A 62,266-nucleotide genomic window follows, 5' to 3' on the forward strand; every position below is an offset into this window, starting at 1 on the left:
TAATAGCTGTCCTGTTTAGAACACCTTTTGTGTTGCAATACAGGTAACAGATCACCTCAATAGAAAGATTTTACATGGAGCTGCATGAAGGAAGAAATTAGCAATTTTGAACAATTTTACACAACAGATGAGTAACTTTTTTTTCCTTTTCTCCAAGACAGAAGTTGGCAAATCGGATAATATCCATACTGGGTTTAAAGCACTCAACTTTGAAATCAACCAAGCCACTAAAAATTACCTGCTTAAAAGTGTCAACCAGTTATACGGAGAAAAAACATTGCCTTTCAGTAAGGTTAGTAGGCCATTTATTCAGATTATGCAGTACCATTTAACCTTTATGATCTATCTATGACAACATATCATAAACTATATGCTTTTAAATATTTTCATTATATCTGCAAATCATGTTGTTATCCTTAACATAAATATTTTCTATGAGACTCATCCTGAGACTTTGGACACTGAAATTTTAGTTTTCTGTGATGTGTATCTAATTTCAGGGTGATGTGCAGATGTGGTTAGGTGCAAATATTTGAATTGAGTATTTCCACTAAAAAATACTTTGTTCCTTTGACAAAATGCTGTGCTTGTAGGCTATATAATTTTTATCATGTTTTCTCTCTATTTGGCTGTATTTATTTATTAGCATTGATATTGGCAGGCCACAAACATAAAACAGCTGTCTCTCTTGCACTGCAGGAATACTTAGAGTTAGCCAAGAAATACTATAATGCAGAGCCACAATCAGTTGACTTTGTGGGAGCAGCAGATGAAATCAGAAGAGAGATCAATTCCAGGGTCAAACATCAGACTGAAGGTAAGCTCCTGCCTCTCCTCTCCCAATTTAAAAAGAAGCCATTCTGGAAAAAGGAGCCCAAGGCAGGTAAACAATTCACCTCAGAAAGGTAAATCAATCAGTTTTCCTAAAGTAGTCATCCAGTGACAAGCCCTTACTAAAATTAGTGCCCTCCATCTGAACATGTGAGGAATGTGTCTTACTCTTTGTAAATGAAGGTTATCCCAGTAACCACATATTTGCTAATAATCTCAAGCTAGAAGCATGCTATATCAGCACCCTGGCTTATAACCGCAGAAATCATGACAACACTTACTCCGAAACAGTAAAACTGAACAAATGTGTAAATGTTCTTATGTTTTCTATAGGTAAAATCCAAAATCTGCTGCCTCCTGGATCCGTAGATTCGCTCACCAGACTAGTCCTGATAAATGCGCTCTACTTCAAAGGAAACTGGGCAACAAAGTTTGAAGCTGAAGCTACCAGGCAAAGGCCTTTCAGAATAAACACGGTATGGGAATACACTGCGCTATATCCTAGGAGTGAAAAAGACAGGGGAGAGAAATTCCTGTCAATCTTTAAATCCACACAGCATGAAAGTTATTCCACTTAAAGCACACAGTATATTTTCTTCACCACATCTTCAGCACAAAGACTGCATACACATACTAGCACCTGAGCCTACTGTCAGAAGCTGACTTGAAGCAAGCTTCCATTCTCTGAAGGCAGGGAAAACAAAGAGGTGAACAAAACTGTATGAGTTAGTTCTTTACATTTTCATTTTTAACCATATGACAAATCAGAGTGGAATACAGCTTCCTATAATAGGTGTCATCTGAGACAGCTTAGATAGCCTGCCTACCTTCTTAGTGCCCTTCCAAGAAGACCAGAGGTCCTCTGTAAATCCTGTGTCCTACCACTTAAAGCCATAAGAATGTCTCAGACACACTGGGCAGCTTGTACAGTAAATACAATAAACTTCCACTGTGCTATTTTACCGTTCAGTCAGAGTTCAAATGGCAAACCTCTAATTTGATTTGTTGCAGCATACAACTAAACCAGTGCCAATGATGTACCTGAGTGACAAATTTAACTGGACCTACATAGAATCAGTTCAGACTGACGTTCTTGAGCTTCCATATATCAATAATGACCTCAGCATGTTTATCCTCCTACCAAGTGACATCACCGGCCTACAAAAGGTAAAGCAACTGAGAACATAAATCATGTGAAAAAACAAGACTGTAAATATTTACTTACTTTGTGCATGTGTGAGGTAAAAGGCCAGGTTGCAGTCATGTTTCTAGGAAGGAGGGTGCTGATCAGGCTCAAGGAAAAGCAAACCCCAAACTTGGTCTAGCACTGTGAACTTGAATCTCCTGGAGCTCAGACTAGATTTCTTACTCTTGGCAGCTGGCACTTGTGTGGTTCCTAATGTTGATCAATCCTGGAAATAGGTAACGCAACCCCCACAAGACAGGCTCTTCCACCTGAACAAAAATGAGGACAGAAAGCCAGCCCTGCTGAGATTCACTGTCTGTACCAATTCGGACAGACATGATTTCATTCCAAAAAAAACCCTCCACAAATTGAGCAACCTCCATTGCTTTCCAGGATGTCCAGAGATAGTACATATGGACACTGTCACCTTCTGTAAAGAGACCAATCCTGCCTTTGGATAAGAAACTCCTACTAAATTCTTATTTACTTTAGTGGGTGTTCTGTAGAAAAAAAGTTCTTTTCAGTAAATTCTAAAATGTAGGGAAGACAGAAATGTGAACAGCAAATCAACCAGACTACTGTTACTTGACACTGATGTTTCTGTTCTACAGCTATTTAACCCTGCTGTATTCCTTGACAATTACTGAGAATTGTTCAAATACTTCATTGACCTACTGCAGAGAAACATACTCCTTTAGTCAAAAAAAGCTCCAAATTGGTCTTTCACTACTGGTGTTTTGTTCTGTTTTGTTTTTCTCTTACAACAGCTTGAAAAGTTCTCCATTTAAGGAAAGAGAAGAAATATCCCTTAGGGCACAGATTTTTGAACAGTCTGTAATTTTCTGATTCTGTTTTTACTAACTGCAGCTAGAAAGAGAATTGACTTCTGAAAACTTGTCTGCATGGACCAGCCCAGAACTAATGGAGAAAATGAAAATGGAGGTTTATCTGCCCAGGTTCACATTAGAAGATAAATATGACCTCAAATCTACTTTGAGCAGGATGGGGATACAAGATGCCTTCACTGAAGGTCAAGCTGATTTCACAGGAATGTCAGAGAACGGTGATCTGTTTTTGTCACAAGTTTTTCATAAGTGTTATCTGGAAGTCAATGAAGAAGGCACAGAGGCAGCAGCTGCCAGCTCAGCAGCACTGGCATCAAGAAGTCTTGGTGCTACTGTTATTTTTGTGGCAGATCACCCTTTCCTCTTCTTTATCAGGCACAACAAAACCAAGAGTATCCTCTTCTTGGGAAGGTTCTCTTCCCCTTAGAAACTTGACCATTACTGAACAGGCTCTTGCAACGATAATGAACAAAATACACACCACGAAGAGCATCTCAATAGTCTGTGCACTTTTAAATTTTCCTATATTGTTGACAAATCTCTCAATGTTAGAAAAGAGCACATATTAAAAATAACCTGGAATTCAAGCCTCTTGTGCATTTTCCTGGCCAAGGAACCTGAAAATAATAGCACTACACTATAAGTATCAAACTGTGCACGGAACAACATTGATGTGTCTTTTCAGTACTTTCTGAACCAGAACTGCAACAATGCAAAACAGACTAAGTTGATCTAAAACAGTAATTCCCAACACACTTGCTTTGGTATCTAAGAAAAAAAGAAAGAAGAAAAAACCCTTCTGGCAGAACGCTGCTGCATCTCCCTTGGTTTCAGCTCACTACGCTGGTCATCCCAAGAGGGCTTACCTCACCCGCATTCTTGTCAGTTTTATAACAACTTTGCAGCCTGACACAGCTGGCAATGAAATAAACCTGCAAAACCCTCTGTGTTCCTGATACTGGTGCTTCTTCCTTGCATGCAAAGGGGCTGACACATGTCCTTTCTAACTTCTGTCCCACAGCACTTGGAAAATATTGAACAACACTACAGAATTGGAAGAAATTAAAACACATTTGCCTTGAAATCTTCTCCTTTGTAACTTTTCTGTTAACCAGCCTTTGTAACCTTTCTATAACCAACACTGTTGCCAGCCCAGCACTGCACTGCATTACTCTCATTTTGCTTTGCCACTTATTTCACTGGTTTGAGGCAAGATCAAACTGGAGAATCAAGTCTGTAATAGTAACTCCCTAAATGCTTTCTGGAAGATTACATGCAAATCTCCCAGATATTTACTCCTGTCTTACGGGACTTGCACACATCAACAGCATCTTACTAGAAACACCTCTTCCTGGGATGGCAGGACTCCCTCTTCCTGACAGGGAAGGCTGTTACTGAGTCCTTTCTGTTTTCTTCCATGTGGCCAGCTGCTTCCAGGGTCTGGCTCTGCTTCCCAAATAGGAAGGAGAATAGGAAAATTGTTGTGAAGCAAGTGCTTTATTCTATCTATCCTACAACCTCAATAGCACTGCATTCTCTCTGTCTCAGCTGTGAAACATGACAGAGGATCCCTGTGCATTCAGGTGTAATTCTGCCATGCCCTGCTTCACCTAATGCAAGGGCTTCATGTGCCCATGGCCAAGCCTCAAGCACTTCCTAATATGCCTCAGGAATACAGGAAAGCCATGCCTGGGAGGCCAAGGAGGAACAAAACCATGACAACATGCACCCAAACTCACCCACAGGCCTTTACAATCAATGGAAATGTGAGTCACCTTTTATCTCTGCTTCAAATACTGTAAGCATGATTGCAAATATGACAGAGTTAATGTTCTCTTGGCAGTGCCAGATCATTACCAAGGGGCAACGGCCACAACACTTGAAGGGTGAGTTTTTCCCCAGGGTGAGCAGCACAGCATTGGTGAAGGTTGCCCATAAAATTTGGGGAATCTCCATCATCGCTCCGCTCCAAGCAGGAGGTTGACACCTGGATGTCCCTTTCAATTAACATGTGTGATTTTCTCTCTCTTGTGAAGAGCCATTCTGCCTTGCCACCTCCCTTTCTCATCCTGCCAGGCAACCTTGCGTCTTGACTAGCAAAGGGAGCTAGCTTGCTGAGCTAGCTTGCTCACTCTCAGCATACTTCTTTGGGACTTGGAGTCTCATGGCTTGGGCTTTCTTACCACCTAACCATTCAGCTGACCTTTCTCCTGATTTCTTGAGGACATACTCATTGTACTACAACCAATACTTGTTTAATTTCTGGCATTTCTTCATTGCCTTGCACAACATCGATTTCTGCCACTTTTTAGAAGACTTGACCCACTCTGTTCCTGTAATCAGGCTTGCAGTACAATGCTTAGCACACAGCACCATTTCCTTCCCTTCCTCCATTCCCTTTCCCCTGTCCCCCAGGGTCTTACAGTTGTTGACACCACCTTCTCCTTCTTCCACCACCCAACAGCAGCCCAGCTCTCTTCTGGGACTGCTGAGTGACAACTACTGTGCCATGTTTGCCCCGTTGTATTTTTTCACTCCATCCTTGCTCCAGCCCTCCCAGTAGAGTTGTTTCAGTCCTTGCCCTCCTTCACTACATGCAAGTACTGTGCACTAACTCAGTGTTTTGCAGAGTTTCTCTCAAGTGATTCCCAGCCATGGTTGCAACGAGATTTCTTCATCAACACAACCAGTAGGGTGTCTGTCCCTTACCCTGAATGGTCCTTCACGGCTTTGCACCTGTCTGTGCTCCTAATGATCTTCAATCTGAAGCTGGACTCCCAGTGTCTAATTCAATCACTAAGCTTGACACTTTATGCTGATGTACCACCTTTGAAACCCAGAAGTCACTGTTGCACAAAGCCAGAGAGGAGAATCAGGCCTACAGTATCTCCTTATATCCAGAAACCAAAAACAAGCATTCTAGTCATGTAACCTTTTTACTAGTCATTTATTTTAAACAACAGAGCAGTTGTCCCCACAACACCAGAAGACCATTGGAATGGGTGAACTGTTCTGCTATTCTGTCACTAGACTACTGTGGTGTAACAGTAGAGCTGAGATTTTAATTCCATTGTCCTTTTGAAATGTCTAAAAATGAAAAGTGACAAGGTCAACAAGGAGGACAAAATTACATAAGATCTTTCGGGGATTTGATAGAAAGGATCTTTGGGGAGGTGGAAACAACCTGGGCATAGGGGAGAAGGAAAGGGAGGTGCAAGCAGTACTATATTTCTAAATGTATTCATTGCTTAACACACAAACGCAGAACCTGACCAGGAACAAGACTTAAGTCTTCTCTCTCACGGGATCAGAGGTAAATATTTAAACCAATTTAACTAACTTTTCTGATGCTTTTAAAAAATGATCTGTGGCTTGCATGACTGTATAGGTAAATTATAATATACCAGTGTTATAGTGCATTATTCTTGCCTCATGTTTTTCTAGATGTCAGCCCTTAGAGAAAATAAATGTGTGAGGCTAAGGAAAACTGCTAATTCAGGGCAGAACCGATCACAAGCAGGAAAGTTTTCTTAGGGCAATAACTTTTTTAATTAAAATCTTCAGTTTGATAAAGGAGTCACATATTTCAGGTGAAGAAAAGGACATTTTCATTCTGCAAAGGCACAGCACTACACATTATCAGGCCAGAGACTCAGAAGAATATTCATTAGCAGAAAACAGAGAAATTTCCATCCTGATGCTCTCTTGGTTGTGTTCTCCAGGGAAAAAAATCACTCTGTGGTACAGGTTTGGTACTTACAGCACACTGACCGCCAGAACAACTGTAGTGGTTTGGCAACCAAACACTTTAAAAATACCTGTAGAGATTGACCCACAATTTTTGTAGCTCCATTCCATAGATATAAATCATCATCATCATCATCATCACAACAACAACAACAATATTATTTCTCAGTATCAGCTCTCAATTCTATATAGATCCAAAATGAAGTAGTAGGAAACTCAAGCATGCTGTGAACCTATGTACTAAAACTGCATTTAAATTCCCCTGGGAATAGTACTTTGATAAACCAGTAGTTAAGGATGAAAAGGAAAAAAAATAATGCAGCTTACAAATCTGCACATTTTTGAAAACCAAAGGCAAAACCAAAGAAACACAAGGAAAACAGCAGCTGTATAAAAGAGGACATATGTACAATTAAAGGAATATATTATCTGGATAACAAAAAACCTAAAAGAAATTGCTGTTCCTAACAGGTGGCATACAGTATCTGTGCAGAAGATAAAACATACAACTAGGCTATTAGTTTTAGTGGGTGCCAATGCATTGTGTTGCACATGTAACATTTCTCACTAATATGCACTGTGTACATAACTTTAAACGTTCAAATAATACAGTTCTGTCTGTTAGCTCTTTCCAGGTGGTAGCAATGGAACTGGTCTCAACATCAGTTGGCAAGTTTACAGTTGATCTTTTCAACAAGCTGAATGAGACCAACAAGGGCAAAAACATTTTCTTTTCCCCTTGGAGCATATCATCCGCACTGGCTCTGACATACCTGGGTGCAAAAGGCAATACAGCAACAGAGATGGCAGAGGTGGGTTGCTCTGTGAAGCATATACCCCATACAATACCCGGCTGCAAAATTTTGTGTTACATAGATAGAAAAACTCTCCACCACAATGACAAGGAACCAAGGCAGACCAGAGAATATAACAAGTGAATGATAAATTTTAGTCATTTCATAGCAGGTCCCCCACTTCTCCACTAAGAGAAAGTGTCCTGTGGGTATTACACACTGAGCACAGAGGTTCTCTGAACCTGACGACTTCTACATTATTCTACACCTTCTAATTTATCCTGTGGTTCTATGATTCTGTCACAGATGGGATATTCCCTTTGAGAAGCAAAGAGCTGATGCCAGTAGCTCCTAACTAATTGGCAGGAGGCTTGCAGATCCCAGCACTCTCCCTCTCTCCTCTGACCAGAATGCATCTTTCTATCTTGATTTGTGCTTTCCTAAACAACTGCCTGACAATCCAGCAGGGAAATAGGAAGGGCTTTGGTATCTCCACATCCTCTAATCCAATCCTTCCTAATGACACATGGGCTCACTGCTGGCTCAAAGGGAGCTGTGGTGCTCAGCACTGCCCAGCACTCTCCTCTGTGTCACTACACTCCTGTTCAGACGCCTTTGTACCATTATCGTGGGGAGAACCATTTGGGTTTGCACAAACACATTGCTATTGCTGAAAGCAACAGCTGTGGAAGGGAGTTCAGCCTTGCAGCGTGCAGACAGGAGCACTGTGTTAATGCTCTGGGAGGGGGGACAGTGCTACTCATTGTTACTCTATGGAATTTACATATACTAGACCTTCAGCACCCCTTTGATTAGTCACTTAAGCAGCAGATAGCACAGTGAGTTATGATAAGGAGCAAAACAAGACAACCCTTTGACCCCATTTGGCTTTAAGTCACTCCAGTTCCTTCATGCCTATTTCTTACCTTTGGAAACTCTGCTCGCAGGTTCTTCACTTCACTCAAGCAGCAGGAGCTGAAAGCTCTTCTTCTGTGGCCAGACCTTCTCGGGGGAGACCAAAGAGAAGAAAAATGGTATCTATTAGAACTGAAATCCCAAGATAAAGAATCTCCAGAATCAAAATGTCCAGATACAGCTTTAGGAGTCCACTATTTCTTGTCTGCCCACCTCTTTAAAGTTCAAACGCCAACATACTTCACAACAGGTTTAAGTTCAGTTCCTTTCACTCACTCAGACTCTGAGAAGCATGGAAGGACAAGTCACTGGGATAGTCTGGAAGGTTTGCTATATGACAAATCAGTTAATCCAGTCACAAACAGAGTGATGCAAATTGCAGTGATGGTAAACTTGGAAAAATAACAAGAGAGAGGAACCCAAATCCTTTTCCCACATACATCACTTAGCATGTTTTGAAAACTTCATGCAAAAATGCAATTGCTGAATGTATGGTTTCTCTTTCCAAGGATCCTGAGCACAAGCAAGCTGAAGATATCCATGCCGGCTTCAAAGAGCTCCTGACTGCCATCAACAAACCCAGAAGCACCTACTCACTGAGAGGTGCCAACCGCATTTACGTGGAAAAAACCTTCCCGTTATTGCCTGTAAGTTACATCTCATACAGGAGTAAGAAAAGGTGCAAAAAAATATTTCTCATTTTAATTACTTGCCATTAATAGAACAAGTTTGAAGCTGACCCTGAATACTGCAGATGAAGAGCCCTGGATTCCAGTGATAATCTTAACTGGAAAATACCAGTTGGTCTGCTCACAGTATTTAAGGATGCATTCCCCTTTGACTGTAGTGTAGGGATTCCTTTTCATACAATATGGCTTTATTATTGGAAGCCCCAATATATACAATTGCAAATGAGACATTAAAATAAGCACATCCATGGGATGTGCACAGCGTTCCTTGCTTCTCCAAATAAAAGTGGGAACAAAAGAAGGGAATTTTCTGTCCTTTGGTTATTTCTCAACTTTTAACTCACAGTTGAACAGCAAGTAACAAGCATAATCCTGCAGTCCTCTAGGCCCAAGAAGCTATCAAGAACTCTAAGAGCTACCAGCTTCCCTTTGGGACTGAAAAATCCAGTATAGTCTAGAACTTGGTTTTTTTTGTTTTGGGGTTTTTTTAAATTTATTTTTCTTGGCTTTTTTCAGAGATACATACAGCTTAGTAAGAACTACTACAAAGCAGAACCACACAAGGTTAACTTCAAGACAGCACCGGAACAATCCAGAAAGGAAATCAACACTTGGGTTGAAAAACAAACTGAGGGTAAGCTCAGCTCAATCCCAACATCCTTCTTCTCTTATTAAGTCAGCCTGCCGTTTTCTTTGGGCAGGTGCCCTTGCTGCCCCACGTGCTACTGCGGCAGCCAGGTCATGCCTTCTGATGTGGACAGTAAGCAGAGATGCAGTGGGAGGACAGAGAAAGAACAGCACACTTAAGCAGCTTCAAATATCTGATCCAGACCTCAGTGAGCTCCTTGGGGAGACTCCCAGTGATTTCACTGGGCTCTGCATCAGCTGGTCCTCAAGCACAACTGCTGCCCTGGCTCTGCACCCATGCACTACAGGCAGAGCAGACAGAGGGGAGAAACACCTCTGCCTGCCAGTGTGCTCCAAGGTGGATGGGGATGCCTACCTAGCGGTGCCATCCTGCACTAGCCAGAGGTGCTGGCCTCCTTTTACCTGGCCTAACCAGCTGGCGAGGCAGTATATGGCTTTCTGCTTCTAGCTGCTTCCCATGAAGCTGTGACATTTTTGGGGAAGGAGTCAATCCCTGTCAGCTAGTCAGGAGAACTGGTCAGCAACCAGCTTTGGAAACTGCAAACAAACTAACTGATCTATGTCAAGGGAGTATTTTAGGGAGTAGGGCACTCAGGCACGGACTTTTTCACTAAGGAGTTGAACTAAGAAAAAACAATCAAAACATGTCCTCACTGTGCTACACTGGAATGAAACCTGGCTTTTCTGATTTCAAAAGGCAAAATCAAGAATTTGCTGAGTTCACGAGATGTGACAAACTCCACCATGCTGATTCTGGTAAATGCCATTTACTTCAAGGCAGAATGGGAAGTGAAATTTCAGGCAGCAGACACAGATCTGCAACCCTTCCGACTGAGCAAGGTAAGCTCCTCCAGTATCCTTCTTACCGTGAACAGCCTGGTGACAGCAGCTACTGCTGAAATCTTTCAATTTCGTAAGCCTTTTAGGTATGCCTGCAGTAACTAGACTCTCTGTGAAAAGCTGATTACAGCAAAATGTGTCAGTGCTCAGCTCACTGCAACATTAAGATGCTCCTCAGGTAAATGTTAATGAGCTCCAGATAACAGCTACCATTTCCAAAATCCCTAGAGTCACTTAAGACCTTTTTGTAAAACAGTGCTAAAAGGGCTAGACTGTAAAAACATGATTTTGAGAGTCCAAGCTTCATGGGCAGGAACTACATGCCATGTCATGTGTGCGCAGGGTACCCGGACCTCTGTGCTGTGCAGCCTAGCTAGGTGCAAACATACCCGCTCAAATATAGCTGCAATGGGGTACCCTGAATGGGTGCATTGTTGGGCGATATTGAAAGAAATGTTAATGGCATGTATCCAGAAAAGATGGCAATGAATCTACATCAAAATACAAGAGCTCTGTGAAATTTCCACCCATTACAGCTTCTGCCTTCTCATTAGCATGTATACTTCAGCTGCCTCCCTGAATGAAGGGATGTAGATGTTAAGAGAGGTCACATACTCCTGCAAAGGTGACCGCTTCCCAGGAACTCCCCTCATCATGAGCCCCCTTACTCAGACATTAGTGTTATCTTCTGTTAAGGGTTGTGACATAAAAAGCAAACAGCTACTCACTGTTTACTGCCAGAGAGAGGAGAACACAGGAAAACTGCACAACCCTCATGCTCTTAAACCATAGCTGGTTCTCTGCTGTGGTGTTGTAAGGTCATAACCCATACCTGCTCCATCGCCCTAATCCTTCCAGACAATTCTAACTCTCTTCCTCCTTTCTCTGTGGGCCACTGTGCATGTTTTGGGGAGAACAGAAAAATCAGTCAGTTCAGCCCCCAACAAAATGCTTTGGGACAAACACCAAGACAAGCAATATTGTCCAGTCAAGAAAAGCTTTGGAAAATGAATGACAAATCACTGTTATAAAAGCTGCCTACAAAAGTTTCCTCTCCCTCCACTGCACTGAATCATCATCATCCTTCCTTTCAAGGAATGATTTCTGACTTATAAATGAATACTTTACAGAACAAGACCAAGCCTGTGAAGATGATGTACATGAGACATACATTTCCAGTTCTCATAATGGAAACAATGAATTTCAAAATGATTGAGTTGCCATATGTGAAACAGGAACTCAGTATGTTCATCCTCCTTCCTGATGACATCAAAGACAGCAGTACGGGTCTTGAACAGGTAAAGAAGTATGCTACATCCATTTTGTATCACCACCCAGTCATTAAAAAAAAGATAGGCTGGTGATGCTATCTCCCCCTCTGAGGACATGTTGTCTGATCTCTTCCGCTAGCTGAATTAATTTCCTTTAATACCTACCTAATCTCAAGAAAGTTCCTCCACACTGAGTGCCCTTAGTTTGGTAAGAACTGAAGACAGTCAACACTGTGCATAATCAGATGCTTAGCTCTGCAACAGCCCCATGCCTGGTACCCAATCCTAGATGATCTGTAAGGGTTAAATCTCCCTTCACTGCACATTCAGGACAGACAGTACTGCACAAGTAGCCACAGCCTCCTCCAGACATAACAGACATTTCTTCTCCATGGCCTGCGACTTTATTCATCATCTTGTTCTCATTCTGTTTGCCCACACACAAACTTGTTTGCTATCTAAAAAACTAGGATTTTGGTGAGACTGCATTTGCTACAATAATGAGATCTGCCACTGTAGTTACTACAATTGCAAGGCTGTTAAATTCTTGGTGTCTATCATGTCAAGAATACCATTCATTGCTCTCCTCCATTTGATACGAGCTGAAACCTGGTGACATAGTATGCAGGACAGAGTGGCAGTGAAACATTTTGCTGGAAGCAGTTTGTTTTAAAATGGCCAAGGAAATACATGTAATATTAACACCTGTTTCTATGGAACTGGATCAAACCACATGCTGTACAGCTGGGAATCTCCCAGCAATTTCCTTCACATCAAGACTGAATTAAAAGAGAGGAAAGAACTATCTCAGGGGATGGCAGATGCAGGTGTTGAGTGCCTTGTCTTTTTTTTACAATGTATTTGGCATGGGTGGTGCTCAAAACCTTGCAGCATTAAGTCTCAAGTCTTTGTTGCACACCCTGCCTCTGATCATCAGTAAAACCAATTTATGTTTTATGCTTTTGGCTAAATGTTAAATTTGCCATCTATAAACTGTTTAATTCATTAAATTGACATAAAATGGATTAATTCATAGTTAATTAATTGTTTTTTCCCTTGCAATCATCAAATTCTTTCTCTTAAATGATAGCTGGAAAGAGAACTGATGTACGAGAAGCTGTCCGAATGGACTGATTCCAAGAAGATGACCAAAACACTTGTGGATCTGTACCTACCCAAGTTCACAATGGAGGAGAGATATGACCTCAGTGATAATCTGAAGAGCATGGGAATGCACAGTGCCTTCAGCAGCAATGCTGATTTCAGTGGAATGGCTGAGAACAATAATGTGCTGATCTCCAAAGTTTTTCACAAGTCTTTTGTTGCAGTTGATGAGAAAGGCACTGAGGCAGCTGCTGTTACTGCTGTAACTGTAGAACTAACAAGTGTAGCTGTTGGCCATGTTCTGAAATTTAAGGTTGACCACCCCTTCCACTTCTTCATCAGACACAACAAATCCAAGAGTATCCTCTTTTTTGGCAGATTCTGCTCTCCCCTAGAATGAATTATTACTTGCTCCCAGACAACACCCAAGGTTCAGTGTTGAAAGGAAAAATATGAACTGCAGTGCTAAAATCTTAACCTTAAGCCATGCAGGCATATGTCCTGAAAGTGTATTTCCTTTTTCTCTGCCCCCTCTCCACGTAAGGCAGCACCCAGAAACGACCTTGTGACTCAAAGATCACCCTTCTACTGCTCCTTTCCATTGTCCTAATGAGAGAGGCCTCCACAGAAAACAGAGTGCAGAATTTTGCTCCCTTGCATCAAACCTGCTCTTCTGGCTTTGTTGTTTGAGAGTGAGGTGGAGCCATACAAACTCTCTGCACAGAGACCATCATCTAGCCCTGTGCCAAACTCTGACTTGAAGGGAAATCCAGTTCATTTTCTTGAATCTCCCAGAGAGGAAAAAAACCCTGAAAGAAAAAAAAAAAAAAGAACTTGTAGAAATCTGTATGCTCTCTTTTCTTCACTGGGAAACCTGCATTTGCATTTATAATGCAGTATCCTTATGTTCATTTCAAATTTAAAGACTTTCGGAAATTAACAAAATTTAATTCAAACCTAGAATAATCTCAAAATACCCCTTACCTTTCCCTGTATCACCACATGTATATAGACATATTATGTTCCTTCTCTCTGCCCTTCCAGCTTCATGAAAAAATGAGGCACTGAGGGAAAATGGTCCAATCTTAACATTTAATCGCTGACTTCTAATCACCTTGCATTTTTCCCTCATTTTTATAAACTTCGTAGTTTAAGGTTGCTGAGATTTCCAATCAGCAAAAGTGCTAAGAAAACTACAACCAACATGCCTTCTTGCCACCTCTTATTGATATGCAATCTAAAACCTTCAGAATTCAAATCTGCTCCCTCTTTTTAATTTTACCTAATTATACCTGTTTCCTGGCTAATATCTGCACAGCTTCCTTGCTACCTGTATTATTGACCAATGTATCATTTGTAACTTAGGAGTACATCTCAGCAAACATAGTCATGGTATTGAGAGAACCACCAGTGAGATTTTCATTGATGCTTTACTTCATAATTTTACCATGACCTGCATTTAATACAATAAATTAACTTGGAGTTGTGTTTGTGTTATTCAAGACACTGAGTTACCTGGTTCTCTTAGAGCATCCTGTAAGGTGCATGGCTGGAACGTTTCCATTCTTGCCATTCCAAGTCAACCATCACATCATCCCAACTGACAAAGCTGAGACAGTTCTATACACTAGTGTCTTATTTCCACTAGGCTTCAAACAGCCCCAAAACCACTGCTATTCAGCATGTTATCCTAGGCATTTACTAAACATACCTGTCATACACTGGAACTAAAAAGTCTCACTAGAGCCCATAGCCCAGAAGAGCACCTTCCAAACATCCCTATTGCACATTACAATAGCGAACAAGCAATGCTGTACTGGCAACATCAGTTCCCTCCATTGGCTTGGGAGGGCAGCAGTTGTGCTTTCCTGTGGCCATAAGGAATAGCATAAAGTTTTGTAGCCATTGTGGCACTGTAACCACATCAGAGCACATTATCTAAGGCAACAAGATTTGAATGCAGGATGGAGGTACTGTAAAAACATTTACTCTCAGCAAAATTCCACCTACAGTTACAACTCACAAAAGGTACTCTGTTTGGAAATATATCTCCACCCAACAAAGTATACCTGCATCTTCTTCCCTGTACAAAGTGCTGCTTCTAAAATCAGTGCCCTCAGCTCAGGGTTCAGCTGTCTGTCATCCAGGACCTACCTTGGTGCAGCCCAGTTGCGTGCTATTGACTCAGCTTTAGTAAGAAGTTTGCTGTTTAGGTGTGGAAAAGCACACAAATGAAGGCCATGCAACACAATAAAAGTAAAAACACAGAGAAGTTATTTTCAGGATGGAATAGTCAGCATACCAAGGTTTCAAGAGGAGATATTTTATTTAAAATAAAAAACAAGAATTGGAAGGCAACAACTAGCAACATCAAGTCTGAGACTCTTCTAGGGAGCAACAAAGACCACTCTACTTGAGTGACACCTGGCCAGCAAACACTCATCAGCGTGGTAAGCATGTTAATTCTTAGCCTTGCAGCATGTTAATTCTTAGCCTTGCAGCATGTTAATCCAATCTCTCTGCTGTATGTATTCAACAATAAGTAATTACTGTGAACTCCTAAATTGTGTATATCCAATTTGAAGATTCATTGCTTCATGTAAGAGCAAAAGTTGCCCAAAGAGCTGGGAAGAGTCCCATGACATACCAAATGAAAGGTCTTCCCATGCTAATTTTTGTGCATCCACTGACTCATACCACACTGCAGGACTCTGCAAAGCAATACTTCTGAGGCTCTCTGAGGAACTACGGCATGGTGTCCACCAGCTAGTGAGAGATGTAAAGGGTCAAACTGCTTGGTACCAAGCTACTCCCAGTCTCAGCTTTGCTTGGGAGATGATGCCAAAGAGCACGTATAAGACGTACTTGGGATGCAGCAGCAAAGGGTGAAAGAGAAGGAAAGGAACTCATCCAGGGGGACACACTTTTTAGAGCTCACCTACTGCAAGCAATACTGGAAGCTGCTTCATTTGTGCCTCTCTGTACTGTTTTCATGATAACCAGTGTCTGGCTCTCAAGTCAAGCTAACCCTTACAGAATCACAGAATTGTTCAGGCTAGAAGTTACCACTTGAGATCATCTGGTCCAACCCCCTGTGCAAGCAGGGACAGCTAGTGCAGGTTGCACAGGACCGTGTCCAGTTGGGTTTTGAATATCTGTCTCCACCAATGGAGACTACACAACCTCTCCATGCAGCCTGCACCAGTGTTTGACCATCCTCACAATAAAAAAGTGTTTTCTTGTGTTCAGACTGAATTTCATGGTTTTAATCTATGCCCATTGCCTCTTGTCCTCTCACTGGGCACCACTGAGAAGAATCTAGTTCCTTCTTTGTGTCCCCTGGCCTTTCTTTTCTCCAGGCTATAAGTCTCAACTCTTTCAGCCTCTCACATGAAGGATGCTCCACTCCCTTAGTCATCTTTGTGGCCCTGTTCAGGGGGAAGATACAGAAAACAATATCTTCCTTATGCTGAGAAGCCCAGAAATGCACACAGCACTCCAGCCATGGTCTCATCAGGGCTAGGCAGAGAGGGACCTCCCTCAACCTGCTGGCAACACTCACTCTCATGCAGCCCACAATGATGTTGTTCTTCTTTGAGGGTGTGCTGTTGGCTCATGGTCAGCTTGTTGTCCACCAGGACCCCAAGGTCCATCTCTGCAGAGCTGCTTTGCAGCCTGTCAGTCCCCAGTGTGTACTGATGCCTAGGGTTATTCCTCACCAAATGCAGAACTTTGCATTTCCTCATGTTGAACTTTGTAAGATTCCTCCCAATTTTGCACTGTGTCCAGGTCCTTATGAATGGCAGCACAACCCTCTGGTGTATCAGCCACTCCTCCCAGTTTTCTATTGTCTGCAAACTTGCTGGCAGTGCACTCTGTCCCAGCATCCTGGTCATTAACAAAGATGTTAAACAGTACTGGTCCCAGTATCAACCCCTGGGGTATACCACCAGTGACTTGATTCCAGCTGGACTTTGTGCTCACTGATCACAACCCTCTGGGCCTGGCCAGGTTCACTTACCTAACTTATACTTTGTCAAGTTGTCCATGAGGGTGTTATAGGAGACAGTTTCAAAATCCGTACTAAAGTCAAGGTAAACAACATCCACTGTTCTCCCCTCATCCATCAAGCCAGTTAACTCATTACAGAAGGCTATCAGGTTAGTTAAGCATGATTTCCCCTTCATAAATATATGCTGACTACTCTTGATCAACTTCTCATCCTTCATGTGTTTGGAAATGGTTTCCATGAGGATTTTCTCTATCATCTTTCCAGCAACTGAAATGAGGCTAATGGGCCTGTAGTTCCCTGAATATTTTGAAGTCATTTGTGACATTTTCTCTCTTCCAGTCTTCAGGAACTTTTTTCCAGTCACCATGACCTTTCAAACATAATGAAAACATTGTGAGAAGCCTCACAATTATATCAGCCAGCTCCGTCAGCACTTGCAGGTAGAAGTCATCAGGACCCATGGACTTATGCATGTTTTATTTTTTAAATGTTCCTGAACCTGGTCTTCATCTGCCCAGAGAAGTCCTCCTCTTTCCAAACTTTTTGCACTGGTGTCAGGCATTCGTGATGGGTGGCCTTACCAGTAAAGACTGCGATACAGAAAGCACTGAGTACCTCAGTCTTTTCCGTGTTGTCCTCTGTCAGCATTTCCCCTGCACTATTCAGCAGTGGGCCCATGTTTTCCCTAGGCTGTTTGTCTTGTACTTGTAGACTCTTTTCCTGATGTTCTTCATATCCCTTGCGAGATTCAACACCAGGTTGACCCTGACTTTCCTAACCCTCTCTGCAAGATCAGATAGCAACTCTACACTCCTTTTGGGTCACCTCCTGTGCTTCCACATCTTATAGACTTCCTTTTTACGTCTGAGTTCAGTTAGGAACTCCTTGCTCATTCATGCAGGCCTCCTGCCACATTTGCTGGATTTCCTACTTGTCAGAATGGACCATTCTTGAGCTTGGAGGAAGTGATCCTTAAATATCAATCAGCTCTCCTGGACTCCTCTTCTCTCCAGGGCCATATCCCATGGGATTCTTCAAAGCAGATGTTTGAAGATCTCCTGAAATCCAGGGCTATAGTCCTGCTTTTTGCCCTGCTCCTTCATCTTAGGATCCCAAGCTTCATCATCTCGTAGTCACTGCAGCCAAGGCTGCTTCTGACTTTCACATGCATGACCAGTTCTTCCTTGTTTCTCAGTATCAGGTGATACATCATTGCTCATTGGCTCTTCAATCACTTGTGCCAGGAAGTTGTCATCAATATTCTCTAGAAATTTCCTATATTGCTTGAGCCCTAATGTATTGTTCTTCCAGCAGATATCAGGGTGGTCTCCCATAAGAACCACGATTCTTTCAGTTGTTTGAAGAAGGTCTCATCTACTTACTAATCAGGGTGTCTATAGCAGATACCCGCTACAACAGTGGCTGTGTTGGCCTGCCCACTAATCTTGACTCACAAGCTCTCGATTGGCTCCTGATCTGTGCCAAGACAGAGCCCTATGCATTCCAGCTGCTCTCTCACAAAAAGGGCAACTCCCTCTCCTTGCCTTGCCAGGCGGTTCTTCCTGAAAAGCCTGTAACACTCCACTGCAGCACTCCAGTTGTGTGACCTATCCCATCATATCTCCATGATCCCAATGATACAATAGCCCTGTAACTACACACAAACTTCTAACTGCTCCTCTTTTGTGACACATGCTGCCTGCATTAGTGTAGCGGCATTTCAGAGAAGCACCCAAGTGTGCTGATTCCCCAGGCTTGTGAGGTTTTCCCTTAAGGCTCTTCTGCAGGCACTTCATTCTTTACATGCCTATGCTTGAAATTATTCCACTGCGGCTGTTTTGTTGATTGCAATGTCCCTCCTGTTCCCATCACCGCAGGCCCCTGGCATGCCTACCACATTCATAACCTCCTATTTTGTTGAGAAATCACTCACACCGTGCCCCCCCCCCCCCATTTCTAGTTTAAAGGTCTGCTTAGCAGGTTGGCCCCCTGTTGACAAAGATACTCTTCCCTGTTCAGGCAGGTGGATCCCTTTTCTTCCAAGCAGCTGGTGACCCTCAGAAAGGTCCCATGGCCATAGAAACTGAATCCCTGCTGCTAACAGCAGTGCAATGAATTGTTAAACCACAGGATCTGTGAAGTCCTCCTCAGGCCCATCCACCTCACCAGCAGGATTGAGGAGAGCACCACCTGGGCTACCATGCCCTTGACCACTTCCCCCAGAGCCCTGTAGTCATGCTTTGTACTCTGTTGGTCACCCCTGGCAGTATCATTTGTGCCTACATGGAAGAGCAGCAGGGGGAGGGACAGATGAGCCTCAGTAGCCTCTCTACAACATCCCGAATGTACGTCCTTAGCAAACAGCAAATCTACCCATGACAAATCGGGTCAGCAGAGGTGGGCCCCATCCCCTGCAGTTACTTTCACTTTTCACACTTGTTAATGGCCTTTGAGATCTGGCAGGTGCATCTGACAGTGCTGGAAGTTAAAAAAAAATTGCAAGTCTTCTAGTTTTCATGGTTTCCGAATTGTTTCCCCCTGCTAGTTTGGGATGCTACACTTGGACATAGCAAAGGAGGGAGACCTGGGAATGTGAATTTCCAGTGCAATGTGTTAGCCATGCTTGCTGTTGTTGCTCCAGCAGGCATGGGGGCTCCTGGAGGTGACAGGCTGGCCGGAAACAGGCCTGGATGCAGGAAAGGAAGAGAAGACAGATCTGGGGCTGAGCAGCTCCTACACCATGAACACGTCATGGTGTTCCAACGATCCTCTCAGCAAGGGCTCTCCCAAGCACTGTCCTTTCTCTTCTGTCTGCCACAAAGGATGGCATTGTGGTTTAACCCCAGCCAGTAACTAAGCACCATGCAGCCGCTCGCTCACTCCCCCACAGTGGAACAGAGGAGAGACTTCGAAGAGTAAAAGTGAGAAAACTATGGTTTGAGATAAAGACAGTCTAATAGGTAAAGCAAAAGCCGTGTGCACAAGCAGAGCAAAGCAAGGAATTCATTCACTACTTTCCATCGGCAGGCAGGTGTTCAGCCATCTCCAGGGAAGCAGGGCTCCATCACGTGTAACCATTACTTGGGAAGACAGACGACATAACTCCGAACGTCCATCCACCCCTTCTTTCTTCTTCATTCTTGCTTTATATAGTGGGCATGACATCACATGGTATGGAATATCTCTTTGGCCAGCCTGGGTCAGCTGTCCTGGCTGTGTCCCATCCCAGCTTCCCGTGCACCCCCAGCCTTCTTGCTGGCAGGCCAGCACAAGAAGCTGGACTGTCCTTGACTTAGAACCAACTCAAAACATCAGCACGTTATCAACATTTTCTCATCCCAAATCCAAAACATAGCCTCACACTAGCTTCTGTGAAGAAAATTAACTCTATCCCAGCTGAAACCAAGGACAGATGGCTTGATGCTTTTGAAAGACAGTTCCATTTTATTCTTCCATACTGGAGAAAATGCTGTTCAATCACCTTTCTAATATAGTCCAAGGTAGCCAAGTAATAGGTGCTACGTGTCTGCATTTCCAAATAACTGCTTTCAAGAAACACTGTGTTTCTTCTGTATCATCAAAATGTCAGGTCCACAAACTCCTCCTTGAAAGGTCCCAGGACTTTGAAAACTAAAGAAAGAAGTATCTACAGAAAAGTGCTGAGATTAAGTCTCAATACAAACATGTTGTGAGCATGGACTGCTAGTCACTTAGTGATTCCGTGCCTGTCAAAACACAACAGATTAACATGCTTTCAGTTTATCCCACAATGAAAGATGGGACTTTTGTCTCCCAGTGCAAATCTGTGTCATAAAATAATCCCTGGCACCTCTGTGGTAGACTGACCTCATGAGAAGCAAAAATGGCAGACACAGCACACAATAATAAAAACTGGTGTCCTGGTTTATTGTTAGTATTCAAGACAAGGGCACAGAAAAAAACCCCTGCTTTAGAACTGAAATGCAAACACATCCATAGTTCTTAAGGTTTTATTCTGCCATCAGTAACAGGCACAATAAAATACCTTCTAAAATGTTATTTATAGTCATAGAATCATAGAATCACAAAATAGTTTGGGTTGGAAAGGATGTTTTAAAGGTCATCTAGTCCAAACCCCCTGCAGTGAGCAGGGACATCTTCAATTAGATCAGGTTGCTCAGAGCCCCGTCCAACCTGACCTGGAATGTTTGCAGGAATGGGCACCTACCACCTCTCTGGGCAATCTGTGCTGGTGTTTCATCACCCTCATTGTGAAAAGTTTCTTCCTTAGATCTAGTCTAAATCTACCCTCCTTTAGTTTAAAACCGTTATCCCTTGTCCTATCACAACAGGTCCTGCTAAAAAGTCTGTCCCCGTCTTTCTTACAGGCCCCCTTTAAGTACTGGAAGGCTGCAATTAGGTCTCCCTGGAGCCTTCTCTTTCTCCAGGCTGAACAACCCCAACTCACTCAGCCTGTCCTCAGAGGAGAGGTGCTCCATCCCTCTGATTATTTCTGTGGCCCTCCTTTGGACCCTCTCCAACAGGTCCATGTCTTCCCTGTGCTAAGGGCTCCAGAGCTGGATGCAGTACTCCAGGTGGGGTCTCATCAGAATGGTCCAATCCTTTAGTTCTATTGCAACAGATGTGATACTTGCTCTCATTTTCTTCCTGGGGACATAGCCAAATCGGATTTCCTGCAGACTGATTTTAAATTGTGCTGCTTTTTACTAGATGTAACTGAAAGAGAACTGATCTTCAAGAAATGTCCAAATGGTCCAGTCAGAGTGGACCACTTACAGAGTACAGGTATGCGGGAGTACAACAATCAAACAGGCAGAAAGATACAAGCTCATATCCATGCTGAACAAGATAGGGATGAAAGATGGTTTTAAAAAAAAGTCAAAATAACTTCATCAGTATGCCAGTGGAAAATGACTGGTTTTATCAAAAGACTTTTTATGGTCATTTGTCAGAAGTCAATCCACTTGAGGTCAACAGGTCAGGTGTTGTGATGGTGTGAAATCTACCATTCTGATTGCAGCAATTCACTATTTCCTCTCACTATTTCCATCTGGCACAGCAAAACGAAGAGTACCACTTCTTTGGCCAATTTGGTCCCCTTTGAAACTCCACTCTTTCTTACTAAACAGGATCTTGCAGCAGCTGGAATATACCACAAAGAGTGTCTACACAGTTTGGGTACCCTTTCTTAATTTTCCTGTATTTTTGGCCAATCTTTGTAGCTTGTAGTACTACTACCTGTTGTTGGGGTTTTTTTTCTTCTATTCATTTAGATAAAAAATAGACAACAGCAGTTTCAGATACATAGCCGAAATAAGTACATAACCAAACATAATAGTGCCTAATACATTACTGAAGCAAGAAAATAAGATGGATATTCCAGGCACAAAAAGTGCACACACTTAAAAACAAAATGTGTGGAAAAAAAAGGCACATATATCAGTCTTGAAACCTTGTATGGCATATGTACCAGTCAGAATCGAAGTGAATGTAAGCACAAAAATGTAATTCTAGTTCAAAATATGGACTTGTACACTTTATAATGATGCTTTTTCTGTATCGGTTGACTGCATGTTGGTAATTGGTTTACGCTGCATGTGTCAGACTAGTGGGCAAAGTCCATTCCTAACTAACCATAACTGTAGCAGAAAAGACGTATAATGATCACAAAGGAAATTTATCAATGCAGTTTAAGTCACACAAGTATTCAAATCCTTCCCCTCTCCCAAATTTAAATTCCCAAATTTAACCAGATAATGAATGAGACAGCCTATTTCAATATTCACTTTTAGCCATATATTTGAGATAAGTTTCTATTAATTTTGCCAGTTTGTAGATTAAAAAGAAAAGGAAGCTGCAAAATTACTTCAGCGTGTCCCTTGTCAACACATGGTGGCTGAATTCTTTTCTGCAATTCCTACACTTTTGCAGGCCAAATGCCAAAGTTCTCACCTGGGGGAGAAAGGCATACTGGCCCTCACGTTTCAGGACATACACCCACTAACAGTGGCCCTAAATTCAGGAGGTCTCTGTCTCTCTAAGTTCTGAAAGCCAGTGATAGAGGAGAAGTAGGGATAAATGAGGGAACGTGCACACTAATACAAGAAGAGGATGTAGAGAAGAAAAGGGAGGTGCAAACATTTCTACATTTCCATAAGTATTCATTGCCTCACAGACCGACACAGATCCTGACTGAAGACAGATCTTAACTCTTCTCTTACTCAGGACTTCAGGTAGTGTAAATATTCATATCAAAATAACTAGCTTTACTTTGCAAGTCTTAAAAATTCATATTAAATTCTCTGCAACTGAGCGGTTAAATGATGACATAAAAGTCACACAGGGGAAGGGAGTGCTCATTTTTTAGTACGAAGTGTAGCCCTTGGGAAAACCCTGTGCCAAGGCACAGTGGGCAGAATGCAAGCCCAGGTTGGGCAAAACCTATGCAGCCTAGGAGGGCAGAAAGTTTCCTCCTCTGTAGGAAGAGTGCCTTAATCACCAGGCTACCAGTCGATTTAGGACCAGAGGACTGAGAGGAGGCTACAGGAGAGAGTACCCTCCTACTGATCCTGGAATTGAACGCACAAGACAGCATGTGTCTGTAGCACAGTGTTTTGGATGCTCAGTGTAGGGCACATTGGTTCAAGCCTCTGCTTTACTAATATCAAATAACTACTGGATCAGGCATCCAGACTTCTCCTTTCCCAGATGGCCAAAGTGGCTAGAAGACCAGTGAACCTCACAGAAACACATGTGCTCTCTCTGAAGCCTGAGAAATGCTTGAGTGCTCCATGCAGATTCAGTTCAGGTACTCTCTGGGAACAGGAGATGGAGATGTCGGTTTTAAATTCTGCAGGCAAGAATGCTCAGCTCAGCTCTGTTCCCTAGATATGCTCTGGGAGTATCAGCATCTCCAGGCACAGCAGTAAGAGATACTTGATTTGAAGTTCCTAAAAATGCTTAGGTACGAGCTAGACTGCAGGGCACTCACCTCTGAAGCACTCATGGGAATGCTTCATAGCAGCTGTGGAGCCCTGGGAAGCTTTGAAATCAAAACTCAAGGATCCCAGAGGCTCCAGGCATCTCTAACATTGCGTGGCAGCTGGCTTTGAGGACAGCAGTTTTTCATTTAAGCATGTAAATTGGGGATGAAGATAGAGTTAAATGTCCAGTTGCTTTTGTTGATCTAATGCTTAACCTTTCATGCGATGCCGTCTTACACTGACTTTAGTACATGTTTTAGAAGTCCTTATACTGGTGAAGACAATGGAAATTTCTGAATTTATCCCAATATTTGTCAACAGTATTAGACTGTTCTAAAATATGCTAATAAGAAGCACAGGTTTGTTCTGGGTCCACATACAGAAAATCAGTTTGATCCTGGGTTGGGGTTTTTTGTTTGCTTTGGTTTTGTCCTGTAAAAACATACTTACAAAAAGAAGCAGAACAAGGACAGAAAATCTGCAGGTTCTGATAAGCCAGCAAAAAACCATGGAAAATTTATTGTTGTTTAATATTGTTGTATGTAAGATACAAGAGTTTACTTGAAAAACAGTGATTAACAAATCCAGCTACAGCTGCCAAATGTGGGTTTACCTACACCAAGAACATATAAAAATCTACAGATCTCTACTAGCCTTCAAGATATAGGTTGTGAATTGTACGGATTCACCAGGGTTTTTTCAGCAGAAAATAATAGCATAGGAAGTCTAAAGAAATAGAAGAATGCTCAAATCAGCACAGTGAGAAATGGTTCTGTTTCACTCCCTCAGAATAGAAGAATAATGCTATGAAGCTTAAGCAAATGTGTTTTTTAAACAAGTCTGGTCAGTGAAACCATTTCTAGACAAAATCTTGCTCATCTGATGAAGAATAATAAAAAAGCTGAGAACATTGAGGAGTGATGGGGAAGGGAGAAATAATGCAGGTCTTAAAAACAGACCTAATAGCTGACTGTGCTTGGTCTCTGTGCCGTATTTTACCCATTACAGGGACAACCCCACACTGCATTTGAGAGGCTGCAGGCAATCTCCCACTAGCAGCTTCATATTTTTTAAAAGAAGTGAAGAAGAAGTCATCACCTCTCTCTGACCCTCATTTGTCTCGGGCTGTACCAATGGAGTCTCTCTCAGTGTCAACCAACAGCTTTACTCTGGACCTTTACAAAAAGCTGAATGAAACTTCCAAAGGCCAAAACATTTTCTTTTCTCCTTGGAGTATTGCAACTGCTCTCGCCATGGTCTACCTAGGTGCAAAAGGTGACACTGCAACCCAGATGGCTGAGGTAAGCTCTGAAATTAGCAGTATATCACCTTAGAGGTGGTTCCTACATAAATTGCATTATTCTTCTGCCTATGGGGAACAGAAGGGAACAACGTGGGAGAACAGTGACCTACCATAATGGTAGGTACAGGAAATAGCCCAGCAGTCCTGCAGGTCACTGTTCTTCCACTTTATTTGCCAAGATCTCCCAGCTCTGTACTACCCCTGCCTCTAGCTTACACTTACAGTTCCCAGAGCACTGCGAGTTGTCTGCCAGAGGGAAGTTATTGACTTTAGAGACTACTGCTGGTCTTCCTCAGAACTCTACCTTCCATTTTAACTGCCTTTTGAACAGAATAATTCACCTGATATAGTGCTCAAATAGTAATAAAGAGACAGTTTTGTTAGCGAAAAAATGGAGCTAAGATAATGTACAAAAAGGAGTGCGCAGAGAGAAAATCACTGCTTCTAGACCCCAGCTGGTTCTGGAAGCAGTGTATCCGCTTTCTCATACTGCATACCAAAGTCAGTAAGCTCTCCTCAACTTGTGCTGGGCTGCACAGGAGCAGTACAAATACCTTTGCTTGTGACATAGTCCATAAATAAGGTAATCCTCCCAAGAATAATGGAGACATACTAGTACTGAAAATATGATTTCATGTATGCCAGCTTTAGCAAAACTTTTCAGTCTTGTACTCTTTTAGGCTATATGCATTTACGTAAACATGTTCAATGTAGAATTTTACATTTCTGTCTCAGTAGTAAGACTCTGAAGTGCACTATGCTCTTTGTTGTGCTTGGTCATGATCTGAAAATAAATTCCATGTAGCCAAGCATGAGCTGACCATTTATCTGAATAAATTCATATTTGAGCCACAATATTGAACTATTATTAAGCAGTAAAGGTGACTAAAATCTATATAATAATGATACTGTTATAAAGCCTAAATCAAGAGTAAGGTCTTGTCCTCAGTAACTTTTAGTAGACTAATTGTCATTGGGCATGACTGGTGAATTACCACAGAAAACGAAGATAATTACATAACCCTTGGGCACATTTATCTTCCAAAAACAAGCTGTCTTTATGAACATTTATTATCATCACAGGTTCTTCATTTTAACCAGACTGCAGGAAAAGAAGGCTCATCTGAGACAACAAGGCCTTCTCTGGGGAGACCAAAGAAAAGAAAGATGGTATTTATTACAACAAAAGACTCAGAGAAAAAAAATCTCTGAGAAAGGGATGGTTCACCACAACTACTGCTTTCACCTTCTAACATTTGCTTGTCTTCAGTCTCTGTCTACTCTCTCACTTCAGTAAGAACTATATATAGAAAAAGCGAACAAGCAGACAATGTTACCATAAAACTCATGAACTCAGGCCTTCAAAACCAGAACTGAGACACTAACTGCATTTTGATTGGCCCTAATACTGTGTTACTTGGTTTGAGCTGGTCTAAGGTAATATCAACAAATCTATTGCCCTAACATGCTTAGGACAGTTCTACTTCTTACAGCTTCAGTTTTGGGTTTTTTTCTGTAGTGAAAAACAACTACTGCATTCACACCTGACTCCAGCCCTACCCAATAAACTCCCTTCCACCTTTGTCATGCATGGACATATCAGGCAAACAAAATTCCCCTTTAAGCTAATGCATGCTGATTCACCCTTGTTCATCAGCTCCCCAGAGACCTGCCACCAGAAGTAACTGCCCAGATATTTTTCATCAAAGCATTAAGCACCAAAAGGCTTGTAAACTCAAACAAGCCATGTTTCTTTATCACGGAAACTAAAAGAAAGCTCAAAGAAACTAAATTAGATAAACTGGAAATAAAAGTGGAGAGGAAGTTATATCATTCTCTCCCTAGGTGGTGGGGGATGAATCTTCAAGATGAATCATTACATTCACATTCATTTTAGCAACTCACTGACTTTCTGAGTTGTAGCGAAGTCTGCCTAATGTGGTCCTTCAGGCATTTCCCTCCATTACCTCATCAGTCTGTTCCTGTCCCATTGCAAAACCCAGCCTCTCCTATCCTGTGTCCTATGGCTACCAATTCTTTCCCAGGTGTCTCAGCATGAGTGAGAAAAGACCAGAGCAAGGAATGCCACCTGACCAACCTTATGGCAAGCCACCATGAATCAGTGGCACAGACTCTCAGTGTCTCACATGCAGGGCATGGTATATGCCATGGAGGAGGAGACTGCACCCAAGCAGCTGGAGGGGAGCAGCTGACAGATCGCAGCTTACTCCTGTTATTAGTGAAGCAACAGCTGGCAAGCAAGCTCATGCTCCCTAAAACCATCAACAACTGACATCCAGGACAGGCTCCCTCCAAAATCCAAACAACAACAGCAAAATTCGTGTGAAACAAAGACAGTCTGAGTAGCTGGCAAATCCATGCCCTGACATTAGTGTCTGTCAGAGCATGTCCTCAAAAGCAGCAAGGCTGCCTTGTGACACTGAAAATTAGGCCTGACCATGACTGAAAAGAGGAGATTCAGCTGCCTCATGCACCATCAGCTGATGTCCTCAAAGGCCTACACAGCACTCTAGAAACAGATCATCACCCTACAGACAGAAAACAATTTGTCCCGTTATACATAGTGCTGCAAACATGCAACATACTCAAAAAAGAGCTCCATCCCCTGAAATTGCTTTTTAATTCAAACAACCTGGACATTTTAAATTACCACAGCAGGTGCAAGAGACAGAAAAAAATATTCCATATTCATTGGTGTCTCTTTCCAAGGATCCTGAGCACAAGCAAGCTGAAAACATCCACTCTGGCTTCAAAGACCTCCTGGCTGTCATAAACAAGCCCAGAAGCACCTACTTGCTGAAGAGTGCCAACCGACTATATGAGGAAAAGACTTATCCGTTACTGCCTGTGAGTTGAACATTTTAACTTAAGAATATTTTGACATTAAGAGGGGTTGTCAACAGAGATGATAAAAATTTTCCAAATGATAGTACTGTGGTTTCAGTGAGAACATAAGGACAGCCACATAGGGCTAGCCCTCCACAGACACGAGGCACAAGAGGAAATGTATGGGAACAAGACACGCTGTGTAGTGATGCTTCTCCAGAATCTGCTCTGGTCGCCAAGCTATCTGCAGCTCAGGAACTTCCTGAACCAGAGGACATGTCTACTTAATAGACCTTGATGAGCCATTTTTCATGAATTTGCAGACTTGCCCTTTGAATTTACCAAGCCTCAGGACCAGGAGTTCCACAACTGAACTACACTGTCGGAAGCGCCTGTGTTTTTTGAGCCTGCTACCTGTTGGCATCATTATTGGTTTGTTTTTTTCTCTAAAGGACACTTCTCCATATCTCTGGTCATCCTCGTCCCCTGTCTCTATCTTTTATACTCTAGCATTTCTGAGACTGGGGAGGCCAGAGCTGCATAGAACTCAAACAATGGGCACACCATAGCTTTACACAGTGGAATTCTAATATTCTTTCTCTTGTTCCCTACTCCTTTCCCGGTAACTCTTAAAATTGTGTTTGCCTCTTTGGCCACTAATGGGCAGACTTTTTTCATGCAGCTGTCCATTATAGCTTTAACATCTCATTCCTGAACAGTAATAATCACTTTCTGTAGTGTACCCTTCACTGGATCGTTTATAAATGTTTTCATATATGTATTTTAATGTAAATATTTAGACATGTATTTTATAGAATAAATATTTTAGCACAGATCCCAGCACATATCCCTGTGATAGTCCACGAGTAACAACCCTTCACTGCGAACACTATTTCCTCCTACTCTTGGTTTCCAGTTGTTTATACAAACAAGATGTACCCCTGTAGTCCCATGGATGCTCAGCCTTTGTTGAGAAGTCTTACGAAATGCCTGTCGGTAATCCAAATAGACTGTAATGGCTCAACCTTCTTACTCACACACTTCCTGACACCTTCAAAAAACTCCAACAGATTTGTGATTTAGGAATCCCTATTACAAAATGCTGTTGACGCTCCTCCAACATGTCATGTTTATCCACACGCCCACTAGACCTATTCTACTCATTTGCCCCGTACAGACTCATGAGTTTGTAATTACCTGTATCTTTGAAATCTTTTTAAAAACTGACGTTGTATTAATCATCTTACAGTTTCTTGGAAGGTGGTTTTAAATGAGATTACTGTTCTTTGATCTTGGAGTTTGTTTTGATCTCCTGAGTAATTAGTAATTTGTCCTTCTGAATGCTTATTGCTCATTTTCTCCATAATCTCTACCTATACTTTACAGAGAATCTAGAGAATTTCTACAAACTGTTTCACAGCAGACAGCAATGCAAATGTTAATTCTGCTTTTCTACATTACTTTATTCTACCCAAACATTCGTTTTATACATGATCCTCTATTGTCCTTACAAACTCTTGGCAGGTTCCTCGCCTGTGAAGCAAACTAAAAGCCTTGTTTCAACTTCATATGATACTATTCTTCCCTCTTGTACTGAAGTCTACATCATAAAGCAGGAAAAAAGTATTTAAAAGATATAAAATGTCATGTTGAGAAACTGAAAAGAATGTGAAGAATGTTTGTTTCATGGGATATTTCAAAATTACAAATTTGCAATTTGGATTTCAAACACAAAAATATGAAGTATCAGTTTCCTTGAGGCTGAAGTTTGATCTGTCCTTAATAGTTAGCACAGAATGTATCAGACCTTATTTTAAGGGTTATCCCATTTCAAACAAATTATATTTTCTTCAGTTATGTATTAGCAGATTGTATAATCTGCTGAAGTGATTATTTCTAACATTTTCATAACTTAAATTTAACTAAATAAGCATACATTTTACAATTCTATCTTTCAGAAATACTTACAGCTCATTACAAGCTATTACAATGCAAAGCCACAAGCTGTAGACTTTAAAACAGCTGCAGAACAAGCCAGAACACTGATCAATTCATGGGTTGAAAATGAAACTGAGAGTAAGTACCACTCTCATGGCTTTTTTCTTCTCTCACTTTCAAATCATTTGTATTTCCACATCCACATTTATTGCTCTTGCAGCCAAGGATCCACAAAAGACAGAAACTTAGGGGAGGTGATGAGAAAAATGCAGTTAAATGGCTTGAAGAATGCCCCTCTCCAAACCCAACTGCTGCTCCTTGCAAGGTCCTTCCCTTGATTCTTCAAGCTGTAGCCTGTTTTTAATTATTTCTGTTAAGAGGGAGGCACAGGTAGATACTGAGTGGCTCCATTCTTATTAGTGAGGGTTTTATTACCAAAATTGCAATAAATATATTAAAAAAAATAGAGCTAACTCAGAAGCCATTTTTACCATATATATCATGGTAAATCACCATTACCATATTTATCATATATATTTTACCATGAAAAATGTACAGTAAAAAAATATCCCAAATGCAAACATTTTTTCTAGATAGATAGGCACAAAGAAGGCACAATTAAAATTGGTGAGTTACACAGTCACGCTGGAATAACAGTCCTATTTGTCTGATTTTGAAGGGAAAATCCAGGATCTGCTGCCTGCAGGATCTCTCAATTCTCACACTGTATTGGTCTTAGTAAATGCCATTTATTTCAAAGGAAATTGGGATAAGAAATTTCTGGAGAAAAATACTTCTGAGATGCCTTTCAGAGTGAGCAAGGTAAATTCCCTGTCTGTATGCCTGTTATCACATGTCAATATGTCTATTACTGAAGAGCAAAAAACCTCTAAATATTTCACCTGCATTTTGTATGCCACTGCAACACTACTCATAGCTAGGCACATCGTATAAACTCACTGAGAACACCAATTGTGAAAATAAGTCAGCGTTACCTTACTTACACATATCCATGAGAATATGATTTTCACTTTAATTAATAGCTCTTAGTATCAAAACACTTGGGAACATCGTGGTTAAGTAGCTTAAGGACAAGAGGAAATTTCCGTAAGGACCAAAGTCCCATTTTCAAAAGGGACCGAGTTGCTTTCGAGAGCAATGCTTACACGCCTATGTCTCTCTTCTGCTTCTGAGACACAGTCTATACTCCGAGTTCAAGAAAACTGAACCAACTGTTCTTTCCTCACGCACCGTAAAACCTCAGAGGGAATTTTCATTTTCTCACTCCTCTCTCCCAGCTGCTGTTGTGCAGCAGTTTTTACCCTCTCTTAAATATGTTACCAGAGAGGTGCTACCAACATCACTGACTGGCTCAGCTTTCACCAGTGACAGGTTGATCTTGGAGCTGGCTGGAACTGGCTCTGCCTGACATGGGGGCAGCTTCTCCTCACAGAACTCATCCCTCTAGCCCTCCCGCTACCAAAACCTTGCCACATAAACCCAAAATACTGGTGCACAGAGAGGGTTTAATTTACAGGGTACCTGATATGAAGCCTACAAACATATAAACTCTTGCACTCAAATGTAACTCACATGTAAAGGATAGTGGACATATTAGTAAAAGCTCTGTGAACGTAATACAGCATAGGAGTTCAGAAGGCTGTTGGGTAATCCAATTTCATTTGGTAATCCAGTCCTCTATGGTTTGGGGAAGAGGAAAAGCCAGCACAGGTCACAGAAAATATGGTTCAGAGGCAAAGTGAAACAATCAGTATTGCCTGGAAGTATAAAACAGGCAAAAGGGTTTATGGCATCCTGGGGAAGAAAGCCAACTTTTTTCCCCCCAGTCAAGGTCCTCGCTCTAAAAATATTTGGGAGAAAACATGAAACAGTTGCAGTAGTTACTTGCTTATCAAAGCTAACTTCTTTGTTTTAAATTGAGAAATACACTACATGTGATTCAGGTAGCAGGTAGATACCGTATGTGTCTATGACGATTTTTTGTGAAGATCCCAATGACTTTGAAAAGTCATTCTTTCACCAAAAGCACTTTCACCAAGCACTGGAACAGGCTGCCCAGGGAAGTGGTTGAGTCACCATCCTTGGAGGTATTTAAAAGATGTATAGATGTGGCACTTAGGGACATGGTTTAGTGGTGGACTCGGTGATCTTAAAGGTAAGTTCCAACTTAAATGATTCTATGAAAATGGGGTGTATGTGATACTGTCCAAAGGAAAGGGTACTGAGTATGCAAATGCTGCTGAGTTTTGTACTTGTTTCCAAATTTTTGCTTTCAGTTCAATGAAGCAAGTAATCTTTATCATCCATTTTAAGGAATGAAGTAACATTATTTTTTATGTCTGATTTTTTTCACAGACCAAGACTAAACCAGTACAGATGATGTTTCTGAGAGATACATTTTTGATACTACATGAACCAACCATGAAATTCAAAATCATTGAGCTGCCATATGTGGAAAATGAACTCAGCATGTTCGTTCTCCTACCAGATGACATCAGTGATAACACTACTGGTCTGGAGCTGGTAAAACTGACCTACTGTTCCATGACATACGCTATGAGACAGTAACAGAAACAGATGAAAACAGTGAGGAAGAATGAGTTTCAAAATCACAGTAGAATAGGTTCTGATGTGTGTATACTTTGTTTCATGTTCTATAACACCATGATTTCTCAGCTTAGGATTCAGGGCATCCGACAACATTGCAAATGTATTATTTTACTTAGGGATATGCCTAAAAAGTATGTCCATGCAATTGTCTTAGCCAGTTTTGTGCCCCTTTTTCTATTGCTAGAATAGCACAAGAAAAGCAATGACCAAATCTGAATCACCATGCTCTAGAGTTATCTTCTTCTGAGGGCTGTATTAATTCATTTTTATGTGATTTGAAGTCTGGATGTGCACCTGATATTTTTGTGGTAAGGTTTTGTTGTGGTTTAGCCCCAGCCGGCAACTAAGCACCACACAGCCGCTCGCTCACTCACCCTTCCCCCAGTGGGACAGGGGAGAGAATTGGGAAAAAACTCATGAGTTGAGATAAAAACAGTTTAATAGGACAGCAAGAGAGAAGGAAACAACAATAATACTACCGACAAAAGAATGTACAAGAACAAGTGATGCCCAATACAGCAATTGCTCACCACCCAGTGATTGATAGCCCGTCCCTGAGCAGTGATTCCTGCCCCCTGGCTAACTCCAGTTTATGTACTGGGCATGATGTTGTATGGTAGGGAATATCTCTTTGGCCAGCCTGGGTCAGCTGTCCTGGCTGTGTCCCCTCCCAGCTTCCCGTGCACCCCCAGCTTTCTTGCTGGCAAGCCAGCACGAGAAGCTGGACTGTTCTTGACTGCTTAGCAACAGCTCAAAACATCAGCTCGTTATCAACATTTTCTCATCCCAAATCCAAAACACAGCCTCACACTAGCTTCTGTGAAGAAAACCAACTCTATCCTGGCTGAAAACAGGACAGGTTTCTCAAAGTAAGTGCTGACTACTCTGACCCAGAAAGTATCAACAGCCACTTATGACCATGCCAGGATCAGTTTCAGATTCTAAACAGATCAGGGCAAGCATTTTTTAATCTGTACCTGAGGTCTCATCCATTCCACTTATTTACCACTACTAAGAGAAAAGTCATCCGTATACACACACAGCAAGTGCCTATCAATATCATTCCGAGTCATACATTGCAAAAAAGCAATATTCTTCACACCAGAAAAAAAATCATTAACTAGTCTAACAGTGCAGGCCTATACCTCAGAACCTTTAAGGAAACAGAGTTTAAGTCACTGACAGTCTGATGTCACTCATTCCAGGTTGAAAGAGAGCTGACCTATGAGAAACTGGATGAATGGACCAAATCAGCCAGCATGATGAAAGCTGAAGTTGATCTGTACCTGCCCAAGTTGAAGCTGGAAGAGAATTATGACCTTAAATCCACTTTGACCAGCATGGGGATACAAAATGCTTTTGACCCTGTTCAGGCTGATTTCACAGGGATGTCAGCTAAGAAGGATCTTCTCATCTCAAAAATTATTCACAAAGCTTTTGTGGAAGTCAGCGAAGAAGGTACTGAGGCAGCAGCTGCCACAGGTGTCCTAGTACTGAGATCAAAAGCACCAACAATGACTTTTAAAGCTGACCACCCTTTCCTCTTCTTCATTAAACACAGCAAATCCCAAACCATCCTCTTCTTTGGCAGACTCTGCTCACCCTAGTCAGAGTTACTCCTTGCCCTGAAGAGCAGGAGACACTCACTTGCTAGCTCAGAGGCAAATACAGAAACCTGAAACTCCTGCTACAACTGGGGGGAGTAGGACCTGAACCCTTTCTCCATCAGACCACACAGCCCAGGGCCTGAGGACCAGCTCCCCCTGTGTTTGTCTCCTACCCCAAAGGACAACCATGGCAGTGGGGAGTCCACAATGGCTTGCAACCACAGAACAATCCTTGTTGCCATTCAGACCAGGCTATCAAGGGTAGCTCTGTCCCCTAACCACTATTAGCTATGGCATTTCTAGCACTGACTTTCACAGTGATGTGTACAAATATATACTAACAGAGGCCCTTTCTTCACCCTCATGACTAGGGCCCCTGATTCAGATGTGGTCTTAGCACTTGCTCCCACACCACAGCAGTTAGACCCTTCTCCTGTTTAGCCCTTGATTAGGTCCTTGCATTACAAATGGTGGCAAGCTCTCCCCACCCAAGGCCTGCGGCCATTCCCTTGGCTGCCTTCCACATCCCAGCTGTAAGGCTTCAATCAGCTCCCAATTTCACCTCAATTGGCTTCACATGTTACTCTAATAACTCCTTAAAAAAAATTTAAAAATAACGCCTCTGTGAAAGCTATTTTCTCACTCAGACCCGCGGGTATGTGAGAAGGGGCACGTATAGTCTCTGGCTATGGCAACACATCACTTTTGGTCTAAACGACCCCTGCTTCAAACATAAATAAGTAAATAAATAAATAAGTAGATTGTCATGGACTGGTGGTGTTTTCTGTCAGCTCTGCCACGAGAGGGAGGCAGAGGTGGACAATCGCCGGCTGTAGCAATGCGCGACACGCGGATATGTAAGAGAGGGAGTGAAGGGAACCGCTAGATACCTCCGCAGTGGTGGTAGGCGGCGGCCATTTTGTCCAGGGGGTGGGAGAGAGGCGGGCGGCGACGGCGCATCCCCGCCGTGACAGCCAAATGGCCGTTGGCTGCTGCGGAGGGGAAGCGCTGCAGCCGCTGGGTAAAGGCCGGGTCGCAGCTGGGGGGGAGCTGAGCCCCCGCCCTTTCCCCCAGCTCGGCAACCCTTCCGGGGAAAGGGAAGGGCCCAGGGAGGAGGGGAGCGCGGCGCCCCTGGGGTGAGTGCGGCGGCTCCGCTGGCCTGCAGATGTCGTTTCCTCCGGGAAGTTTGCGCTTGTATTGTGGTTTTGTTTTTTTTTTTTAAAGACACAGAGGCTGTATGGCGTTGCTTTTATTAACTCTTTCGTGACGTGGTTTCTGCTTCTTGTCTGCTGGCGTCGTAGCAGTATGTAGGGAATGCTTTTTATGTGTAGGAGTGATGGGGGTACCGCGGAAATGCTGAATTTTAATGTGTTTCATGGTGCCAAGGCCAGTGCGGCGGCAGAGGAGGGTCTTTTTGCCCCTTCCTATTCCCCAGCCCACGCCCTGGCGAGTGCCAAACCCCTGGCTTCTTGTGTGTGAGCGTACTGGGACAGCGTCAGATTTTTGGGGCTCTGTCATCCCCTGTGTCCTGCCACCTGCCCCTGGAGAGGTGCAAAGCTGGGAGCCGTTATCTGGAGCTGCCGGAGATCTTACACTACAAGCGTTTTAACATCATTTCCAACTCTCCAAAGCCTAAATCCTTTCCCTTAAGAAAGCATGTTTTGATTCAGGGGATGAGAAGAGGGACTTCTCTGCTGCAGATGCAGCTTCCTCTGTGGAGATGGACACTGCCTGATGCTCATCACCCTGAGTTCCCTCTCTGGCTGTGTTTGCCATAGTCAGTTTGTGACTCCTCTGAGGCAAGGTGAGGAGGCATCCACATATACCAGGCACTAATCCGTGTCCTAGTCTTGGTGGGATGTGTCTCTTGGGATGGAGGGCAGTTGTACTCTGCCAGGTTCCCCCATGGCAAAACTGGTAATTGGGAAAGATGCTGCAGTGTGTTGCTGCTGTTTATCTAGATACAGCCTTTGTGTCCATAAAGACTGTTCTAAAGCACAGGTGTCGACTGCTGAGAATATATGCTTTGGATTCATAGTGGTAGGAACACACAGCGTCAGGGCATCCAGAAAGCTCCGCATGAGTGCCTCGCCACTGACCTGCAGAGCCCATGGGGAGACCAGAGTGAGAATTGAGTTGCTGTAGGCAAACCCTCTGATCACTGAGGGTTTTGCAGCAAACAGTTTACAATCGACTGACAAATACATGCTTGTATCATATGTTTTTTGCTCCCTAAAATGCAGTAGTTCTGTGTAGTCTCCAAAACAACTCTGATGAGAAGGGTATCAGTAGTTACATTGCTATTCATGAGCTGCAGAGAAAGCATGGATAACTACAGAGATAAAACTCGTAGCCTTGTGTCCCAGTTGTTGAAATATTACAATTTAGTTAAATGCACTGATTTTCAGGTAGGCAAATAGTGTGAGCAGGGTCCTTTTGTCTGTAAATTGTTGTCTGTCATGGAAGCCCTACAGAAACTTTCTAGATAATACTCTTTGCTGCTGTCACTATTCCTGGGCATCTTCACCTCAAGGTCAAAAAAATCTTATTCCTAGCAATCTAATAGGTATCAGGATAGTAGGAAAATTCTGGTCTTCATTGTAGCCAACATGACCTGAAAATACTAAGTGCCTCATACTTAACACTATGAAGTACAGGAAATTAAGTTACTTGTTTCAGACAGAATTGGAGAACATCAAACACTGCAATAGGTTGCCAGGAGAGGTGGTAGATGCTCAGTCCCTGGAAACATTGAAGACCAGGTTGGACGGGACTCTGAGCAACCTGATCTAGTTGAAATGTCCCTGCTCAGTGCAGGGGGATTGGACTAGATGACCTTTAAAGGTCCATTTCAACCCAAACTATTCTATGATTCTAACTAGCCACACAGCTGGTATATGTACAGTATGACAAGGCATCAAGCTTCACATGTTGAAAGATGCATGTACCATAAAGTTATGTTTAAGAAGGTTTTTTTATTGTGTGTGTTTCCGTGTTGTAGGCAATAAAATGGAACTAAAATGGACTTTGGTTTTTTTTTGTACTACACCAGGAAATTAGTCAGCTGTCATGCTGACCAAATAACTTTTTTCTTTTTTAATCTCGTAGGACAAGTCATTCTGCTGACTTCTACCAGACTGACTGTTAGGCTTAAAACACAGCGTGTACACGTACAAGTAAGCTGAAGGTAATACTGAAGATATCTAGACTTGGAGAAGGTAAGAGTTTATAATTCTGCCATTCTGATGCCTAACTTTTTGTTCTGGTTTCGCTATAAAGGCAAATAATTGTCTTTGAAGTCAAAAGAGATTTCTTTTAATAAATCCTAAACAAAATACTGTTGTATAATCTCAAAAGGTGTAATATTATCCAGTGAAGAGTCTAATGACACCAGTGGGAATTGCTGTCTCTGTTACAGGTATGGGATTGAAATAGAAAAGCAAACAATAAATACGTAAAATAACTCAAGTGCCTAGTATGGGATGTAAGGTGCTTGTCCCACCAATTCAGTTTTTCAGAGAGTTGATAATTTTTCAGCCTTATTGTTGAATAGTTCATACTGGGAAATGTAAAAGAAATAACTTTGTATTCAAATAAATGTGAGCCGTTCTTGTTTTGTGTTTTATCTCCCAGCCTCTGAACCATGGATAGCCTCTGTGCAGCAAATACCACTTTTGCACTCGAACTCCTAAGAAAGCTGTGTGAGGACAAAAGCAGGCAGAATCTATTCTTTTCTCCTTTTAGTATTTCTTCTGCTTTGTCTATGATTTTGCTGGGTTCAAAAGGTAACACCGAAGCCCAAATAGCAAAGGTAAGTCTAAGTAAACTTAGTGTATTGAATTTGGGACCATATGAACAACAAATCTGTGTTAGGTCTGTGACCTGCACTTATGCTAAACTATTATTGTCATTCTGGTCTCAGAGAGCAGAGGTCTTCCTTTGGGATGTATGTAAACAATAGCTGTTTTTATAGGGGAGCTTCCTTCAGTATGAAATTGAGACTCCTGTTTTTTCTTGCGTGTGGGTTTTGTGTTTCTGTTTTTTTGAGACGGCGAGGTCTTCCTTCAACATGTCATTAAAAGGTACCTAGGATTTATTTTGTAGGTTTGACCATCTCGCTACATAAAATATTTTCTTCTATCTTCTCTAGGCTTAATATCAGACTATACATGTTTTGAAAATGTAGCCAGACACATTAAAAAAAAAAAAATTAAAAATCCACCCTGTATGCATAAGCCAAGCTGCACCATGGTTTAATTTTTTTTAAACTTGGTCAGGTGGCAAATACCACTTGGTATATTTTTTACATACGCAATTGACAGTATTAAATTCATAATCATAATCTTTGTTATTATGCTTGCCTCTCTCATGAAGTTGAAGAAGAGTATAAACACATATTTTGTTTTCTTTTAAATCTATACAAGTTTCTCCCAAATTATATTATCGCCATACTTTGAGATATTCAAAATCCATATTGTCATAGTCCCGCGCTACCAGCTGTAGGTAGCCCTGCTTGAGCAGGGGGATTGTACCAGATGACATCCAGAGGTCCCTTCAATGTCAACTATTCTGTTATTCTCTAATGCTTGGCTTGAGTGAAGGAAACTAAACTTCTGCACCCCAATTTATTACTTGTACAACATCTGGCTGGGTGCATCATATGTGACATGCATGATAAGCTCCAGATGGGAGGTGTGATGAAAAATGTTTTGGGTTTAAGAACTGTGACTTGAAACAAAAAGTCATTTTAAACAAAAAAAAATTGCAGTGAAGCAGTGTGTTCAGAGAAGGCATGGACTCTGCTGACGATGTCTGTCTCTACAGGTGCTTTCTCTGAACAAAGCCAAGGATGCTCATAATGGGTATCAATCACTTCTCTCTGAAATTAATGATCCAAATACCAAATACATACTGAGAACTGCTAACCGACTTTATGGAGAAAAGACATTTGAGTTTCTGTCGGTAAGTAACCATTAAATTTGTGGCATTTTTTAGCATAATGTACTTGCTACCTATTTCTTTTGGAGGCCAAAGGCAGGCTTTGGGTTTTACTTCACAGATTTTCTAGGCTGTGATATCATGTGATAGATTGTGCCAAAGCCTGGTAACTGAACTTGGTGGAGAAGCTCCTTTTAGATAGCCTGTGATCTGAATGCACAACTGGTGCAAAGCACTATAAAATTTATCAGAGACTAAATTTTCAGGATTCCATGATCCATTCATACTTTGGGCTGTAGCACAAATGGTGTATCTCTTTTCCCTTGACTGTGTGTAAATATGATAAGAATTGTTACTTCTCTTCAGCATGGGCAGTATTTTGTAGTGTTTCTGTTATGCAAGTCATTGAGAGAACATACTGAGAGGATTACGTTTGACTCCTTTAGATCTTCTGATAAGGAAAATCTTAATAAGAATAATAGTATTGTGTTATACATGTTCCTTTAGATGCTTCCCTATAAGCAAGAAGATGTAAGGCTTTTATTTTTTTCCCTGGGAGTGATTTACAGTGATTCTTTTTATGAAGAATGCTAGTGTTTCATTTGTCCAGTAGATAAAAATTACATGGATTGTACTGTAAAACTTTGCATCTGTGTAATACTTATATTAAAGCAGAGAGGTATGTTTTTAATCTCGAAGAAGAATGTTTCCCCTTTGAAGTAAAAATTTTCTATTAGTCTGGGAGGTTTAACAGGAGAATTTATGTATAGAGAAGCTTACAAAAATCGTAAGTTCTCTCACTGAAGAAAAAAACAACCCACAAACTAGCCATGTAATTTCTCAATTATGTAGAACTTTCTAGCATAGTAAACAAGCCATTTGACTTAGTAACATAGAGTGGACAAGTCCTAGTTCAAATAGGTGTCTAACACTTAATACTGTCAGACAAAACTTCAGTGGCTCTGTATGAAGCTGGGGGAGGTGAGCGGGCAGATTTTCTTGGTGTATTTAAGAATCATCTCTGGCTGAATGAGAGTAAAATATATTGCTGAAAAGCTGTTCTGAATGTCCATGTAGTCATTTATAGAGTCGAGTCAGAAATTGTACCATGCTGGACTAGAACAGACTGACTTCGTGCATGCTTGGGAGGATTCCAGAAAACAAATAAATGGCTGGGTAGAGGAAAGGACTGAAGGTGAGTGTTTTGCAGAATGTGCCACTGTATTTAATGGCAGCCAGGGCTTGGGTAAACAGCTATTTCAAGATACAATATTGTGAATTAAAAAAAAAACAACACTGAGCTCAAGCTCTGTTTGGTACATAATTCTCTGATCTATTGTGTATTAATTACAGAGTGGATACTGTATTAGATAATAACTAGATACATGCCAAACTGTTTAAAAATTGTGTGTGTTTTCCTGTGTACCATAAAGGTAAAATTCAGAACCTATTGTCGGAGGGGATTCTTGATTCACTGACCAGACTTGTCTTGGTGAATGCCATCTATTTCAAAGGCAACTGGGAAAAGCAGTTTAACAAAGAGAGAACGGAAGAAAGGCCATTTCAAATCAACAAGGTATGATGTGCTAAAATGCTGATAATATATTATTACTCTGAAGTATCCTAAATAAATACATTTAACTCTGAAGGAAGAAAAAAAAAATAAAACCATTCAATCAGGGTTACCTAGGGTAGGCGTATGAAATTCTTTATACCCCTCCTTTTAATACAAACACTTTTTGTTTAGTTTCTGTTAAGTTTCACATAATTACTAGAAACTTTAATATAACAATTAAGTATTTCTTTCATTCTGTCTCTTCTCTTTTCCTTTAACCTTGTTTGTTTGAGAGAGTTAGCCCTCTACGTAGAGAACTGAGGAGAAGAAAACAGTTGAGTGAAGCTGTCAGTCTATTTGAGAATTGTGAACAATTTCACAGAAGTCAGTGAACTTGATTATTTTAGGATAAAACTGGTGTGGTTAAGAAAAGGAATGTTCCTATAGGTTCTAGGCAGAAAAGAGCATTTCTACATTTGCAGAAACTTCTGAATGTAGGTATTCTTCAGTCAATTATTATTTTAATATCAGAGTCTTTGGGATACAGGTAACTATTGAAGAAAGTTTTAAGGTGTAAGATTGAGGAATGCTGCCATGGCTTACCCAAGGAGATCACTTTTAGATAAGCAAACAACTGCATGACTCTTGTAAAACTAAATGGCTTAAGTTTGCATTTTCATTCTACTAATGACTAGGTACCAATAAGCTGCAGAAGTCTGTGAGTAGGCTCAAATGAACAATTGAAAATCCCAGGTGTAACCTGAAGTTTTAAGCTAGTTATTTTACAAGCTGTCCAGTAGCAAAGATTTACTTTAACATCCAAGGAGCCTTTCCAGGATCCTGTGACATTCTTTCTGTGACTCTTGCACTTCTCATGAATTACTGGATGATTTTCACATGCTGTGTGGCCTTTTCTTTGCTTGTCCTTCCTTTTCATGTGTCATTGCTGCTGCAAAATAATTTCTGCCTTATTCTCTGTGGGCATTGTTTCAATGGGCTTCATTTTAAACCCCAAAAACTATGTACTTTGTATGGTTATCTCATGAAGTAAGGGAAAAAGCAGTGAAACTCTTAACTGAAAAGGAGGAAATAATGATGTAAACAATAGTAGCTGATGCCCCATGTGAAAATGGAAGGAGATAGCAGAGAATGAAACCAAGAAGAAAAATCTTTCCTTCCTATCCATGTGACTTTTAAAAATTCAAAATAATGCGCTCACTTTCTTGGCATTTTAAAATATTTTAATTCCTCTTTACTATAGCACTTGGAGCCCCATGGACTAAAACTGAAAGTACCTACATTAAAATTATTTTGTATTCATTTAAAGCAAGGAACACAGGTCCTGTTTCTTACCAGCTCTGTTTAATGCTTGTCACTAGTTCTTAAGTGAGCAAATTTGTGTCCTTGCCTCTTTGTCTGTAAGTTTCCTTTAAGGCATTTCCACATAAGCAATTAAAAATGGAATCACGGGGATCCTTACTTCTTACCTCTTGCTTTACAAAAGACAGTGGTGGGGCTGTACTCTGTGTTGTGCTTAGTTCTGTTTAAGTCAAATTCTAAAAGCCCCTGCCTGCTTTGTATTTTGAGACCAGCATACTAGCTCAGTACTAACTGTTGACATCTCTTTATTTTTAGAAAGAGACCAAACCTGTACAGATGATGTTCAAGAAGGATACATTTAACATGACCTATATTGGGGACTTCCAGACCAAAATCCTTGAGCTCCCTTATGTGGGTAATGAACTCAGCATGATCATCCTGCTCCCTGATGCAATCCAGGATGAATCCACTGGCTTGGAAAGTGTAAGTTGTTGAGCTAAATGCAAAGATGGTCTGTATATTTCCAGGGAAGAGTTTGATATTGCATACAGACCTGCAGTTCAATTTGAAAACCATTATGTCATTGGTGCTCAACAGCAGCTGAAATGTCCCATACCTCCCTGCCCCCAAAGTGATTCACGTGCCTTGTATCACTGCCGGTCAAGCTGTGTGATGCCCCCTTAGCCAGAGGCTCTGGAAGAAGACCTGACCCTCCTCAGGAGCAGAGGTTATGGTGAAGGCATAGTCTGGTGAGCATCTTATATGGCGAGAGGGGATCTGGGGGAGCTAGTCCTATAGCTTGTCCCATAGATCTTCTGTTCTGAACAGCTGGCAGGTTGTCTCTGGCCCATCACCTGGAAACAGGCTCACAGGAAAGTGTAGAACCTCCTCTGTTGTGGAGGTATGATACAAGTTTTGGCTATTTCGTACTCTGGAGAAGGAACTTAATATGGCTTTGTAACACTGACTGCAAAGGGCATTGTGAGGAGACTTTTTTGTCAGCCTGAAGGAGGATCCTGTGGTTAAGAGACATAAGAACTATGTCCAGTTCCTTTGGGACCTTGTCATCCGTTCTTCTGTGCCTTTGCTTACCATGTGTAAAAATGTAAAAACAAAACAAAAAAAAACCACCAAAAAACCCCACACCCAAACAAAAAAAAACCCCAAACCCACCAAAAAAAAACCCCACACCCCAATCTAACATCTTTTTATAAAAGTAAACTTTATGTGGAAGGGACTGATCCTTACTCTGTCTACTGAAAAGCACACAGGATTGATCTCAGCAGGGGCCATAGTCTCTAGTGAGAAGTATAACTTGCACTTGTGGCTTCAGACTCTCTAAACCCTGGAAAAAAGATGGCTATTATGCACTATGTAAACACAGTAATGCCACTTTTGGCTGTATAGAACTGACTCTCATTTTAATTATGTAATTTTTCTCTTTTCTTTAGCTGGAAAGAGAACTTACATATGAGAAGCTGATAGATTGGATCAATCCTGAAATGATGGACTGCACAGAGGTGGTGGTGTCTTTACCCAGATTTAAACTGGAAGAAGATTATGCTCTGAAACCTCTTCTGAGTAGCATGGGAATGCCTGATGCATTTGACTTGGGGAAGGCAGACTTCTCAGGAATCTCAGCTGGCAAGGAGCTCGTGCTCTCTGAAGTAGTTCACAAGTCTTTTGTGGAAGTCAATGAAGAAGGCACTGAAGCAGCAGCTGCCACGGCAGGGGTGATGATGCTGCGCTGTGCAATGATTGTTCCAGAGTTCACTGCTGATCATCCCTTCCTCTTCTTCATCCGGCACAACAAAACTTCCACCATTTTGTTCTGTGGCAGATTTTGCTCTCCCTAAAAAGGAGATGTCTTGGTAGAAGAGCTGCCGTTACACAGTAACATTCTGTTTCTTTAGAATAGGACTACTTTGTTTGCTCTAATGATGTCTTTCAACTGTGCCTGAAATCCACTTCTGTGGTCTTCATCTCGGGCTTGAATAGAATCACAGAGCCACTTAGACATACACAGCAACTGCCATTTACAACAACTCTCTTGCCCTGTGCACCTGAGTGCAGAGGCCTCTTAACTTCTTGCTGACACAAGAAACATCCCATTTGCTCAGCGAACGTCTGTCCTGTAGTCCCTGATGCACTTCACTTCATATGGCCACCAGGCAGCAAGTTGAGCAGGAAGGAAGAAGTTGATTTTTGTTTCTGACGAGGCTGGAGCACATCTTTAGCTCCTTTCCCCCCTTTTCCTCCTATCCCTGCCCTACCTCTTTTCCTCCAGACTCCTCCATTTAATGTCTTGATGCATTCCCTAGAGATGAATGGAGTCATTGGAAGCCTGTTCCAAGTGTTGCTAAGCATCCTGACTAGACAGACAGGGGTTTTTGGATAATAACTGGGCAAGCACTTATACTCTTATCCCCATTCTTGCCTGTCTTTGCACCAAGTGTCCTCATAGGGTATTTAGGGGGATGATGATCATTGTTGTATCACCACAGGACACCTGGGCTTATTGCCTATCACCTATTTTATTAGTCCTTTAACAAAGAATGTAATGAAAAAGTGTATGGTGCCTATGCAATGTTTAAGTGACAGAGCTTTAATTTTTTGCTGCTGCTACATTTTTTCCTATTCATAGTTTCTGAAACATACATTAGTTTAACTAATAATACCAAAGACATATCTGAAATAGCTTTCCTAATACAGTGATTTGTTTTGCTGTTTCTGTTCCTGAAATAATAAAAGAACTGTAAGTGCTGTAGGTCTCTATTTTTTTTTCCAACCATAAACTACACCCTTTTTTTTAATCTGCACTATGAAGAAAACAATTATTTTGTGATAAGAGTACAGCCAGCTTCTATGTAGCTTGTTTGGAATTGACTGTTAAGCATGGGCGTTTTGGAATACTGCACCCCTGAGGTGGTGCTTACTTGGGTTGCCATGAAGTTTGGGGTTGGCTTTGCAAAGGAGCCAAGGCACAGAGCCTTGACGGGACAACGGGGTCCCTAGGCCCGGCGCTTGTTTCTGGGCAGGGCTCCAGCGCAACCTCTCTTCTCAGCCACAGCTCGGCATCAAGGCTTTGTGGTCATTGCCTAAAGAGTGCTAAATTGCCCTGCGCTTCATTCAGTGAAAAGAAAAGCATTACATGGGGGGGGGGACGACGACACACACACACCCCCCCAGCAGTTTAGTCACCTTTAACTCCAGCTGGAGCGCTGGTGCTACAGCCCTAAAGCTGCTATGGGCGATATGGTCAGCCAGATGCGAAGGCTGATGGGGAAAAAACATCGGGTTAAACCGAAGAGAACCCTCCAGGCTGTTACTTTCTTTACATTTTAAAAAAAATAATAACACTAATTGTGACCTAGACGTGGAGTGTAATTGCAGCGCGGTGGGAAGGATGAGGCCTGCTGGTCTTTTTCCCTGCTTGAGCTTGGCCCACGGCGGAGGGAGAAAATCCCAATTCTGTATCGCTCCTTGCAGGAGGGCTTTGGTTTTTTACCAAAGTAATCACGCTCCCGAGGCCCTCCTGCTCCCCTTCGTCAGAAAACCCAGGCCGGCCCCGGGCTCCCACGACCGCAGCCCGCCCCTGGGCCCGCCCTGCGCCGCCGGCGCCTCCGCCGCTCCTGCCTCTCCGCGCCGGGCCGGGCAGGTAGGCGGCGGGCAAGCGGCCCTTGGCTGCGCTGGGGCTCCGCGGGGCGGGAGGGGGTCGGGGAACCCCTGCCCCTGGGTGCTTGGTAGAGGAATGGAGCGATAACGGGACGAAAAGCGGAAATTTCGCCTCCCCGCCGGCCGTGCTTCCCCCTTCCCCGCGGCGGCGGGGTCTGCGCGGGGGCGGCCGACGCCGCTGGGCAGCCCCGGGGGTGGGGGCCGTGAAACGGGCGGTGACGGCGGAACGCTTGCACACTGCGGTGGTGTAGGTAAATGAAAGTAAAAGTATGCTTTTGGGGTTTGCGTCTGGGGTTTTTTTGGTAGGGTTTTTTTTAGCATAGAGCTAGATAAAAGAGCATTGCAACGATGCAGGGCGTTTATCCTTCTGGCCGTGGAAGCAGATAGTATTATTTCGCAATTCCTGTAGAAAAACTCTGCTGGAAATACCCAAATTCTGGTGCGAACTCTTCCATGCATTTGGGTCTGGACAGTAGTTGTAACGGTGTTACTGTGCCGCTGGCCGGGTTGCTGGGGGCAGATGTACCGATGCCTGCGTCTCAAGCCAAACTCCTTGAGGAAACGAGATAGAAACGGCCAGATCCGAAAGTCCCGCTGCAAAGAGAAGCAGGAGTCTGCGCTGGGGGGGCAGGAGAGCTTTACAGCACCGAGCTGCACTTGCCATTAGCCTTTGCCTAGGTTTTTGCACCTGACCCAGCCCTCGCACCTTTCGCCCCACCCCGCTCCGAGGGCCTCGGGAGCATCTCACCGAAGGGAATCGCCGCTCCGGCTGCGCAGTGTCAGCCCTGAAGCTTTGTCCGTTTTGCTCTTCGCTTCATGCCGTCGCTAGCCGGTAGGTCGCCTTCAGCTCATCGTGCGCCCCGGGCTCTCTGCCCGCGCGTTTGGGGCCCCGCTGGGACTCGGGTGCCTTGGTACCGGGGTGCAGCGCGCAGCTGCTCGCTTTGTTCTCGGCAGAGCCGGCGGGTGAAAATAGTGCTGGTTTACACCGCTGGAGGTAAGCGTGTGCTTAAGCTTTTGGCAGGATTGACGCCTTTTTGTGGCATGGTTTGTGCCGTGAAGACAGGCAGCTTGCTGCCCGAAGGGTGTCTAAATCTCCCGGAGCGGGTGCTGTGAATGCTTTCCGTGCAGGATTCGGGGAGAGGACCTGGGTGGGGGGGAAGCTGCGTGAGTGAGCTCTCTGGGGTGTGCTGGGTCTCTGAGACTAGAAGACTTTGACTTGCAATCCTGCCAGCACACATAACTTCCCATTTCAAGGTAGAAGGCAAGGAATTTTTTTTTTTTTTAAATAACATCTTTAGAGTTAGTGTGATAGGGAAGATTGGGATATACAATTTATGTGGGAAAAAATACACTTTTTCAATGTGACTGATGTTTTTTGAAGAAGAAGATGCACTGACAATGAAATTATTGCTTTTTCTGTACCCAGCTGCAACCAGATTAACCCAGTCTTTACTCTGTGAGTCACACAAGGTTGGGTTAGGTTTTTGAAGAGTGTTTCCCAGAATTCTTAACTGACTCTCGTATTTTTCAGCTGTAACCATGGAGAACCTGCGTAATGCCAACAGCAGATTTGCACTTGATTTGCTCAGAAGGTTTAATGAGACCAATCCAAGAGGAAATGTTTTCTTCTCTCCTGTCAGTGTCTCTGCTGCTCTGGCCATGGTCCTTTTAGGGGCCAAAGGTAATACAGAGACCCAGGTGCTGGAGGTTAGTAAAAAACAGATAAAAAATCTCTTGCTTTATATTTTATTTACATTAAAAACTGTTGTGTTTTAGAAGAGGGAAAATGAAAGGAGGGTATTATTTTTTATGTGCTCAGGACAAGATTTCTGTCATGCTCACTGGGTCTTGCTCAGGCTTCTTTCTACAGTTACCTTCCGCCTGCCCTGCTCCAGAGCCCTCTTTCCATAATTGCTTTGGCCCTTGTTTCTCACTTAATTTCACTTAATTTCAGTTAATTTTTGAAGTAGGAAACTAATTTCATTAATTAATCAGTCTCTATTTAAATTGACTGGAGTTTGCAGCAGGAAGACCTTATTAGTTTTTGTTGAGACATTTAGACAAAGAACTATTGCTTTGTAATACAAGGTTACAAACGGTACACTTATTACTAATAATACCGTGTTATTTTGTAAGAAACATAATAATAATAATAAATAGGTTTATATTTAAAGCGTAACATCTATGATAATACATGATGATACTACCTAAGTATCAGTATCTTAATAACAGCACTTGGATACCTCAAAGGAGCTGAACCCGCATGCTTATTCTTACCATAGGCTTAGGTTAGGTAGGATAGTTTAAAAAAACTCATTATAAATTGCAAAAATAGTGTATGTAGGAGTGTGCCCGTTTCCCCTGAGGCCTCCTGCACGGAAGGGAGTTGGTCACTATTACTTTTCCCCTTTGTTAGGCTAACGCCTGCTAGTGCAAAAGGGCGTGTGAGACTTCTCATTGCAGTCATCATCATGTACTTACCTATGAATAATTTCACCTTTGTATTCTGGACTTTAGGAGGAACTGTTTTATACCGTTGAGTGGTGCAGTGCTTACTGAATAAGACAATAAAATTATTTTCTCACTACCTGTGCAAACAGACTTTGAACATAAATGCCATGTAATCAAACTGACAGCCCCACCTAGAATAAACCTACTGACAGGAGTAATCACGCTAAAGGAACTTGGAGAAATAAATGTGTTTCAGCACAATCACGTTCAATAATGCATGTTCCCATACCATAGTGCTTTACTTATGAAAACATAGCTAATTTTGGAGGCAGTGATTGATGACTGTCAAGGGCTGTTTGCAGGCATGTAGAAATTAGTTTCTGTGATTATAATCCTATTGTTAGTTGCCTCCGTGATGTTTTTGCTCAGCTATTCTTATGTACAATAGCTTGCATCAACGTGGGCAGCAAGGCCTGACCAAAAGCCCAGTCAGGTGAAATAAGGGCTTTCCTTTGAATCCAGTGGGTCTTTCACAGCAGTCTTCCTTACTGAGAAATACGTGATTTAAGTTTGAATGTGAATGGCCCTGCTTTGGTCTGGTCTTCCCTGTCAATGAGGTCTGGCAGCTCCTGCTGTCGTATCTGTAAGCCTTGGCGAGCCAGCTTGCCTCTGGGAAAGAAGGTGCTGCTAAAGAGAAGCTGCAGCGATGCATTTGATTAAGATGATATAGTTTGGATTTTTTTTTTATATATATGTATAAGCAGTTATGTTTTCATAAAACCATAAAAGATAATTGTCCTAAGTTTGCTTAAGACCTCACCTGTACTAGTTTTGATTGTATGTTCTGAAAAGCAAAACCCCAAGTTCCCATGGGCCAAAGGGGGAAGCAAGAAAGCTAAAGTGTCCCTGTGGCATCGTCTCTCTTTTCAATTCCCCACCTGGGAATGAGTCCTTGTGGCCAGTGGTCCATGGAGGAGAGGCTTGCAGACATCCCACAGACAGGGCTCGGGGTTGTGATCAACAGCTTCAGCTGTGACCATGTATAAACCAGGAGCTGACAGAGGTAGCGTAGCACCAAGAAACAGTTACATTCATTCTTTGAGGTTTTCAGAAGCCTCTAAGCAGCTTGCAGCCTCTTCTTTTCTCTTCAACCTACCTACCTGCTGGATCAGACCCACGCTATAGATATATACGGTGTGTTCTTTTAAGACAGAATTAGCAGCAGTTAGTTCTCTTCTGTTTTTGCAGACGCTTCATTTTGACAAAGTTGGAGATATTCATTCAAAATTTCAGACTCTGACTACGGATATAAACCGAAGCAACGCGCCCTATCTCTTACGGCTTGCCAGTCGGCTTTTTGGAGAGAAGTCCTACAGCTTTTTGCCGGTACGCTGGTGCAGATCATGGTGGTGTGGTGGAACCTGGTGGGAAAATGCAGCTCTTTTAGTATTTATGAAACAGAAATACTTATAGGCATATTTTGTAAACGTTACTGGGCATTTCCAAATCGGCAGGCGCCTGTGCATCCCACCTAAAGGATGTTACGCAGCAAATCCTTTTCATTGCTTGTTTTTTTCTGCTGCTCCTGGGCTCCAGAGAAAAATCACTTGTCTAGGTTCTTAGTGTCTCATAACATCCTACTCTGTTGCAATCAGCTTTTTAGGATGCAACGAACTCTGTGTTTGTTGCAATCAGCTTTGTAGGATGCAACCAGCTTTGTGTCTGTTGCAATCAGCTTTTTAGGATTTTCATTGGTCTAGCACCACATTACTTAAATATTTTTGAAAACACTGTATTTATTTGGGAGGGGATGCCCAATATATCTAAACGATGTGCCTCTTCACCAGTGTGTGAAGTGTGTGTACCTTTGTGTGTACCTAGGCTGCTGTTTTTATCCCTCTTCAGCTCTTTCAGAGAGTTTTGTTTTATCCTAGCTGTGCTTGAGGAGAATGACAGGTAAATATTGCAACACCTGCAGTAAGCGCCCCATCAGCTCTATACGTGACAGATGTACTATGAGGCTTACTTCTGAGAGGAGGGGAAAAAAACCCCAACCCCAGAAACCCCTCGGGGAGTGCGGTGTTAGAGGCCCGCCTCAGAGCAGGTGATAATCTGTTTGACATGCACCTTATCTACATCATAAAGAGATGTTTGCTTATCTGCAGGCAATGAAAGCTGTTCTTATCATTCCAAAATCTAGGACTTCCTGACTAATACTCAGAAATTATATGGAGCTGATTTGGCTACAGTTGATTTTCTTCAGGCTTGTGATCAAGCCAGGAAAGAAATTAACCAGTGGGTAGAGGAGAAAACTGAAGGTAAACTGCTTTGCTTGATGAAGTAACTGGTAGTCCTTCATACTTCGGGAGCAGGAATAGGCTTTATTTTCTGCTGCCTTTACAACAGTTTAATTTTGCCCTGGGATACTCATGTGATGCGCTGACAGAACCAGAAAACACCTAAGCAAGACATTTAAACAGTTCCATAAGTCCTGAGACTTCCTTTTTTTTTGTGTTCAGGGTGATCAGTGTGGGAGAGATGCCTAAACAGAGATTTATACTCGTGAGTTGGAGGATTTGTTTTAGACAGTCTTAGTTCATATTGTAAACATATTTCTAAATCCAGTAATCCTAACTATGGGTGTTTTATAGTTCTTGTATAATGAGTCATACATGACCGTTTAAGCAACAAATACTACATTTTCGTCAAATTACTGTATATCAGAAGTTATAGTACTATGTACTATTAAAAAGTATGGTGAAGTAGAGAGACAGGTACCGAAACACACTTTATTACGGAATTGAGTAGTTTGATATTTGTAGTATTTCTTTGTCATCCATTTCTTCCTGTGTGTTTTATATGCCATCAATTTATTACAAGATTTTTTTGTGACTACTTTTTTCTGCCCCTTCTGAAGGTAAAATCCCTAATCTGCTGTCTGAAGGCTCAGTTGATAACACGACCAGGCTTGTACTGGTGAACGCTATTTATTTCAAAGGGAACTGGTCAGAAAAGTTTAAAGAAGCCAACACTACTGACATGCCATTTCGGTTAAATAAGGTAATACAGATACATCTTGGTAGTATGTATCTTAACGAAAAGGTCAAATAATATAGGTGCTAAAGTGAAGCTTTGCTTACAGATAAAATAATAAAAAAAAAATAAACAGAAAGTCTCGCGTGAATGTTTTCAGTTCACCCAAAGGGTTTTTTATTGATTTTAATATTTTTCTGTATTCAGCAAGCTATTTGTTCTCTCTCTTACTGGAATAATATCAGAGATGATTCTCATGTATAGATTAGGACCCTGCCTGTGCCTAGCAGAGTTTCTGTCTGCTAGCAGTTTCAGCTGCTAAGAACCGTGCCTGTTTATGATGCTAGATAAACTGTATTAAAATGATTGCACATTTTGGGTAAGCCCCATTTTCTTGTTCTATAGTCTGCTTATGTTTACAGCTTTACAAGATACTGTTTACAGTCATCTGATTTATGCTGAACAGAGTTGATATTTGTTGACTTTCAACATTGTCATTTTTGGGGCTAGGACAATATAAACGTACAGCAACTCAAAGAAATTGTTTCAGTTTCTGCGAGGAATGTGCTGTTGAAGCCAAAGGAGAACCAAATACAATACAAACTCATTATGTCTTCAGAAGAAACTGTTGTTAAACAGGCAGTCAGGAGTCTGACGAAGGCAATTTTATAATCACCTGATATAATGAAGAGTTTTGGCAAGAATGCAATTTTTAACTTGCTTGTTTCCTGTGAGTTCTTTAAATTACTGTTTTCTTAACTGTTACTTCTGTTACCTTTTATCCATCCAGAATGAAAGAAAAACAGTGAGAATGATGTATCAGAAAAACAAATTTCGTTTTGGGTATATCCCTGAAGTGAAGATCCGTGTTTTAGAGCTGCCTTATGATGGAGGAGAACTTAGTATGATCATCCTGTTACCTGATGACATTGAAGATGACTCCACTGGACTGCAGAAGGTGACCCATCTAAGCTAATGCAGTTATTTAATGGATAAGTTCAGCCATTCAGAATTAAAGCCTTAATGAACCCATGTTCTCAGAGCCCTATATCTATGAAGCATATTTTTAGACAATGCTCTACTAGCACTGCAGTAAAGAATAGATGCACGTGCTTCATCAGGAAGAGAAGTTGAGTTCTGGTTTTGTAGCTTGTGTTCATGTGTCCTTTGGCTTGCTGAACTGAACCATGTGAAAACAAATTTAGCTGTGAGAATTACCTTGCCTTGCTTATTTTTTTAATGACAGAACTGTTCTTTGATTACCTTTGAAAGTCTTTCTTTTCTTAGCCTAAAAGTAGTGAGACTGTTTTCCATTAAATGACCAAAGAACACATCAGCTTCTTTGAGCTCTCTGATGATTATTTTTGTTACTTGTTTTTAATGATGTAATTCCCTTTAGTTAGATTAAACTTTAAGAAAGACTGGGTTTAGTTCCTATCAGTGCATGTTTTTCTCTTCTTTACATTGCAGCAAGAAGCAAATGTCTGCATTACTTTGTAAAGTAAAGTAAAAACTGCACTGACTCCACTTGATTTTAATACCATTTGTTTGATCTATATGGAGCTATCAAAGATATGGGTATGGTCCTTTTTGTAGAGTTGCTTTATAGTTGTATAGTGCCCTATAAAGCCTTGTAAATGTTACTGAAAATGAAATATTTCTACAGTGGTGATATGTAATGATCTCTGTCTTTGTAATTCTAGCTGGAAAAGCAGCTTACCTTAGCGAAGCTCCAGGAATGGACAAGTCCACAGCATCTATATTCCACTGATGTTCATGTGCGTTTGCCGAAGTTTAAGCTAGAAGAAAGCTATGACCTTAAATCAGATTTAGCCGCTATGGGCTTGTTGGATGTATTTGACAGTGGCAAGGCTGACTTGTCAGGAATGTCAGGGGCACGTGACCTCTTTCTCTCTAAAATTGTCCACAAGGCTTTTGTAGAAGTGAATGAGGAAGGCACAGAAGCTGCAGCTGCCACTGCTGGCATTGCTATGCTCTGCATGGTTATGGAAGAGGATTTCAATGCTGACCATCCTTTCCTTTTCTTTATTCGCCACAACCCAACGCAAAGCATACTTTTCTTCGGCAGATATGCTTCTCCATAAAAGAGAACTTAGCATTTGCAGACCAGTTTTTGCTGTAGTCAATGAAAGCTTTGCTCCCGAATGAGTTGGATTTTGATGTAGAAAGTTAATGCTCCTGTCTTGAGTTCCTAGTAACTTTGACTGAGATTCTGCTTTTCCCATTAAAACAATCCCAGAGAAACTGAGTAGTAATTTCTTTTTCTTTCTTGAGATTGACATCGTCTTTCATAAGTAGGAAAATCTTAACTGTAGGCAGAAGAAATCTTTTGAAATTGGACTAGAAATACTCTTGGAAGAAACCTGGTATGCATCCTTGCATGGGTTTCTCTGTGTTGACAGCCCCGTGTTGTGATAACTTAAAATAAAACTGTCATTCCCTATGCATGTATACTAGGATGTTCTTGGCAAAGCTATTACTCCCCTAAAGTCTTGCTTTTCAAAGATATCTTAATAAAATACTTCTAAGCACCAAAAGGCATCTTCCTGAACAGCTGAGTTTACCCAGTTCTGTTGTGAAATAGAAGGTCAGATAACATTTGTTTAGAGATATCTATTACTAGAGAAACGATTAAGCTATTGAAACAAAAGTAACCCCTTCCAGTCATTAGCCAGAAGACTTGCAATTCAGCTTTTGAATAAGGAGGAGGAGAAGAAATGAGTAAGAACTTTAGGTGACGTGTTTAAAGAGGATTTTTTAAATCTGTAGTCTGGTGCCATCTTAGTTATTGAAAATGTGAAAATGTGTCAGGGTTTAGAAGTTTTAGGTGCTTGAAGCTAATGGGTGCCTTTCTGCAAGTTCAGAAGCTTTCAATGTGACGTCAGATTCTGGCCAGAACCTATGTGATCCTTAAAAAGTACTTCAGCTTCCCAGCAGATGACTGTATAATCTGCAATAAATATCTGATGTGTCTTTTTGTGTACAAGGATTCGACATTCTGAGCTGAATTCTACTACCTCTTAATACACAAATGTTTCATACTGTACAACAGCTTTATGCCTAGGAGCCACTGTAATTATGTACTATTAGTGTTCTGTGTTTATTTCTGGAGGTTATTTGCTTGTATCATGTATATTTTGGGTACTGAAACGTTTTCCTGTTCTAAGTGGGGCACGATAATTTCTGTAATTGTAAACTGTATATTAATTTTGCAACAATTTAACTAAGCAACAGATAAAAGCCTTTTTTCTTAAACTTGTGTTCAAAATGGAAATTTCTGCATACAATTTATTACAATATTTTAGAGTACAAAAATAACTGTCTACCTGAAGGCTAGCTCCAAAGAAAACCACTTGTGCAGCTGCATGTTCAGAGCAGGTGAAAATACTGAAAAACAAGTTACTCAGTAGAAGAGATGATTGTGTGAAGCATCAGCTCCTGCTGTAAGTGTAACGGCCCCAGCTGCTAGCACCGACAAGGAACGGGGAGAATTCATGTGAAATGGCACAAGCACTGGGTCTGCACATTAGTAAACATGTTTCAGCGTGTTGGCGCTACCTCGGTTGCAAAGGCTCTGGTAAATTTGTAAAGGAGAGTGTGTATTGCAGAGTGCGGATGTGAAGGTAACACCTTCTATGCTGAATGCTTTGAAAAACCAATGCTTTGCAAGTGACATTTAACCCATGCAAAAATCTGAAATGGTTTGACGCTGCATTACTTCTGGGTTTCTGTGCCTTTGTCTTCAGCCTTTTAACAAATAAAGCTGCTGCTATAGATGGGTTTTGACTAAGTAAGGCTCAAAACCTCTCTTGTAATTACATCCTTATCTTTATATGCTTAAACTCAGTCAAGGCATGCAAGATATATGACATCTGAAGGCTTTTAGGGCTGTAATTACCAGGACATCAGAAGAAAGATAAAACCTTGCATAACAGTACAAATCAGCATAGCTTTATGAGGAGATTCATGTATTTCTTTATTACTCTGGTTTCAGTATTCAGAAGCTGAACTATTATATTGAGGCACATTTGGTTTTTCTACAGACAAGATATATAAAATAAAATCTCAGCAATAAAGAATCTCAATAAAGTCAGCATTATTTGTGTCACATTCAACCACTTAAAAAACCCCAGCAAACCTGGCAAATATTCCCCTCCCATAATTCATGTCCCACAATTAAGACCATGGAGTGTGTTCTTCCTTCGTACTTTTTTTCTGTGCTTCTATCAGAACAAGTGACTGACAAGGGCTGACTCCAACAGGGAAGAGAGGAATGTCAACTATATTCACATAAAAAATAAAATGCTGCTTCAGCTGCCTCATGTAAAGGACTATTTTTAGAACTACTGAGTGAACACAGGTCTCACTGCATTCAAAGCTTGGTAATGTTTTAGTATGAGATGCTCTAGCTGAACACCAAGGAAGAAACTGTAACGAGTTAAAGATACAACATACAAGATGAGAGACTGTCACATCAGATGTCTCCGTATAAAATCAGGAGCCTAGCCTTAGCCTTAGCTAAGTAGCAATCATAAAGCCACACACACAATGTACTAAACACTTTCCATACATGAAATCTTTTGTTTATGTCAACCTAGCACACTACAAGATTAAAAAGTCAGACTGACTGCAGTTGCATTTCCTAGGAGGGGACTGATAAATACTTGAGCATCAACTTCCCTGTTCACAACCAACTTCCAACAGGCTGCTGGTTTGAGAAGACAACATGTGAGTTTCTTCCAGTGGAAGAGAGGACTAAGCAGATGGAGATCACTCTCCATTTTGGCCACTCCTAAGCAGACCAGGCTTTATAACAATCCAAAACTCGGAGCAGTACTTGCTCACTGTGATGTGATGAGTAAGCCAAACTTTGTACTAACTGCTTACATAGATGCTTCACAATAGCCCTTTGATTTCAGTAATTTAAAAAGAAAAAACACCACCCATCACCACCATTTGGCTGCTTTCTATCTGATTCATGCAGGTTAAGTTGCTCTTCCTAGAAAGTAAGTACTATAGTGTGGATAAGTAAGAAAGACAGTTATCTCTGGATTTTAAGTCACCTTATCCTAGAGATAAATTTACATAGATGAGTTAACTCAGAGCATGTTTAGTAATACTTTCGCTGTTAAAAGTTTTTATGTATTTATATATGACCAAAATCCAGGTAGGTACATAAACCTGACCAAGTCCCCAGATGTCTTGGAGACAGATATTTGTCTTGATTTTTTAATATGATTTTATTAGACAGGAACAAGACCGGTGCAATTCACTTGAACCTCCTGAGATAAAAAGATGCAACTGAAATCAGAAACTTGCTTTTTTTTTTTACTGTTGTGAACCTATCTGCCTCTGTCGTATCATCTTACGGTACCAACTAAATACATATTCTCATCCATATTCATTAAGGGGCCTATGCAATTCCTGACTACTTAATAACAATAAAAGACAAAAACCACAGCCAAAACCCTAGAGAGCGCAGCCTGCCTGGAAACATGTTGAACATCCACAGTGGCTGCTGGCAATTCAGATGATGAATTTTCATCACATCAGCCAGAAAATGTTGTATCTTCAGGTTAAATAGATGTTCAAACAACCAGCTTGTATAATCACTTTTATATTTAAGTCATATAATGGAAAATAATAGACAGTCATTTTGACCAACAACTTTTCTTTCAACACGAGAGAAAACACTCACAGAAAAGGGAAAAAAATGCAGCCCAGAGCTTAAATGAGGATTTAAACTCTTTGTGCATGGAACACAGTACAATAAAACTAAAATAGAAGTCATGATTTTACATAAATATTTAGTATAAAAGCCTGGACAACTCCTTACCAGTTGATACTCTTTATCATCCAGTTTTTTATCTATCTCCAAGAGTCAAACTAGCTAAATAATGGAAACAATTAGATAATTTTCTAAAAACCTGCAATGTAATTCATTGGAGGCATTATTTGATTGATGTTTCTGGTCTTGCTATCCATGTTTTTGACATTGGTACATTACTATCAGGAGAAACAACTTATAGCAGTACAATGAGGTGGTGAAACACTGGCCCAGATTGCCAGGAGAGGTGGTAGATGCCCCATCCCTGGGAACATTCCAGGTCAGGTTGGACGGGGCTCTGAGCAACCTGATCTAGTTGAAGATGTCCCTGCTCATTGCAGGGGGGTTGGACTAGATGACCTTGAAAGGTCCCTTCCAACCCAAACTGTTCTATGATTCTAAGTTGTTTCTCACGGGTATTGAATTCCCCAACATGGGCTACATTATGGCCTTTCTCATGGTCTGCGTTACTTCTTAGTGGAACAACTTACATAAGAGAAAAAGAGATTGTCGTATTACGGATTTTGAGGGTGCTCCTTACAGTGGAAGCAACTGTCACCTGATGGCATCCAAATCTCATCCCCAATTTTTTGGTGACACTGCAATATTTTGTATTTCCTTAAAGCTCTACACTCTGAAGATAAATAAACACACCAGTATATCAGCATGCAGTTCTTAAGAAGAGACCATTCTTTCCCTTAAATGAGCTTCAAAAGGTAAGCCCAAGGGACTCAAAAGACAGAAAACAAAGAAATATACTTCACTGATTTTTAATTTCATTCTTTCATTTTGTGCTTTTGAAGCAATTTCACTAGCAGATTGGCTTCTACTTGTTGAAAGCAGCATTGCCAATTCTACATGGAGGCTTTACACATCATCCTGAGGCGAAATGGACATTTTTGGTTTGGATGTCTTTCAGAGGAACAGGAAATGGTGCAGGGTGAAATGTCCATTTGTGAGTGCATCTGGTCCCATTGGACTTTTTAATGGGGCATGGTGTTCTTCAAACAGTGGAGATGACTCTCTTTTAAGAGGGAACATAAGAGAGATGCACATCATTAGGAGGGAGAGAGCAAGGAGCAGCCACTGTGTTTCCAGTGTAGCATCTTGCTAATTACCATAGGGAGGAAGGGAAAAGGTAAATAATACTTTGCTTGGAAAGAGGCCATGAGGCACAATGGCTTTGAAACTTTAACTTCTTGTTGCCAGCATTTTAGTATCCCATTAGACTGCACTGTCTGATGGAGTTGTCCTGAAAGACACAATCTCTTTTCACGCAGGACTGCCAGAAAAACCCACAGGGGGTTGAGGAGTGAAGGAGCTCTGAACATTTTGCCAAGCTGTGCTGCCCTCTGAAAGCAAGCACATGCTGCTTAGATTTACTCCAGCACTGGAAGAGGTACCCTGACTAACCCTGCTCTGAAACTGGGGGATGGGAGGAGACAACTGATTGTTTCCAAGGAAAGGGAGGAGTAGGGAAAGAAGGTATGAGGCATCCTACCCTGTGTACGCAGTAAGCGCAGTCATAAGGGAAAATACCAGCGTGCATCCACCTCATTTAACAGGTGAGCTGTTGGCCTGACTGTTGGCAATATCCCCTGGTCTAGTACACCTGCAAGCTCATTTGTCCTGTGTCTTAGCCACCCTACGAGCACTTAGTGAAATCCCTTTAGCACTTTGGCTCTTGTCCTGTAACATGGCAAAAAACCTGCAGAGCCCCAGCCATCCTCCCGTGGTGATGGGAGAGACCAGGGACTGGGGTCCACTGGGGAGTTCATCTGCATGATGAATAAAATTGATGTAGGTTCCTAGCCAGACTATTTTTGCCACTGGGAGATTATTAATGAAGTCTCCATAGTAAGGTCAGCAGGTTCTACTTACTATTTTTTAATTTTCTTTTGGTGGGGAAAAGTGGGAAACAGTACAAAGAACCACGGGAACCACCATATACATGGAAAAAGCAATTGTGACCAATACAAGAGCAGCTTGATCAAACCTTCTTCACCTCTTCCACATCAAATACACAACATACAGTTTATGGAAACCCAGGACTCTGCCTCATCCCATGCTACACCTGCTCAGCTTCCTTCTTGAAGGCTGAGGTCGTCTCAGTGGTAGGCACGGGTATCAGGGAGGGAAGACTCACCAGTGCTGTTCTGCTCCAGTCCTGAAAGAGCTGCTTTGTGGCGACCTGTCCCAAAGTTCCCATCCCAATTCTGTGACTTCAGCCTCATGCTTGGTGCCGATCACAGCAGTCCCAGCTGCTTGGATTATTGTGAACCAGTGTTTCAGGGCTGCCTCCTCACTCTGTTACTCCTCTGCGAAGATTCATTTGTGCAATGGGGAATCCTCTATCCCTACTTCCACCTCAGCCCACATGTTCCTCCACACAGTGCTCAAAAGCTCCCAGGTGAGCATGAGACAAGATCCCTGGCTCAAATCTACAGGTTATGAAAACTTTCCCTAACTTGGACTTGTATAGAAACAAAGTCCATTAACTTCTCAGGGTGACCCTACCATGATCACATCTGGCCTTATTTCTCCATATGCCTTTCAGAGGACTAGCAGGATAAAAGGATAAAAATACTAATCTAATTAATTACTGCATTAATTCAAGCAACAAGAAAGTTCCAACCAAACAACAAGTGCATTATGGGTTAAAAAGAAAAACATGCAGATTTACATAAATGAATGTCAAAAGACTTGCTCATCTTTAGAAAGACACTTTGCTCAAAGCTTTCAAAAACTATCAGTATTATCAGCTTCTGAGCCTCATCAGATGCCGTGGAGAGATACCAAACCTACTGCCAGTTTTATAACCAACTGTTTAGACAAGACAGGGCAGCTGTTGACCAAAACCTTTGGCAATGTGTGTCCAACCCCAAAAGAGAATAGTTGTGACACATTTTACAGCTGAATTATCTTGGCAGTTTCAATTTCTTGCAATATATAAAAGCTAACATTACCAAGAGTAAGAGTCTGAAATGTCTCGCTAGTAATTCTAAACCTGTCTTCACACTTTGCTGGTATTCTTCATCGCTAAATCCCCTGCCTAGCATACTCCACAAGCATGCACCAGGAATGTCCTCTAATATCTGACCCAAATAGCAATACTTTATGTCCTCCAAATATTAGCCCAGCAAAGCAAAATAAACCCACGTTTTTGTTATGGTCTTCAGTGTTTGTTAGTAAGTAAATCTTCAGTGAAACTGGTCTTGAAAAAATAATGATAGCCCACTAATGGGTTATAACTAAGCAATATAGCTTGTTTTAGGAAGTGACTTCTCATATGCATGCCACAGAATGTAAATGCTTATAACGAGGCCCTCACAGATATGGAAAGCCTTACTTCTTGCATTAGTACATGTATAACCCTGGCCAGTCACTTTGTGTTTAAACTCAGAGCTCCGTGAGTAATCACCTTTTGGCTATCATACACTGTATCATGAAAGGTTGTGGAAAAGTTTTACAATGTGTGAGAAATTCTTCCCCTTCAAGCACAATTTTTGGTGTCACGTATTTTATGATTCTAGTACTAACCTGAAGGTCCTCATCTGCTTTTTTTCCAAAAGTCAGTTAATCTTTATTAAAACATCACTATGTTATCAGCATTATTCTCATCCTAAATCCAAAACACAGCACTATACCAGCTACTAAGAAGAAAATCAGCTCTATCCCAGCTGAAACCAGGACAATATCCATGCCTTATTCTATGTCATCTATGTGTCACGCCCAGATCCCACACTTTTCAACACATCCCAATAAATCATCACCACCTTTCCTGTCTTTTGAGATATACACACAGATATCACTCCCTTAGTCTATGGGCCATCCCTCTATAACGTCCACTGAGTTCATTTAGTCCATGACTTTGGGCTCCACCTGTCATAGCAGTCCTTCAGGGCAGAAGATATGGTGTGTGGTGCTGGATTGTTGTGTGCTGAGGCCAGTTCTGGGTCCATCACCACTGTACTTTCCTCGGTTTTCATCAAGCTCGTCCCTCCTTTCATGCGAAGAGTCACAGGGGGACAGGGAATGGGGGTTGCAGTCAGTTAATCACATGCTGTCTCTGCCACTTCTTCCTCCTCAGGAGGAGGACTCCTCACACTCTTCCTCTGTTCCAGCGTGGGGTCCCTCCCACGGGAGACAGACCTCCATGAACTTCTCCAATATGAGTCCTTCCCATGGGGTGGAGTTCTTCATGAACTGCTCCAGTCTGGGTCCCTTCCATGGGTCTCTGCCCTTCAGGAACAGGCTGCTCCAGCATGGGTCCTCCACAGGGTCACAAGTCCTGCCAGCAAACCTGCTCCAGCCTGGGCTCCTCTCTCCATGAGTCCACAGGTCCTGCCCATTTTATTCCTCTGCACTTTGCCTGCAGGACAGAGGCAGGACCATCACGGGAGCACTAAGAACACAGGAGAGACTGTCTCTCTGTGCAATTTTGCAGTGGCCTGCAAGCAACTCAGAAGATATATTGCAGAGAAAAATAATAATCTCTGCACAGCTGGACTGGCTGTAGCCTCTACAGCCACAGACTTTTTTGACTGATAGAGACTCTATCAGTTAACTCTACCAAGTCTTTGCTGAGTGTAGACCACCACAGAGGGTTTTCATCAAGTCTACCTTAAATACACCAAGCTGCTCCAGAACGGGGTACTTGAGAGGCATATGGGGCAAAACACACTATTAACATTCTGTAAAACTCCTGTACAATTTTTGCTGTAACATCTGGAACACAATTTGTTCTAACAAGGGAAGTTTGACCAAGTCTTAACTAAAAGAGCCATAAATAGAACATTAAGGCTTTGAGTAAAGATTTCTGTCAACCACAGGCAAGAAACTATAGCCTGGGGGTTCCCTTCAGTAAAACTTTATAGTGAATTAGATTTGAGCATTAGTAGGTACTAGCAAAGTTAAGATAATCTGGTGAGGATATCCTATTTTTTTTGCTAATAGAAGAAAATAAGAATGGAAAAATACCTCAGACTGCATTATCCCAACACTCCTAATTGCCAGTTGTGTCAAAGGGAAGCACACCAACCTCTTGTACACCTATAAGACAAGAAAACATCTTTAAGTTTACCGATCCATTGATTTGATTGAGCCATTTAAAGAAATATTTACATCTGCTCTCTCCATCTTAAGAATTAAAATGAACATTGGTTGATAGCACAAATAATTTTGCTAAGAGTATTCTAGATTAATATAATCCATGTTTTCAACTCTTTTTCCCATCTTTCCACATACCTTGAAAG

At 41.8% G+C, this 62,266-nt stretch overlaps 5 protein-coding genes across 5 annotated transcripts in view; all 5 read left to right on the forward strand.

Annotated features, from left to right (window-relative positions):
- The window catches only part of LOC309417869 (serpin B10-like), a gene marked incomplete at its 5' end in the record, with an annotated part of 6,914 nt that extends 3,039 nt beyond the window's left edge, over positions 1-3,875 (forward strand). The window contains 5 exons of the mRNA XM_082015444.1: positions 158-292; positions 700-817; positions 1,165-1,307; positions 1,843-1,998; positions 2,885-3,875. Of these exons, the coding sequence (XP_081871570.1) occupies positions 158-292; positions 700-817; positions 1,165-1,307; positions 1,843-1,998; positions 2,885-3,289 (957 nt within the window). The 3' untranslated portion in view covers positions 3,290-3,875. The remainder of the gene's footprint in view (positions 1-157; positions 293-699; positions 818-1,164; positions 1,308-1,842; positions 1,999-2,884) is intronic.
- A 3,378-nt stretch (positions 3,876-7,253) lies between these two features.
- Positions 7,254-14,180, forward strand: LOC309417870 (heterochromatin-associated protein MENT-like; the record flags this gene model as incomplete). The annotated part of the gene is made up of 7 exons (XM_082015445.1): positions 7,254-7,421; positions 8,351-8,437; positions 8,828-8,965; positions 9,524-9,641; positions 10,353-10,495; positions 11,626-11,793; positions 12,857-14,180. The coding sequence occupies 7 exons, from the start codon at positions 7,254-7,256 to the stop codon at positions 13,268-13,270; spliced, it is 1,236 nt and encodes a 411-aa protein (XP_081871571.1). The 3' UTR covers positions 13,271-14,180.
- Positions 14,181-24,995: 10,815 nt separating this feature from the next.
- Positions 24,996-34,244, forward strand: LOC309417878 (heterochromatin-associated protein MENT-like). Its single transcript, XM_082015459.1, has 7 exons — positions 24,996-25,166; positions 26,252-26,338; positions 27,899-28,036; positions 29,974-30,091; positions 30,633-30,775; positions 32,330-32,497; positions 33,790-34,244. The coding sequence occupies exons 1-7, from the start codon at positions 24,999-25,001 to the stop codon at positions 34,189-34,191; spliced, it is 1,224 nt and encodes a 407-aa protein (XP_081871585.1). The 5' UTR covers positions 24,996-24,998; the 3' UTR covers positions 34,192-34,244.
- Positions 34,245-37,834: 3,590 nt separating this feature from the next.
- On the forward strand, positions 37,835-43,860 carry LOC309417874 (serpin B6-like; the record flags this gene model as incomplete). Its single annotated transcript, XM_082015449.1, has 6 exons — positions 37,835-38,002; positions 39,016-39,153; positions 40,207-40,324; positions 40,563-40,705; positions 42,320-42,487; positions 43,456-43,860. 6 exons carry the CDS (start codon positions 37,835-37,837, stop codon positions 43,858-43,860), a joined length of 1,140 nt encoding a protein of 379 aa, XP_081871575.1.
- A 2,577-nt stretch (positions 43,861-46,437) lies between these two features.
- On the forward strand, positions 46,438-53,268 carry LOC309417876 (leukocyte elastase inhibitor-like; the record flags this gene model as incomplete). The annotated part of the gene is made up of 6 exons (XM_082015457.1): positions 46,438-47,386; positions 49,379-49,516; positions 50,331-50,448; positions 51,048-51,190; positions 51,954-52,121; positions 52,867-53,268. The coding sequence occupies exons 1-6, from the start codon at positions 47,219-47,221 to the stop codon at positions 53,266-53,268; spliced, it is 1,137 nt and encodes a 378-aa protein (XP_081871583.1). The 5' UTR covers positions 46,438-47,218.
- Positions 53,269-62,266: the final 8,998 nt, after the last annotated feature.

This window comes from Phaethon aethereus, assembly GCF_964289735.1.
Source record: "Phaethon aethereus genome assembly, chromosome: 2".
NCBI classification, from domain to species: Eukaryota; Metazoa; Chordata; class Aves; order Phaethontiformes; family Phaethontidae; genus Phaethon; species Phaethon aethereus.

Bases quoted from the DNA above. Each gene is read 5' to 3' on its own strand.
- LOC309417878 (XM_082015459.1), top strand. From the start codon at position 24,999: ATGGAGTCTCTCTCAGTGTCAACCAACAGCTTTACTCTGGACCTTTAC. The intron at 25,167-26,251 runs GTAAGCTCTGAA...TTATCATCACAG, and splicing joins CTGCAACCCAGATGGCTGAG to GTTCTTCATTTTAACCAGAC. The intron at 30,776-32,329 runs GTAAATTCCCTG...TTTTTTTCACAG, and splicing joins TGCCTTTCAGAGTGAGCAAG to ACCAAGACTAAACCAGTACA.